Source organism: Sorex fumeus, unplaced genomic scaffold (assembly GCF_029834395.1).
Source record: "Sorex fumeus unplaced genomic scaffold, SorFum_2.1 ptg000262l, whole genome shotgun sequence".
Taxonomy (NCBI): domain Eukaryota; kingdom Metazoa; phylum Chordata; class Mammalia; order Eulipotyphla; family Soricidae; genus Sorex; species Sorex fumeus.
Genome location: NW_026606319.1, coordinates 247,205 through 317,714, shown reverse-complemented (window position 1 = coordinate 317,714; position 70,510 = coordinate 247,205). Strand labels below are relative to the sequence as shown.

Below are 70,510 nucleotides of genomic sequence, written 5' to 3'. Positions count from 1 at the left end.
ATGTACCATCCAGGCTACATGTATAATAAGAACTTCTATAATTATATGTATGATTTTGATGTATTTTCCTCTGGAGATTATCAACTGTCTGACAAGTGAAAGATCTGTATCAATTGAAATTTTTAGTAATAACCATTATTGAATTTGTTTCACAAACTATGTAAAGCAGTATTAAAACTTGAGCGAACAAGTGTCCTATATCTACTTTAATAAAATTATTTCTTTTTTGCCAGTGATAACTGATTATTTTTAGGTTTATTTAGAAAAGATTTTTGGCTAGCAATGAAGAACTATAGAGTCAAATGAGTCAAACAGTTTCTACAATGGAATTCTGATACACCAATTTCTTTTTGTTTCTTTATGTTTGTGCCACCCCTGGTGATGTCTTAGGGCTTATTTATGGCTCTGCACTCAGGAATCATTCCTGGCAGTGCTTGGGCAAACTATATGGAATGTCAGGGATTGAAGCCAGATTGGCCACCTGCAAAGCAAATGCCCTACCAGCTGCACTATTGCTCTGGACCTGTAAACCATTTTCTTAAAAGTGTTTATCTTGGGCTAAAGAGATAGTGCAGTGAGTAGGGTACTTGCATGTGGCCAATCTGGGTTTAATCGCAGGAATCCCATCCAGTCATCTGTGCCCTGGCAGGAGCAATCTCTAAGTGCAGAGGCAGGAGTAAACCCTAAGAAGCACTGGGTTGGGAGTATGGTGCCGCCAGCAGGTCAGTCTGTACCTGTGAGTCGAGTGCATCAGCAGCCTGATGGCGCCTTCAGACGTCCAGGTACCCCCAAATTGCTGCCGTGCGATTGGCCAGACCCCAAAAGGTTGGGGCAGAGTTGACCAAGAAAGTAAACAGGAAAAAGTTAGGTATGTGGGAGATACACCCACACCACCTCCAGTTCAGCTATATAATTAGAGGCATGGCCTCTCTGGTCCCTGATCGAGCTGTTTAACGGCCATGATCTCAGAGACTCAGAAACAAATCTCGAAACTCAGCAACTTTTGGCAGAAATGCATCCAGCTCGCACAATAGGTTACTGTTGCCGGGCCACCCCAGGGGGGAAAGGGTGCTGTCCCTCCGCCTGCTCCCCCTTGGGGGCTCAGTGGCCACCATCCGCCAGAGGTCATTGGACAGTCAGGTTTGGGCCCACAGTGATGAGACATGTGGGGCCTCATGGGATGGGGGTGGAGCCAGCCTTTTCCTCCCCGTCTCAATGTGACCCCAAGTCGCCGCCCATGAACGGCCTCTCTGGCTCCTGATTAAGGTGCTTAATGACTATGATCCCAGAGACTCAGACACAAATCTCGGAATCCAGTGGCTTTTGGCAGAAATGCATCTGAACCCTGCAGTAGGTTACTGTCGCTGGGCCATTCCAGGGAGGAAAGGGTGCTGTCCCTCCACCTGCTCCCCCTTGGTGGCTCGGTGGCCGCCATCCTCCAGAAGCCATTGGACAGCCATTGGCTGTGGGATTTGTAGACAGGACTGACAGACATAACAGAAGGACCCAGAGACCCCCGGGAGTTCCTCTCAGGACTCAGGACTCCTTAGCTGGCATTCCAGAAACAAACGGAATCAATTCCTAGGACACAGCAGGGGATAGTTGACCCACTTGTTCGCATCAAGATGTAACAAACGTCAAGTTCTGGTGACTGCTGTCTAGTGGATTAGAGGTTCTTCAATTTAAATTTCATATTGAAACCCCTCAAACTTTTAAAGTCACAGACAAGAAACTACAAGAAAGTAAATCTTGGGGGCCAGAGTGATAGTACAGTGGGAAGGGCATTTGCCTTGCACACGGCCTACGTGAGTTCAATCTCCAGGATCCCATAGGGTCACTGTCATTGTCACTGTCCTCCCGTTGTTCATCGATTAGCTCGAGTGGGCCAAAAAAAAAAAAAAAAGATAACCTGTTCTTCCCTCCTTCCCCTCCCTTTCCCTTTCTTCCCTGTTTCCTCCCTCCCTCCTTCGTATCCTTAGCCTCCCTCCTCCCTTGCTTACGTCCTTCTTCCTCGCCAAGCCATGCTCTCGGCTCTGGGGTCCTCCCGCCCAGCAGTAGTGGGTCTTTTCAGCTTGTGGACCGATCTCAGGCTCGCCCAGTGGTGCTGCAGTTCCAACTCGGGCCTGGTGTGTACTCCAGCCCTTTGTGCCGTCTCCCCGCCCCTGGAAAGTCAGTCTTTCTCATAGGCTTTCTTATTTTCTGGTCGCTCCAAATTTAGGTCTAGAAAACGCCTCTGTTTGAGCCGTTTTCAGTAACCACTAGACAGTCATCACCAGAACTGATGGCGCCAAGGCCTTGGCTTTCAGAGCTTCAGGCAATCACGCTCACCTCACGCCTCTGTTCTTTGGGGTTGTGTTGGGTCATGGGCTTCTCATACGTGTTTTCTGTTTTGTTTTCCCCTTCCTGTTTCTGTTCGTCCCCTTGGTCCATTCACTCCATCCTTGTGACTCTGGTAGGCCGATAGCCTGGCCAAGGAGCTGCAGGGGAAGGAGCTAGCGCTTCGTAGTCTTCAGGAGAACTTGAACGAAGCCGGCCGAGTGAAGGAGGCTTTGGAGAAAGAGCTTCGGAGTTTGGTGAGTACCAGGGGAGTCGGACGCTGATCTTCACCTTGCTGAGGGAAAAGCGAAGCCTCCTCAGGCGAGCTCGGCCCTATCGCCTCTGAGGCTCACGAGCGTGTCAGCTAGAAAGCCCCAGGGGCTGCGTGAGCCCCCATTGGGGCAGCAAAGGTAGGTGCGCTGCTCTGTCCCCTCTGTGCCCTCCGCCTCTGCCTGATCAGTGAGTGGCCAGCGATGCTCCCGGAGTGCTGGGCTCCTTCCTCCCCTCAGCAGCGCCTCAGGCTCCTCTCCCGTGCCCCCTGCTCCCTCGGCTCTGTCTCCCCTGCCAGCCGGGAGCACTGGGGGCTCACAGCAAGGGGAGGGGGTGAGAGACATGTGCTGGTAAGGCCGGTTTTCTGGAACCTTCCAGACACCTTCCTGCACTGGATCAAAGTGTGTTTTCTGGTTTTCTTTTTAGGATTTGTGTGTGTGTGTGTGTGTGTGTGTGTGTGTTTGTTTGTTTGTGTCTTGGGCTTTTTAGTATTCAGCTGTGCTGAGACCTTCACCTGGTGGCCCTCAGGGGACCACGTGGAATGCTGGGGATTGAACCTGGGTTGGGCACATACAAAGCAAAACACCTAAAGTATCTGGTTGTTTTTGTTTTTGTTTTCTTTTTTGGCTTTTTGGGTCACACCTGGTGATGCTCAGAGGTTACTCCTAGCTCTGCACTCAGGAATTACTCCTGGCGGAGCTTGGGGGACTACATGGGATTCCGGGGATTGAACCTGGGTCAGCCACGTGCAAGGCAAACGCCCTCCCCACTGTCCCATCACTCCGGCGCTGGACCTTGATGAACTGGGCCTTTCCATTGAGACAGTACTGATGGGGTCCCGTCAGGACCTGAAACTGAGCCCTGAAGGAGCCATTCAGAACCCTGCGGGAGGTTTCCAAGGGAATCGTCCTTGCCGGGGCAGCATGGGCCCAGCACACGCAGCATCACATTCTATCTGTGTGTGGTCGAGAACATGTGTACACACGTGTGTCCACAGCCATGCACACACCCCAGTATACACACATGGGCTTCTGTCATGTGCAGACTCATACGTGTCCTTGGACATGCAAGCAAATACATACATACTTGCACAACTCACTCGTGTTTGCCAGGCAGATACACACTGGGCATTGATAGCTGAGTTTGGGGTGGATTATTTTTGTTTTCTGGGTTTTTTTGTTCTTGTTGTAGTTCTTGTTGTTTTTTGTCTTTTTGGGTCACAGCTGGGGACATTCAGGGGTCACTCCTGGCTCTGCACTCAGGAATTGCTACTGATGGTGCATCCCCTATGGGATGCTGGGGATCAAAGGCGGGTCAGCCTTGTGCAAGACAAACACCCTCCCCGCTGGGCTATTGCTCTGGCCCTGGGGTGTGTGTGTGTGTGTGTGTATATATATATATATTTTTTTTGGTGGTGGTGGTGGGGGACTAGTGCCATGCCTGTCAGTCCTTGGAGGCGACTCCTGGCTTTGTGCTCAGGATATTCCTGTTAGTGCCGGGATTCAGACCGGGGCCAAGTGGCGTTACTCAGTGCTCTCTCTCTCCCAGCCCCCAGATGATCACCATGTTTATTGGGGCTCCCCCCAAACTCGGTGGTACTCCTGGCTCAGGGTCTAACCGTCTGGCTGTTCTCGGACACCTGGACCCTGTGCCAGCCCTTCAGCCCCCAATATCTATGTTCTAAGTGCAAGTTCATTTTCATGAACATTGTGTGTGTGTGCTGTTGAGCAGAGCAGAGTCGCCATGTGTGTGCGGGTATGTTTGTTTGTGTGCGTTGTGTGTGTGTGTGTGTGTGTGCGCGCATGTGTGCGCGTGTGTGCTGGGGGCAGGCAGGGGGCCTGTGGCTGATGATGGCCCCCGGATCCCCGCAGGGGGAGAAGGTGGACGTGAGCCGCAGCCAGCCCCAGGCTCTGCAGGCCGAGCACGCCAAGTCCACCACGGAGAGCCAGGCGCAGCACGAGGAGGCGCTGCAGGCCCTGCAGAAGCTGCTGCTGCAGGCGAAGCTGCAGGCGGTGCAGGCGGAGAACGGGAGCCTGCTGCGGGAGGTGGCCGAGCTGAAGACGCAAGTCGACGAGGCCAAGGTGTGTGGGCGCAGGGCGGCCGTCTCGGGGTCGGGCTCTGTTGGGGGCCTCGGCCTGCAGCCTCAGACACTTCCTCCACCCGTTGGCGCCTGTGAGAGCCGGAAGGGTGTTGCTCCCGGGGCGCCCGGCAGAGCACATAGAAGCCCAGGGACCCCAGCTTGGGTTGTCCGTTTTGTTTTTAGCTTGCTCAGTAAGTTCAGGCCTTCGTGTTTTCACTTGATTGCTCAAAGGCATTTTTTAGTGTATCAGAGAAATGTTAAGGTTCGAAGCTCAGTGGGGAGAAATAGAGCGGCTGGAACTAGTGCAGTGAGAGGGCGCTTGCTGTGCACGTGACCCACCGGGGGATCCCCAGCATCCCCCAGGGTCCCCCAAGCACCCAGGAGGAAGCCGTGACCTCTGCCGGGTGTGAACCCCAAAACAAGAAGGAAAATAATGTATACACACATATATGTGTGTACATACATAACATGTACATATGTGTACATCTTTATATCCATATAATAAGTGTATTTTAATTCATATGTACATATTTTGATACATTTTTAGTTTTCCACGCTTGGTCCCATGTATAGTTTATACATATATGTGCTTGTATGTATATGTGTGTGTATACATATCTATAAGCCAATGGAAAGAAAACGGAAGCGAGCTTACATCAGAAGAAACCAGGGCTGCTGAGTGGCGGCCATGGCCCGCGTGTGTGTTGGTGCCCGGCCTCTTTCCACCACGCACCAGAGCCAGGGCTACGTCTCCTCTCTGGACCACCTGCACGGCCCAGTTCTGTGGCCAGCAGCCTCGTGTGCATGCTCAGGTCAGTCCCATTCCGGTAACCTGACCGTCAGCGGTCAGCTGCCCAGCGCACGCCAGTAGCCTGCTGCGGCTCATGGCTGTGGAGCTGGACAGAGAAGATAGCCCTTGCTGCAGAAAGTTCTGGAAAGTACATGGCAGTTAAACTATGGTGTGCATTGAGACTCAGAAACGAAGACGCACAACCCGTTGCTGACGGGCAGGGAGAGCAGGTGAGGGAGACCCTGGCCCGTGTGCGGCCACTCCTCCTGGAGCCCCTGGGCCCCTCCCAAATTACTGCAAACACTGCCTCCCATTGCTCATCGATTTGCTCGAGCGGGCCCACTAATGTCTCCATTTTGAGACTTGTTGTTACTGTGTTTGGCAAGCATAACCTGTTGGCTTCAGTCTCCAAAGCTTGGTGGATTAGTCTGGATTTTCTATAAAGTGTATAACTTTTGGGACTAAGTCCATTTCCTGCCTCTGTTTGTCCCTGTGAAAATCGTTTGGCAAGTAGTGGTTGCTTTTCCCTTCCCCTCCTGCACAAAGTTCAAAAACAAAATACTTTTTGTAGTTCTTTGAATTGTACTGAAAACTAGTTTTTGAATGCATCCCTTCTATGACAGAGTGATGGATTTTATAATAGAAGAATTGAAGTGGGGGGAAAAATCTTATGCCCCAATGTCAAGATCCAACTGTCCAAACTTCCGGGGAGCTGTCAGGAATAATTTCAGATGGCATTTCAAAAATAAAATTGGCTGCTAGTAGAATGGGTAGGGTGCAGCCTTGTACTCGGCCAACCCAGGGTTGATCCCCAGCATCCCGTATGGTCCTCCGGCCCTGCCAGCAGTGATCCCTGAGCACAGAACACTGAGCGAGACCCGAACATCACCAGGTGTGGGGCCCCCATCCACAAAATAGGCAGGTAGTTATGTTGACCCTAAGAAGCTAACTGTGTCAGAGCCTCTCCATCCTGCATGTGTGTGTGCGTGTGTGTGTGAGTGCGTGCGCGCGCGTATACACGCGTGTGCAGGTAAGACTACTCTGCCATTTTCATTTCTGGTGTTTAGGCCACATTAAGTGCTTGGCTTGCTTGTGCCTGCTTGATCTCATTCTTGTTTCCATTCTTCCCCGCTTTTGTTTCTGTAGTCATTAACTTACCCAATAACATCAGAGGAAATTGAGCTGATGTCGAAGGATCGCAGGGCCCTGAGGTCAGAGAATCAATTGCTGGCGAAGGAGAAGCTCTCTCTGAAGTCAGAGAGAGGGTCATTGCTACTGAAGCAAACAGAAGCGGAGGCCAAAAACTCTTCGCTGCGGGAAGAGCAGGGGAAGCTCTGGCTGTTGAGCCAAGCGATTCAATTAGAAAAAGAGAAGGTCATCGAGGCCAGGCGGGCCGCAGAGAAGCTCTGGCAGGAGGAGCGGCTCCGCCAAGAAGCCCTCGAGGCGGAGAAAGAGAAAGTGCTGGAATTGGGCAGGGCGGTGCAGGAGGAGCTCCGGAGGGTGCGCACAGAGAACGACGCACTACAGGTCGCCAAGGTGGGGCTGCAAGCCCTGGTGGAGGAGCTGCAGATGAGCAAGAGCGGCCTGGTGGCCGAGTGTAAGAAGGGCCTGGAGGAGAGGGGCCAGCTGGAGGAGCATGTCAAGAAGCTGGTTCTGGAGAAATTCAACGTTAATACTTTTGGATTTTCTTATCACAAAAAAATTAAATGAAGGACCTCAACCATCAGAAGTTTATCATCCAGTTTGAATCTATTTTTGTTCACTTGAATGTTTTCTAGTTCTGTCAAAAGTGATAAATAATGTACCATCCAGGCTACATGTATAATAAGAACTTCTATAATTATATGTATGATTTTGATGTATTTTCCTCTGGAGATTATCAACTGTCTGACAAGTGAAAGATCTGTATCAATTGAAATTTTTAGTAATAACCATTATTGAATTTGTTTCACAAACTATGTAAAGCAGTATTAAAACTTGAGCGAACAAGTGTCCTATATCTACTTTAATAAAATTATTTCTTTTTTGCCAGTGATAACTGATTATTTTTAGGTTTATTTAGAAAAGATTTTTGGCTAGCAATGAAGAACTATAGAGTCAAATGAGTCAAACAGTTTCTACAATGGAATTCTGATACACCAATTTCTTTTTGTTTCTTTATGTTTGTGCCACCCCTGGTGATGTCTTAGGGCTTATTTATGGCTCTGCACTCAGGAATCATTCCTGGCAGTGCTTGGGCAAACTATATGGAATGTCAGGGATTGAAGCCAGATTGGCCACCTGCAAAGCAAATGCCCTACCAGCTGCACTATTGCTCTGGACCTGTAAACCATTTTCTTAAAAGTGTTTATCTTGGGCTAAAGAGATAGTGCAGTGAGTAGGGTACTTGCATGTGGCCAATCTGGGTTTAATCGCAGGAATCCCATCCAGTCATCTGTGCCCTGGCAGGAGCAATCTCTAAGTGCAGAGGCAGGAGTAAACCCTAAGAAGCACTGGGTTGGGAGTATGGTGCCGCCAGCAGGTCAGTCTGTACCTGTGAGTCGAGTGCATCAGCAGCCTGATGGCGCCTTCAGACGTCCAGGTACCCCCAAATTGCTGCCGTGCGATTGGCCAGACCCCAAAAGGTTGGGGCAGAGTTGACCAAGAAAGTAAACAGGAAAAAGTTAGGTATGTGGGAGATACACCCACACCACCTCCAGTTCAGCTATATAATTAGAGGCATGGCCTCTCTGGTCCCTGATCGAGCTGTTTAACGGCCATGATCTCAGAGACTCAGAAACAAATCTCGAAACTCAGCAACTTTTGGCAGAAATGCATCCAGCTCGCACAATAGGTTACTGTTGCCGGGCCACCCCAGGGGGGAAAGGGTGCTGTCCCTCCGCCTGCTCCCCCTTGGGGGCTCAGTGGCCACCATCCGCCAGAGGTCATTGGACAGTCAGGTTTGGGCCCACAGTGATGAGACATGTGGGGCCTCATGGGATGGGGGTGGAGCCAGCCTTTTCCTCCCCGTCTCAATGTGACCCCAAGTCGCCGCCCATGAACGGCCTCTCTGGCTCCTGATTAAGGTGCTTAATGACTATGATCCCAGAGACTCAGACACAAATCTCGGAATCCAGTGGCTTTTGGCAGAAATGCATCTGAACCCTGCAGTAGGTTACTGTCGCTGGGCCATTCCAGGGAGGAAAGGGTGCTGTCCCTCCACCTGCTCCCCCTTGGTGGCTCGGTGGCCGCCATCCTCCAGAAGCCATTGGACAGCCATTGGCTGTGGGATTTGTAGACAGGACTGACAGACATAACAGAAGGACCCAGAGACCCCCGGGAGTTCCTCTCAGGACTCAGGACTCCTTAGCTGGCATTCCAGAAACAAACGGAATCAATTCCTAGGACACAGCAGGGGATAGTTGACCCACTTGTTCGCATCAAGATGTAACAAACGTCAAGTTCTGGTGACTGCTGTCTAGTGGATTAGAGGTTCTTCAATTTAAATTTCATATTGAAACCCCTCAAACTTTTAAAGTCACAGACAAGAAACTACAAGAAAGTAAATCTTGGGGGCCAGAGTGATAGTACAGTGGGAAGGGCATTTGCCTTGCACACGGCCTACGTGAGTTCAATCTCCAGGATCCCATAGGGTCACTGTCATTGTCACTGTCCTCCCGTTGTTCATCGATTAGCTCGAGTGGGCCAAAAAAAAAAAAAAAAGATAACCTTTTCTTCCCTCCCTCCCCCCCTTTCCCTTTCTTCCCTGTTTCCTCCCTCCCTCCTTCGTATCCTTAGCCTCCCTCCTCCCTTGCTTACTTCCTTCTTCCTCAACAAGCCATGGTCTGGGCTCTGGGGTCCTCCCGCCCAGCAGTAGTGGGTCTTTCCAGCTTGTGGACCGATCTCAGGCTCGCCCAGCGAGTCCCCACGGGGTGAGTGGCGCCCAGCGGGGCCCGGAACCACTGTGGCAGGTTTGTGTGGCGTTTCGCGCTGTGCTCTGCCACTGAGGCCAACCCCTCCCTGCCCCCCCCCCCCCCCCGCGTGGCTCAACGAGGTTTCTCCCTCCAGGCTGTGCAGACAGCGGGAGATGCCAGGCAGTTCATGGAGCAAATGACCCAAGAGAAGACAGAGACCCTGGCCTCCCTGGAGGACGCCAGGAACACCAATGCGAAGTTGCAGAGTGAGGTGGGTGATGGTGGTGACCAGGGCTGTGTAGGCCCGGCCTCAGCCTTGAGAGAAACCATATCCTGGGCCAGAGCGATAGCACAGCAGGGAGGGCGTTTGACTCACACACGGCAGACCCAGGTTCAATCCCCGGCATCCCATATGATCCCCTGAGCACCGCCAGGTGTAATTCCTTGAGTGCAGAGCTAGGAGGAATCCCTGTGCATTGCTGGGTGTGACCCAAAAAGAAAAGAAAGAAAAACCATATCCTTAGTCACTCAGCGAATACACTCAGGGCTTGGGAGGAGCATTCTTCATTCCGAGTCCTCTTTGTCTCTGTCAGGAGCCTCTAGTGTCCGTTCTTTTTCGGTCTTTTAAGCCACCACCAACAGTGCTCAGGGTCTGCTTCCTACAGACGGGGCTTCCTGCACGGGTGCGCTGCAGGACGCCCCTGAGCCGCGTGTCTCCGGCCCTTTGCTATTCAAACTTGCGTCTTCACGTCTGATTTGTGTCGCCATCCATGCCACTGGAAAACAGAAGCATTTGACCAGGTTTCTTTTCTCTTGGTCTCGAAGTCGGATCCCTTAAAGAAAACAACTTGAAGAATGTGGAAGAGCTGAAGAAATCGAAAGAGCGTCTGACTGTAGAGAATCAAGAGATGGAAGAATTCAAGAAAGAAATGTAAGTTTATGTCCTATGAGAGAAATTGCTTAATTAAATCACTTCAGTTTGGACCGGAGCCATAGTCCAGCCGGTAGGGCGTTTGCCTTGCAAGTGGCTGACCCAGGTTCAATCCCTGGCATCCCATGTGGTCCCCCGAGCACCCCCAGGATGGATTCCTGATTGCAGAGCCAGGAGTAACCCCTGAGCATCGCTGGGTGTGACCCAAAAAAGCGAAAAAAAAACACTTTATTTTAGGCAGCAAAAGTGAAAGCAATTGCTGGGTTTTTTTGTTTGTTTTTTTTGGGGGGGACACACCCAGTAGTGCTCAGGGACCATTCCTGGCCGGCTCGGGGACCATAGGGGGTGCCAGGGGTCCAACGCGCGTTTGCAGCCTGCAAGGCAAGACCCTGCCTGCCCTACTGCCACTCCAGCTCCAATGCTGCTTTTTAAAAATATATATGGGAGGTTCGTAAAGTGGAATGGACAGTTCCCATCCCCCCACACCTGTGGGGGCGCTGACAGCCTTCCCTGTGGGCGTTCAAGAGCAGAGCTCCATGCGAAGTAGAGACACGAATGTGGCTGAGGGGATGACTGGTGGCCTTGGGGACCCAAAGATCCTTCTGGAACTGCAAGTGGATCGGGAGTCACTGTGTGGCTCCCACGGGAGACTGAGCAGTCTCCCCAAAGCAGGCACCGCCTGCAACCAGGTTTGCTGGTGACCATTTGCTAAGTGAAAGCTGCTCATTTGTCAGGAGATGGAGATAGGGAGAGAGAAAGGGAGGGAGGGAGATTTTTCATCCATAATTAAAATTAAATCTCCCAGCTCCTAAATGACTAATTAGCTCAGGCCTGAAATACCTCCCCCCCATCACTAAATAAATAGCTCTGAAACATGCCTCATTTAATCATTGAGAGCATTTTGATGTGGATTTGACCCCCTAAATCTTTATGGGGTCACCCTAGTGTGCAAAGTATGGGGGATGGGAATTAACAAATCAAGAGAACTGAAAGGGGCCGAACGAACGCCACCACCCATTAGACTCTGCAGGTTAAAAATAGTTGTGTTCAGGCATGACAGATGGATCCAGCCCTCGGTGACTGGATCGGCACACAGTCAGCGTGACAGCTCGCATGGGGTTCAGCCAACACAGTCTCACCGTCACCGCAACCTTTTATGGCATAAACCAGAAACGCAACCCTCATATGAAGTATTTGTAACATCCTTGTAAGAACAGTAGTTTGGGAGGAGTGGGGCCAAGACACACGACAGTGAGTAAGGCACTTGCCTTGCGTGCGGCCACCCTGGGCCTGACCCCTAGCACAGCTGTGTGTATGCCACTCCCACCCCCAATAGTTTGGGATGTGTATTTTGAAATAACCAATAATGGGAGGCTGTTTGAATTTATTTACACTGTTCACATTGGATCTGCGTGCATTGGCCTTGCAGGGTCTCTCTTTTAAATCATTGTTTTATTTTACTTTTTTTTGGGGGGGGGGTGGCTACACTTGGCTGTGCTCAGGGCTTACTCCTGGCTCTGCGCTCAGGTTTCACTCCTGGTGGGGTTGCGGGGGGTCCTCTCTGGTGCCAGGGATGGAACCCAGGTCTGCTGTGTGCAAGGCCAACACCCTCCCCGCTGTGCTCTGGCCCAGGCTCCTGGAGGTACTTTTCCCGACTCCACCCTGGCACCCACCTGCTGGGGAGTGAGCTGACCGCCTTTCCTTCAGGCGTTTCACCTGAGTCAGGTGCAGTCTGGCCAGTGGACAGACAGTGGCAAATAGGACAGTTTATTTTTGCCGAAAGAAAAAAAATTCTCCTGGCGTGCAGAATATCCCCATTTTCAGCATGGAGCGTTCCTGAGCTCCACAGACCCAGACAGGCCCAGCGCCAGCCCCCGCCACGGCCCCTCTCGAGCAGTAGGGATGCTCTCCAGGCGGGGTGCACGAGTGAAGGGTGTCACTCGCTTAAAAAGGCGTCACGCTGTGGGCCATGTGGGACTCAGCGGCCCAACCCCACCGCTGATATGATGGATGCCATCAGGCATGTGACCGCATCGGTTTCTGCTGGCCGGGCTGCCTATTTCCATGGTAACGCTGGCTGCGCTGTCCTTGCAGAGAAATCTACTCGGTTGCTTAAGGATTGTTTTACCTAGGCCGCAAAGCTAGGAGGCCAGGGCTACCGTCTCCCTTCTTCTTTTTAAGTTAAGAAATACTCAAATTTGGGGGTGGAGCGATAGTACAGTACAGGGGAAAGTGTGTGCCATGCATGCGGCCAACCCGGGTTCCATCCTTGCACCCCACATGGTCCCCCAAGCATCACGGCGAGTGACCCCTGAGTGCAGAGCCAGGAGGAGGAAGCCTGGTGCATCACCTGGAGTGGCCCTCAAGAAAAAGAACAAACTAACCCTCAGATTCACGCCTCTTTAAAGTGCCCCTCCCCCTCCCCAGAACCCTGAGCTGCAGAAACAACCTTCACCCCTTCACCCCATTGGCTTTGCCGTGGGGCCCCAGGGCATGTGTTTGACACAAATGGGCTTAATTTATTGGAAAAGAGCCTCTTGTAAGCAGCAATGGGGGAAGTGCGAGACATTCCTGAGTTTGTTCCCGGCACCTTGGGGTCAGGGAACATGGACCGTGGGGGTGGAAGTACCGATAACCCCGCCCACCGCCCCACGTGGTTTGATGTCTGGCATTGCAATCTACAAATTCATCTGCTCTTGAAACAGCCCCTGCGCTAAAACACTGCCAGGCAAAGCCTTTGGACAATTGTACTGGAAGAGCAGAGGAGAGGAGAGTCAGCACAAAGGATGCCTAGGACGGGAATAAAAGTCTAAACGTGGGGCAGAACCCATGGCACTGCGGGGAGGGCCCAGCCTTGCCTGAGGCTGACCTGGGCTCAATCACCGGCGTCCCAGGTGGTCCCTAAGCACTGGCAGGAGTAAGCCCTGAGCACAACTAGGTAGGACCCATAAACAGAAGCAAAAAAAATTTATAAGTCAACCATTATTTAGCAATACACACTTTTGAACCCAGTGGCAGCAGTAGAATCTGCAGTTTTATTACTTCAGGTAGAAGACCGTACGACCCACTAAAAGCGACGACCAAAAATTCTGCAGTGACCAGATCTGGAAGGGGAAGAAAATAACCACTTTTCTGTCACAAATTTTTCTTTCTTTTTTTTTAATGACATGCTAGGGGTTGGAATGATAGTACAACGTACAACGGCTAGGGCGTTTGCACATTCAATCCCCAGCATCCCATATGGTCCCCCATGCACCAGCAGGAGTAATTCCTAAGTGCAGAGCCAGGCGTAACCCCTGAGCTTCACCGGGTGTGAGTCAAAAAGCCAAAAATAAAATAAAATAAAAAAATGAGTAACGTGCTAGTGTTATTTTAATTAAAAACTACATATTCCCTTGCATGTAAAAGCATTGTTGTTGTTGTTTTTCACTTTCATCACTCTATGGGGCTGGAGTGATATCACAGCGGGAAGGCTCTTGCCTTGCTTTTTGTCTGACTCGGGTGTGATTCCCGCACTCCGTATGGTCCCCCGAGCACCGCCAGGAGCGCTCTCTGAGCACAGAGCCAGGAGTAAGCCCCGAACACCGCCAAATGTGCCACCAAACAAAAAGAACTATCTTGTTACAGATTCGTTTTCTGCATTTACTGTTACGACTCAGGAGAACAAAAACTTCAACCAGAGTACCAGGAGAAAAAGACATCGTTCCACAGGATGGAAAACATCTTGAACTGAGGTGGAGCAGAGAAGCCCAGAATTTGAACTTGCTGCAGAAATGCAAACGAAAGTCAGAATGAAAAGGACAAATAGGGGAGCTGCAGGATAGCACAGCGGGCAGGGAACTTGCCTTGTTGGAGGCCAACCCAGGGTCCATCCCCGGCATCCCAGGTGGATCCTCCCCCAGCCAGGAGTGATCCTTGAGCACAACGCCAGGAGTAAGCCCCTCACATCACCAGGTGTGGCCCCAAAACAAAAGAAAGAGGCAGATGGGCCTAAGCATATCTGAGCTTTGCTCTGACGTCTGGGACCGCAGGGAGCACAGGGTTTGCAGGAGGCAGAGTTCCCTCCCTCCACCCAGCCCCCAGCAAGGAGCCAGGATTATCCCCAAGGCCAGCCCACTGCCAGGCTGCTGAAGATGGAGGACACAAGGAAGGGAAATGCGTTTCCCATGAATTCTACTGTGCTGTAATTCCCTGTGACACAGCGCACCCGCCACCCCACCCCACTGTGAGTTCTGGTTGCGGGGGGACCCCCTCCTCTGTACTCTTGAGTGGCGGTTGTCGGGGTCTGTTGCACGTCCATGGTTGCCGCCCGTCTCAGCTCCTTCCATCTGCTCATCCTCCCAGCCCCCCAGAGCTGGTCCCAAATGGTCGGTTCATCCCTGGTGCTATTTGCAGGAGACAGCTCCCAAGTTGGGGGCACACAGACACCAGAGTCCCATCCTCCCCTGCGCTCCCCACAGCGCACATCCCCCCAGAATCATGACTGGTGCCCTGGCTTGAGGAGGCAACCGTCCGTCAGAAGGCGAAGCAGTTTTTTGTTCCATTTAGGTTTTGTTTTTTAAGACACTCGTCTTGGCATGCAACTTAGTGCTGGAGCGGTAGCACAGCGGGGTAGGGTGTTTGACTTGCACGCGGCCGACCCAGGTTCGATTCCCAGCATCCCTTATGGTCTCCTGAGCAACACCAGGAGTAATTCCTGAGTGCAGAGCCAGGAGTAACCCCTGTGCATCGCTGAGCGTGACCCCCAGTTAAAATAAATACATAAATAAATTTTAAAAAATAAATGACCCATTTAACCACTTGTCCATTTCCCTCTGCTGTCTCATCACCTCTGTTCCCCTTGCCCCCATATGTTCCAGGAATGTTTATGCAGCCATCCATGGAAAGTCACTCCTTCAGGGGCCGCAGAAGTCGTAGAACTGGTACTATCTTGTCTTGTACACAGCTGAGCTGGGTTCAATCCCTGGCACCCCATGTGGTACCCTGAGCCCAGAGCCAGGGTAAACCCTGAACATGGCCAGGTGTACACACATCCATCCCAAAGAAAAAAAAGTTCAGTGAATCAAAGGAACAAATGATGACTTTATTTTTTTTTTGTGGGAGTAAAAAATTTTAAAACTATTAAAAAATTTTAAAACAAATATTGAACTGATTTGAACCAGCGAGTCTGACACGAACATCCACAGCTGTCCTGGACCCCAGACATTAATGAGATCCCCCACTTCACACGCACCTCTGTCTCTCTCCAAATATGCATCCCAGGAGCCACACTTCTGTCCCCTCTCATGTCCTTTCCAGGCTGTGGCATTGCCCAGTCTTGACTGGCTGTCCGTCCCCGCCCTGTGCTCCCCCACACACGTCCTTTTGTGGTGTAAATGCTCACACACACACACACAGCCACACACGCACCCGTTGGGTTGTATCTGTTGTGTCTTTGCTCCTTCCCTGTCTTGCCGCCCTCTCTCCCCAGGCCAGGTCCTCCATCTCCTCTGCCAGCCAGCCCGGAGGAGAGTCTGGCCGAGGGTGTGAGGCCACATGCTCCGTGTGCCCCGAGCTCTCATCCTCTACCGGAAACCATGTTCACCTTTCTGTTCTGGCCCTTTGCGAATTGCCGTTTTGTTTAAGAGCAACTCACTTTGGTCCTCTCCAGAGTCTGGATGAAAATCATTCTCTGTTGGGTTAGTCGTAACAATCTTTGCCCCGTTCTGGCTCAGAAAGGTTTCAAAAACACATTCTCCAAACTTGCTGAAAGTTGCTGAAATGAGTGAGAACCAATGGATACTCCCAGCATAAAGCCGCTCTGCATGACATTCATATAATTGCTTTGCATGTGTGTGTGTTTTAATTGTTGTCATAGCTTGGTGATAATTTATTCAAGATATCGCACTTCAACCTGGGATTAGCTGTTTAAAAGAATTCTTTTGGGGGGTTGGGGGTGCAACCAGTCCTTCTTTTCTTTTTTCTTTGTGTTCTCCATCTCCCAAACTTCTTAACTTGTTTCTTTAAATTCACATGGACACAATGATATGCAGGTTCTGGCATGTACACATAGGCAAACTTTTTCTCCCTCACAGTCAGTAAAATTTCACTAAAATTTTGCACACGTAAAAGCCTGGGCCCCTCCCCCCACAATAGTCCTAGGAGCCGTTGAGCGTCCATTCTAGGGCAGTTGTGCACTGGCCTCTCTCTGGGTTGATTTCTGGCATTTTGAACACTTTGGTCTTTTAGAGAATCCGAGTTCATAAGAGACTCCGATGAAGAGAAAGCTTCCCTACAGAAATTCATCAGTATTATCAGTGCTTTGCTCAGGGAGAGGGACGCAGAGCTGGAGAAGCTGAGAAATGGGGGTCGAGTCCCGGCCCCGCCCACGTGGACCCGAGCCACGCCCATATCCGCCCAGGCCACGCCTACATGGGGCCGAGCCACGCCCATCTCTCTGAACCACGCCCACATTGGCCTGAGCCATGCCCACTCCGGCTTGAGCCACTCCCATGTCGGCCCAGGCCACGCCCACATGGGGGTCACAGCCACGGCCTCGTGGGCCTAAGCCACACCCCTGTGTTGCAGGTCTCCTTGCTCAGGGGAGAAAATGCCTCCGCCAAGTCCTTGCGTTCAGTTTTTCAGTCCCTGGAATCTGACAAGGTGAAGCTGGAGCTCAAGGTCAAAATCTTGGAGCTTCAACTCAAAGAGAACAAAAGGCAGCTCCAGAGCTGGGCAGGTAAAATGCTACCGCTGAGGGGTGCCTGCTCTCCGCCCTCCCCCACACCTCCGGGGGCACCAGCCCCCCTGCCCCGCCGCCCCTCCCCCAGCTGGCTGCACAGGAGGGTGAACTTGGGCACCTGCCTGGAGCATGGGCTCGCGGTAGCGTCCCTGGGTCCGCAACACTGGCGCCAAAATAAGAGCCCAAAACAAGGCGAAAAGCACTTTGGGGATGGGGGTTAGTTTGGTTTTGGGGTCACACCTTGCGGTGCTCAGAATTTACTGCTGGCTCTGCTCAGGGATCACCCTGCTCAGGGGACATTCAGGGGACCAGAGATCTAACCCCCTACCTCCTGAACTGTTGCTGCCCCAAAAAGGCACATTTTCAAAGACCTACACTCACTCTTTTTGTTTTCAACTGAAAGGTAATTCTGACTCTCAAGCAGATGAGGACGAAAGGGCCCAGGAGAATCAGGTAATATTTCTTTGCTGTGTTGCTTCCATGTTATGTTTTATTTTGGTTGTTAGTTTGGGGACCACACCCCGTGGTGCTCAGGGCTTACCCCAGGCTCTACACTCCGGAATCACTCCTGGTAAGGCTTGGGGAACCATGTGGGGTGCCGGGGATCCAACCCAGGTCAGTGGGGTACAAAGCAAATACCTATACTATTTTTCTGGCCCTTGTTGGGTTTTGTTGTTGTTTTTTTTGTTGTTTCAAAAGGTTGTTCACATTATTTGATTACATTCAATATTTCAACACCAATCCCACCACTATTACACCGTCTCACCACGCTTATTTCAAATTTCCCCACCACCATTCAAGCCTGCCTGCCAGAGGCAGGTGCTAGATCATTTATTTTCTATTGCCTATTATGAATATCATGAGAGGCCTTCTGAAATTCTAAAATTGTAAATGGTTAGGGTCCAGAGACATCTCTGTAGGGAGCTAATCTATTTTGAGATTCCTTTGGGCGGCTCAGGATCAAGGCTGTTGATGGCCTGAGATGGTGCCTGGAGGCAGATCAGGGGCGTGACAGCCAGGACCCCAAGTGGGCTGGGAGAGGGTGGCCCTTGTGTTTTCATGACGCTTCACTTTTGACTAAGACATTCAGCATTTAAAACATTAGCCAGTCCAGGCCTCCTTGGGAACCAGCGCCCCGGGATGGGCCCGAAGAATAGCCCGACCGGGCTGCCGAGTTAAGGGCCGGGGCGCAGCCCCCCTCCCCGCGCCTCGGGGCGGGGGGGCGGGGGCTCCCGCTCCATCTGCTCATTCCCACGTGCCCTCCCAGGCCAGCCGAGTGACCGCCGCGTGCCTGGGGCGAGCGGGCACGGGCGGGCGAGCCCCCCAGCTTCAGCCCCGAGGAGGGGTGGGGGGTGGCCGGCGGCGCCCGTGAGTCACGCCTCATGCTGAGGTGGAGGGTGTCCGGGGACTTCTCCGGGCCGGGCAGGGGCACAGGAGGGCCCCAGAGGCTGCTTGCCCCCGCCCCGACTTTTCCTGATTTCAGGACACTTCGCCCTCGCCCTCCAGTTCCCAGGTGGAGCTCCGAGTTCCAAAACTTGGCGCCCCAGGAGGGAGTCACCCCCACTGCTCTGCAGGAGGGAACTTTGACCCAGTGGCTGCTGGGGTGGGGAGTGGGGGCTTTGGACCCTCCTGGAGAAATTGCAGAAAGCCCAGATCCCCCCCAACACCGCCCTCCCCACCCCCCCACCCCCTTCGCTCCCCACCCGCAGTCCCTGCTCCGGGAAGACCAGAAAGGATTTTTCTGGGGTCTTGTCGGGAAACCACGCGGTCCCTTTGGTGCCCAATCGCGGGGCATCGCAGGGCCTCGCGGGGGCTCAGCGCGGCCCTTTGTGCAAGTGCAGGCGGGGCAGCGCGAGGACGCGCAGGGCTGACCTGTGCCGCGCGCGGGGACAGAGCTCAGCCCGGAGGGAGTCTGGGAGTTCGGCCGGCTGCGTGCTGAGAGTAGCGAGCTCCGGCTAGTGCCCGGCCCGCTAAAACATTGTTTCCCTTTGGCCATCTCGCTCCCCGCCCACCCCGCCCCAGGGCTCCAAGGGCGCAGAGGGTGCGCCCGCCTCTCTCGGGCTCTTTCAGACTGTTTTCCTTTCTCCTGCAGTTTGGTGTTTTTTTGTTGTTTTGTTTTGTTGTTTTGTTTTTCTTCGGCTTTTGTCTCCTCTCCCCTTGCCCACCCCACTCTTCTCATCTCTCTCTCTTTGTATTGCGGACGGGGCACACCTGGAGCACAGGTACTGCTCCTGGCTCCGCTCACTACGGACCCCTGGCGGTGATGGGGGGAACTACTGCGGTGCCGGGGTGGAACCTGCCTCCCCCGCCCCATGCAAACCCCAGGGGGCCGACCCTCCCAGCCCTCACTTATTTCCTTGAAGTTCCTTTCATTGGATCACCTTGAGATGCACCATTGCAAAGCTGTTCAAGATCTGGTTTCAGTCACGCCATGTTCCCGCCCCTATCCCTCCACCAGCGTATATTTCCCACCCAGTTCCCTCCCGCCACCCCTCCACCCTGCCTTAGAGGCAGGCACCTTTCTTCTTTCTCTCTCCTTTGGGGCGTGATAGTTTGCAATACAGGCACAGAGAGGTCATCGTGTTCTGTTCCTTACGGGACTTTCAGCACTCAGATCTTACCCAGTGATCGTTTCTTCCTGTCACTGTCCTTATGATCCCTTCTCTCTCCCAACTGCCTTCTCCCCAGCGCTTGGGGCAGGCCTCCAACCACGGACCAACCAATAAATTGTTGTTTCTTATGGAGACATTGAGTCCTTGTAAGATGTTGTGATAGGTTCAGCCTCCTGTGTTTGTTTTGTTAACCGAGATTGGTTCCTTCTCCAATCTGGTGTGCTACTACTGGTTTATCAGTGTTTTAGAGTTTGAGATGTCAGAAAGTTAAGTCTTTTTGTCGGGAAGGTACTATTGGAGTTGATGTTTTGTCTGGGTGGCAGCTTTGGAGTGTGGATGTCCAAAAGCTGCTGGGGCTTCTGGAAGTACAAGGACATGGGGGAGGGGGGAGGTAGCCCATCCCAACTCTGAAAAAGCCTGGAGATTTCAGTCACAAATCCTGTATACCTGAGTTTGCATCCATTTAATTTCTCCACGGGGTCCATCCCAAGAAGATGGAGTCTTGCCCATGGGGGCCCTGGCAGCAATTTCGGACTGTGGGAGCGCGTGGCTGTGGGGGGCTGTTTGGGCAGGCACTGCTCAGCCCTCATTTCTTTTCTCTTAATGACCTACACGAGTACTTCTGAAGTTGTGGCTTTTATAGCGAACAAGCTTTGTCTCTGTTCAGGGTGAAGTATGAACTAATGCAGTCCCTCTGATATTTTATCCTGTTTTTCCATGTCCTCGGTTTAGGCTCTGATTTGGCAAAAATGTCATCACTCTTGGTAATAAGCCTCCTGTCTGTGTCCCCGCTGCGGCTGCCGTGGCACCAGGAGAAAAATCAGCTGCCTGAGGCCCGGATTCCGTGGGCTTGTGTGTTTGCTGTGTCTGAGAACATCTTGTGCCTGGAACCGGAGTCGCGTCCCAGGCCAGCTGCGGTGCCCGTGGTGAGCTCTGCCAGAGGCCTCGTTTCAGCAGTGTGACACTTCTGGGTGTGAGCGAAGGCCCATGCCGGAGTCAGCGTGTGCTTTGCGGTTCTCTGTCTCCTGAGTGGTTTCGGAGGGAAAAGGGACCTTTTCCAGTGTGTCCTGTTACTGCTTTGTGATGGTGTAACTCCTCCTCTCCCCGTCGCCTCCCACCGTGTCTCCGTGTGAGTCCAGCTGGCACCACCAGCATCGGCCTCGCAGCCAGAACACGTAACTGCCTGATTGCGTGCTCCCAGGCGCAGCTTGGACTCGGAGGTCCAGAGGTTCATCCTGTCCGCGCGAAGCGTTTGTCTGTGGATGACAATGCAGACATGGGGGTCCGAGAGCTAGGAGAGCAGCTGGTAGGGCACTCGCCTTGCCTGAGGCTGATGGGGCTTTGATCCCTGGCCTGGCATAGGGTCCTGAGGGCCTCCAGGAGTGACCCCTGAGTGCAGTCAGGAACAAGTTTTGAGCACAGCCTGGTGAGGCCTAGAAAAAAAAAGAAGAAAGAAGGAAACTGTTCCACCGACATGGGGTTCAAGTTTACTCTTTGGGGTTCTGGGGCCACTGGAGCCGTTCCCCACATGAGTCTACCACTTGAGCCCATCTCTCGACTGCACTTTTGCTTTTCATAGTTAAAAGAGTTGAATTGTGAATCTACTTTGCCCTCACCACCCAAAGTAAGAATTTTGACCGGAAGAATGACTTTGTGCTCCTGAGTCTGTTTTATACTAAAGGGCTTGAGTTCTGTTTCTCGGCACGGTTATTGGTATGAACTTCACCATCTTTTGATGTCTCTGGGGTGTAGGGCCGGGATGGAACCCAGCGCCCCCCCCCCCCCCCCAACACACATACAAAACACACGGAGGCACCTGATATGTTGGGCTCCATCGCCAACCCACACTTTGCCACTTCTGAACCCTCCTGAGGTGTGTGAAAGTCTCAGAACAGAGTGAAGACGAGGGTCAGAGCAAGTCAACGTCGGGCTGAAGGCGAAGGCAGTGTGTCCGAGTGTCTGAGGATCCAGTTTCGGGTCAGAGGTTGCTCATCTCAGGCCTGTCCTTTCTCACCGTTAGAGCGGGTGTAAAGGGGTGATGGAAGAGCCCGTTTGGCAGGTCGGCTGGGTGGCATCGAGACATCGGGCCTGGTCTTGACAGAGACTCTCCAGACTTGGTCCCCGGGCCTCTGAGCACGGCCACCCCCCAATCCCTCGCAAAATAAAACGCAAATCAGACAGATTGTTTTTTTATTTGAACATTAAATATTGACCAGTATCTCAGCATCTTCTTTTCCTCTTTAAAATGCATTTATGGGGGCTGGAGTGATAGCACAGCGGGTAGGGCTTTTGCCTTGCACACAGCCGACCCGAGTTCGATTCCCAACATCGCATATGGTTCCCTGAGCACCACCAGGAGTAATTCCTGAGTGCAGAGCCAGGAGTAATCCCTGTGCATCGCCAGGTCTGACCCAAAAAGCAATAAATAAATAAATAAATAAAATGCATTTATGTTTAAGTTTATGCATTTAGGAATAAAATGGGGCCTTTTTTTGTTTGTTTGCTCATAGGAGTTTTCGTTGCAATGAGTATTAAATAGATTCACCTCATTCTTTTTCTTTTTAAAGTTTTATTAGTGAAACACCATGAGGTACGATTGTGGACTTACAAGTTTTTGTGCTTGGATTTTAGTTATACAATGATCAAGTACCCATCCCTCCACCAGTGCCCATTCTCCGTCACTAATGATCCCAGTAACCCTCCCACCCCCCAACCCCCCTCACCTCATCCCCCCATCCCATCTCTGTGGTAGGACATTCTCTTTTGTTCTCTCTCTCCTTTTGGATGTTGTGGTTTGCAAAAGAGGAATTAAGTTCACCACCGTGTTCAGTCTATAGTCTACTTTCAGCATGTATCTCACAACCCAAGTGGATCCTCCAAACACCCAATTCACTTCATTCCTGAATCCTCGCCCTTTTGGTCTGGGATACTGGACTTAAGGATGAGGTGTGTCCTTCCAGCGTCTGCTTCTGAAACCTTGGGCATTTCGTGCACATTCCATGCATCTGTGTATTTCTGGAGGGAAGATTCTTGGTTTCACAGTTTCAGAAGAAAAGCTATTTGGACATTCCCAATAAAATTATTTCTGCTCAAAAAAAAAAAACCATTAGCCAGTGTGTTAAGTCTATGTATATTATATAATCTCACTCTGAACTGTCCTTCTCCAGTACCCCCCAGACAAGTAAACAGTTATTTCATCATTTTTTTATTTTTCCATATAAGCAGATGTATAAGTTTATAAGCATATGTAAGCCAAGCCTAAATGTTTTCTTTTTGACTTAAATATTTTCATTTTACACGAAATGGTCTGAGCTTAGCTCTCTTAATAGCTGCTTACTATTCTATTCTATGGATTGCTGTAGTTTCATCAAATTTGAAATTAATCTAGGATAAACCCCTAGAAACAGAATTGCTCCACCTAAAACTTCCTTTATATTTGGCTACTTGACTTCATTTCTCCTGTGCTGAATGGAGGGGCCATCTCAGCTTCTGTCCCAGACACCCAGCGGCTCCTGGGACTTAGCTCTGCCCAGAGGGGGCAGCGAGCCCGGAGCTGCCCGGGGTGTCTCACTGTCCTCGGCATGAGGAGCCCAGCGAGCCTTGTTTTCTCTCTCCTTTAATCACCCGCTGGCCTTGTTTTCTCTCTCCTTTGCCACCGCTTCTGCTTTTGCTTCCTGCTGCGCCAACACTTTCCTCCTAATCAGCAAATGCTTTGTTGTCTTCCTCACTTGTGAGTGTGTGTGCATGTGTGAACATGTATGTGTGCTCACGCAAGCACTGGGGAGCGTGTCTGTGTGTGTGTCCGGGTGTGTCCACGTGTAAGCGTGTCTGGCTTTCCCCTCTAGATTTGAATCCCTGCTCTGGCCTTTTCCTCTTCCTGAACGGTAGCTCCCAACAGGACCGTGTCTCGGAGGGAAGTGGGAATCGTTTCTTGGCTCCAGTGTGGGAGGGCCTGGGCCCTCTCAGAGACTCGTCGTCAGAACTTGTCCTGAGGGAGAAAAAGAATCAGTCTGTTTTTCTGGTTTTCTTTTTACTTTTTTGGGGGCCACACCTGGCGATACTCCGGGCTTCCTCCTGGCTCTGCACTCAGGAATCACTCCTGGCTGCTCTCCGCTGGCCCCTGTGGGATGCCAGGGATCAAACCTGGGTTGGCTGCGTGCGAGGCAAGCACCTTTCCCGCTGTGCTATCACTCAGACCCAAACCTGACATTTTTTAAATGAAACATGAATGTTTGTGCCATGTTTGCTTTTGTGTCATGCTTGCTTTTGTAAAGTGGGATTTTTCCCCCCCGTGGATTTTAAAGAAGTGAGTCTGTCTTTGTAGGACAGGGAAGGCCCTCTTGACTCCCTGCTCTGAGAGGAACCGAGGGGGCCCAGCATGTCCTCCTGGGGTCTTCCCTGGGGCACCCGGGAGCTTGTGCTCAGGAAGGGAAAGGGGAGCTCTGGCTGCCTCCAACCCTGGGGCGGGGACTGGAAGCGGGGCCCAGCCTCCTCTGTGGCGGGCTCCGATGGCTCCCGCAGATGGCTCACCGTCTCACGCTCTCCTTTAACACAGATTGATTTCCTGAATTCCGTGATTGTGGACCTCCAAAGAAAGAATCGGGACCTCAAGATGAAAGTGGAGATGATATCCGAGGTGGCTCTCGACGGGAACTGGGACGACCTCAACAATTATGACAACAGTTTCGGCCCGGCCACACCATTCTCTGCACTGTGCAGAAATCTCCAGCTGTTGATGCATGAGATAACAAGCTACTTGTGAAACACCTAAAATAACCAATTTACTGTCTTTACAGTTTTCTTTTTTTCACCGTGCTTTTAGATGAATGTATGATGAGAAATTCAACATTAATACTTTTGGATTTTCTTATCACAAAAAAATTAAATGAAGGACCTCAACCATCAGAAGTTTATCATCCAGTTTGAATCTATTTATCTTCATTTGAATGTTTTCTAGTTCTGTAAAAAGTGATAAATAATGTACCATCCAGGCGACATGTATAATAAGAACTTCTATAATTGTATATATGCTTTTGATGTATTTTCCTCTGGAGATTATCAGGTGTCTCACCAGTCAAAGATCTGTAAACTATTGAAATTTTTAGTAGTAAACATGATTGAAATTGTTTCACAAACTATGTAAAGCAGTATTAAAATTTGAGCAGACAGGTGTTCTATATCTACATTAATAACATTATTTCCTTTTTGCCAGTGATAACTGATTATGCTCAGGTTCATTTATAAAAGATTTTTGGCTAGCAATCAAGAAATATGGAGTCAAATGAGTCAAACAGTTTCTACAATGGAATTCTGATACACCAATTTCTTTTTGTTTCTTTATGTTTGTGCCACCCCTGGTGATGTCTTAGGGCTTATTCATGGCTCTGCACTCAGGAATCACTCCTGACAGTGCTCGGGCAGACTATATGGAATGTCAGGGATTGAAGCCAGATTGGCCAAAGCAAATGCCCTATCAGCTGCACTATTGCTCTGGACCTGTAAACCATTTTCTTAAAAGCTTTTATCTTGGGATAAAGAGATAGTGCAGTGAGTAGGGATAGTGCAGTGAGTAGGAGCCAGGCCCCAAAAACTTGGGGCAGAGTTGACCAAGAAAGTAAACAGGCAAAAGTTAGGTATGTGGGAGATACACCCACGAACCACCTCCAGTTCAGCTATATAATTGGAGACATGGCCTCTCTGGTTCCTGATTGAACTCCTTAACGGCCATGATCCCAGAGAATCAGAAACAAATCTTGAAACCCAACGGCTTTTGGCAGAAATGTGTCCAGTCCCTGCAGTAAGTTAGAGGCGCTGGGCCACCCCAGGTGGGAATAGATTTTGTGCCTTGGCCTGTTCTCCCTGGAAGCCCGCTGGCCGCCATCCTCCAGAGGCCACTGGACAGTCAGGTTTGGACCCACAGTTACGAGACACGTAAGGCCTCACGGGATGGGGGTGGAGCTGGCCCTTTCCTCCCCAACAAGACCCCAAGTCATCACCCACAAACGGCCTCTCTGGCTTCTGATCAAGCTCTTTAACGGCCATGATCCCAGAGACTCAGACACAAATCTCGGAATCCAGTGGCTTTTGGCAGAAATGCATCCAGACCCTGCAGTAGGTTACTGTCGCTGGGCCATTTCAGGGAGGAAAGGATGCTGTCCCTCCACCTGCTCCCCCTTGGTGGCTCGGTGGCCACCATCCTCCAGAAGTCATTGGACAGTAAGGTTTGAGCCCTCAGTGATGAGACATGTGGGGCCTCACGGGATGGGGGTGGGACCAGCCCTTCCCTCCCCATCCCAGCAAGACCCCTAGTCACCGCCCACTAACGGCCCTCTGGCTCCCGATCAATCTGCTTACCGGCCATGATCCCACAGACTCAGGAACAAATCTTGGAACCCAGCAGGTTTTGGCAAGAAATCCCTCCAGATTTAATTGTTAAAATTTTGGAATTTCAAAATTGCGCAGCCACTACTACAACCACGCGGCATCATATGTTATTTACAACCAGGAATAGAAAACAAATTGTCTACTGTTGCCTTTTCAGGAGATCTGAGTTTTGGGGTAAAATCCCAAATAATAATAGTGGATCCAGTGTCAAAATATTGAATGTAATCAAAGTAGAGAGAGAGTAATGTGGAAATCATCTCCTCCACAGGTAAGTGGAGGGTGTGGGATGGGGGTATACTAGGGGTTTTGGTGGTGGAGAATGGGTACTGGTGAAGGTACGCATGTTTCATTGTATGACCAAGACTTAAACCCAAAAGCTTTGTAACTGCTATCATGGTGATTCAATAAATAAAATTATAAAAAATGAAAAAAAATAAACCACTGGTGAGGTTTAAAGGTAAAAAAACCCTACACAGGGTGCTGGAGAGATAGCACAGCGGGTAGGACATTTGCCTTGCATGCAGTGGACCCGGGTTCAATTCCCAGCATCCCACATGGTCCCCTGAGCACCGCCAGGAGTAACTCTTGGGTGCAGAGACAGGAGTAACCCCTGTGCATCGCCAGGTGTGACCCAAAAAGCAAAAAAAAAAAAAAACCCAAAACAAAATCTTTATTGTATTATTGCAAAGCTTCCTAACCAACGTAGCCTAAAATGAATACCTTCAGTGATTCTCCATAGCTATTTCACAAGAAGAAATGAAAGGGACACCATGCATTGCAAGCAGCATCAATCCATAAAATCTGGGAAAGAAACTGGAAGTTGCTATATTTTTAACCCAAAATGAACAGATCCAACGATGTTTATAAGCACCAACTCCTGTACGTTTGACGCACGTGTCCTCAGGTTGATTTTTCTGGAGAAAGAGCTTGAACAAGACCGTCACCTTTAGCCTACATAATCCCCAATAGCAGTCCTTGACTTTAGAATCTATGGTAGGGAATTCACACGGTCTATACAGGAATCGTGGTTACTTGGCAGGATATCCAAATATTACATCGTACTGTGAATATTCTGTAATACTAGGTTGTAAGTCAGTAAACTCTCGATTGGAGAGAGAGCCCTGGCAAGCAGCAAACCCAGAGTCTTTTCCCTGGCACTTCCTATGGTCCCCAGCATCCCCTCCAGGAGTGATGCCTGAGCAGAGCTCGGAGGAGCCTCAGCACTGCTGGATATGGTTCCCGAGTCCCTTCACAAATACAAGTAAGCACCCATTTTGTGGAATATAGTATATACGGTCACGGTCCTCCCGCTGTTCATCGATTTGCTTGAGCGGGCCCAGTAACGTCTCCATCGTGAGACTTGTTACTGTGTTTGGCATATTGAATACGTCATGGGTAGCTTGCCAGGCTTTGCCATGCGGGCGAGATACTCTCGGTAGCTTGCCGGGCTCTCCGAGAGGGGCGGAGCGTGCAAGGCAAACACCCTACCCGCTGTGCTATTGCTCCAGCCCATAATATACATCAGGATCAGGATCAGGATCATCCTGTTGTCCGTCGATTTCCTTGAGCAGGCACCAGTAACGTCTCCTTCTTCCTAGTCCTGAGATTTTAAAAGAGCCATTTCAATGCTCTTTTAGGATTAGGAGAATGAACCCCGTCATGGTTACTGGTATTTGGCATATTGAGAGCGACACGGGAAGTTTGCCAGACTCTGCCATGTGGGCAGGATACTTTCGGTTAGCCTGCCGGGTTCTCCAAAGTAAGAACGCGATAATAAGATGTCATTATTCCGGGAGCTGGGTTTTATAGTCTCTGGATTTTGGCCGTTGATGGGACCAACCTGGCCCTTGCGGCAGCTGGTGGGTGTGACGTTTACCTACAGGAAGATGAGGAAGGGGTCTGGGTGGAGAAGGCCCAGTCCCGATCTGAGTAGGCTTGGAGACCTCAGCCCTGGGACCCGCATGCCTGGGTTCCTCTGCCAGTTCTTTCATGCATGAGGCCCGTCCGGACGTGTGGAGAGTGGGCCCAGCATGGCCGTGGCTGGCTCCAGAGGTCCTCAGCTGCTATGACTCTGCTCGGGGTGGGGCGGGGCGGGGGGAGAGAAACTCAACCCTCCCCCCTCCAAGGGGCCCCAGTGAGGAGAGCCAGGCGCGGGGGCAGGAGACTCTGCTCAGACAAGAGCTGGATCATCAAGATTAGGCCAGAGCCAGCCCGCCAGCGAGGAGGGCGCCCTCCTGTGGCATCTTGGGAGAACAGCAGCTCAGACACAGGCTAGAGAATCAAGATCAGGCCAGGGACACCCTACCAGAGAGAAGCGCGCCCTCCCGTGGCAGCTTTGGAGAACTGCAACTCAGACAGGAGCTGGAACATTAAGATCAGGCCAGGGCCACCCCCGCCAGCGAGAAGAGCGCCCTCCCGTGGCAGCGTTGGAGAACTGCAACTCAGACACCAGCTGGAACATTAAGTTCTGGCCAGGGCCACCCCCGCCAGCGAGAATGGCGCCCTCCCGTGGCAGTTCGACAGAACTGCAGCTCAGACAAGAGCTGGATAATCAAGGTCTGGCCAGATCACCCCCGCCAGCGAGAAGCGCGCCCTCCCGTGGCAGATTTGGAGAACTGCAACTCAGACACCAGCTGGAAAATTAAGAGCAGGCAAGGGCCACCCCCGCCAGCGAGAAGGCCGCCCTCCCGTGGCAGTTCGGGAGAACTGCAGCTCAGACAAGAGCTGGATAATCAAGGTCTGGCCAGATCACCCCCCCCAGCGAGAAGCGCGCCCTCCCGTGACAGCTTTGGAGAACTGCAACTCAGACAAGAGTTGTATAATTAAAAGCAGGCCAGGGCCACCCCTCCAGCGAGAAGGGCGCCCTCCCGTGGCAGTTCGGCAGAACTGCAGCTTAGACAAGAGCTGGATCAAATCAAGATCTGGCCAGATCACCCCCGCCGGCGAGAAGCGCGCCCTCCTGTGGCAGCTTGGGAGAACTGCAGCTTAGTCAAAGGCCGGGGAGTCAAGGTCTGGCCAGCCACCCCTGCCTTTGCCCCCAGGTGACCCTGTCTGCCTTGTTTCATCCAGCCCCCCGTGATCTCTTTCTCACCCCCTCACATTTCTCTAACTTTCTTTCAATAAAAACATTTTACTGAAGAATTTTATTGAAAATCTTTTTTCGATAAAAAGACATCAGAATCCTTGCATTACATTGCTGATGTTGCCAGTATCATGGCCATGTTTACCATACAGCCATCAAATTTCACCAAATTTGTCCCAATGTTACCAAGCCCACCAAATTCGTGCCATAGCAAACCAAAACGGAAACACCTCCCCCAAAACAGCAGTGGCAAACATTACCAAATTCACCATACCAACACCAGATTCACCGTGTTTGTGGCACAGTGTACCAAATTCACCAGATCTGTGAAAGCCAACCAAAATCGGAAATATAAAACACCAGTGCCAAACCTCACCAAATTTTACCACAGTGTGCCAAATTCACCAGATTTGTGCCACGTTCAACCAAAACACAAATAGCAAAATAGTGGTGCCAAACATCACCGCATTTTCCATAACATCACCAAACTTGCCAGATTTGTGCCACAGCCAATCAAAACAGAAATAGCAAAAAATAGCGATGCCAAACTTCACTGAATGTACCAGTTCACCAAATTAACCAGAATTGTGCCACAGCCAACCAAAACAAATACAAAAAACAGCAGAGACAAACGTCGCCAAATTTGCCATAGCATCACCAAAGCCACCGGATTTGTGCCACAGCCAACCAAAACCAAACTATCCCAAAAGCACTAGTGCCAAAGTCACCAAATTTGCCATAGCATTGCCAAATTCACCAAATTTGTGCCACAGTCAAACAAAACGGAAATACCCCCATAATAGCCACGCCAAAAGTCACTAAACATGCCATATCATCACCAAATTCACCATATCGTCACCAAGAGTCATCGAACTTGTGCATGACTTCATTTTATGCCCGACATCATGATTACCACCACCACCAAAGTGACCATGACCAGCCTCAGACCATGATCACCAGATCACCAGCATGATCTGATCGGCAGAGCGTCCCGCCAGCTCTGTCCGCATCACCATGTCACCATCATCACCGCAACTGCATCCCCAACAATGCTGCCATTTTCACCACCAAAGCATCATCACCACAGCACCATGCGACAGCTATTCCTGCCACCATCACCACCGCCACAATCGTTGGCATTGCCATTGCTGCCTCAATAACCGTCACCATTGTCATTCCACCAGCTCAGCCTATCCCAGTGCCCCCCATGAGTGTGACTGATGTGCTGGGGGGGGTACCTCCCTCCATGACGAGTTCCGCTGTGCCGAGATGGATGCCTGTGTGTCTGGGACGTCCCTGCCCCCTGCCAGGCGTGGGCATTCTGAGCTGAGGGGTGCGGGCGAAGGTCTGTTTTCTTGCTCTCGGGGGCCCCTAAATCTGGCAGCTGCAGGGAGCCAGTTTCTCTGATGATCACTGATGACAGTCCGGTGCTTGCTGGGCTCCAGAACTCTGGGAAGAGAGAGACACACACACAGCGAGAGATCACTCACAGGTGTTTTGCTGACAGCTGCGTCCCCTGAGCAGAAATGATAATAATATACATATATACATATATATGAGATTGATATCCAAGGCTAGGAAAATGGGGCCAGGAGGACTGGTCAATGGTTGGAAGCTCCCACAAGCATCGGGGACAGAGGGTAGTTAGGATAGAGTAGGGACCAGTCTGGCAATAATGCTTGGAAATGGTTGGAAATCACTTTGGACGGGAACTGGGTGTTGAAAGTAGGTAAAGAGATATACATAACCTTTCCATATCTGTATTGTAAACCAAAAGGCGTGTGTGTCAGGGAGAGGGGGAGAGAGAAAAGAGGGAGAGAGGGGTAGAGAGAGAGCACTGCAGAAAGGAGGAGGGAGAGAGAGGTGCCTTGCCTGCCTGGGGGAGTAGGGAGACCGGGAAGATTCGTGGTGAGCGATGTACACTGGTGAAGGGACAGGTGTTGGAACATGATATGACTGAAATCCAATCATGATCAACTCTGTGTATTTCACTAGGATTGAAAAAATTCACAAAGAAAATAACATTTTAAAAGAGACAAAACAAATCTAAGTCAATCTTGAAATTTTGAGCGAGCAGCAGTGCAGTGGGCTGGTGAGCGGTGCTAGCAGAGCCTCACCTGGCAGCTGTGGTGGAGTCAGCTCCCATGCTCCAGAAGCTTCCGAAGCTTGGCGCCTCTCCCTGGCCCCAACCGAGCCTTACTCATCAGCGTTCCTTTGGGGGCTGCAGGGGCTGAAGCATATGAAGCATATCCCTCATGCAAGGCGAATGCCTTAATCCCTGTGCTATTGTAAGGCCAGAGATGGAAATGTAAGGGCCGCCCGGGCTAATAGTCATGAAAGAGTTAAGTGGTAGGAAAGAGCTCACCAGAGAACTGTAAAAGCTGTGAAACTAGAGCTGCAAAAGCTGGCTCAAAAGAGTCATAAGGTAGCTCCCACCTACACCCTGCTAGGACCTTGTGGCTGGCCCGGATATGGGGACGTGTGCTCAGATGTTCCGAAGAAGTTCATCTTGTCAAGTGTCGTGCTGTTCTTGGTAAAGCTGCAGATTGCTGTACTGTCAGATTCCTTTGTTTACTCTTGGTTATAAAAACCCACTGTACTTTGGCTCGGGCCTCTCTGCCTCTGTCCTGTTTTCGGGACATGCAGTGAGCCCCAGCATGCTTGGACAATAAACCCTGTGCGTGTTGCATGAGAAAGTCTCTTGGAGTCTCCTTCACGGGCGGCGAGCGTCTCGACCCTAACATTTGGAGGTCCCACCGAGATCTGCTCTGCTGCCCCGGCCGTCTCCAACGGGCTCTTCTCGGGGTAAGTAAGGCGCCCCGAAACTGGGAATCGCCATCGCGTAAGGCCAGGTCCTGACTGGCATGGTGACTGTCTGCGAGCCGTGAGCCTTCTCGGACTGTGGCTGACAGTCGTGTCCGGGAGCCACAGGTCACGCCCCCAGGGGCGCCCTGGTGGTGTGGTAAAGGACCTTGGGAACGCCTGGATGTCTCCTAGGAGGTGGGTTCTGCTACTTTGTTGCCAGCAAAGTCAGGGAGGCTGCTAATGGTTTAGTTTCAACATGAGTTTCTAGAGTTATAAAATGGGTTCATCTCAGATGTCAGCTTGCTGTAATAGTTTCTGAGAATGGAGAATTTCATGGGAAAGGTGGGAAATTTTACTAACTATATTGTGAGTCAGCCTGTCCAGTGCTTGAAAGTACATGCTACTATTTTGATAACTTTATTCCATGCAAAGCCTTGTCACCAGCCCTGATCTCCAGAGAGCATTGTACACAAGTGTGAAATCTTTAATGTTGAATGATAATTTTAGGAGTGTTTTAATCTTTTTCCTGGGAATCAAAATTTTAAGACGTCTTCTGCTTAACTTCCAATGTCAAGTGATCTTTTGCCCAGTGAATATACCTTGTAAGAGCTTTAATTGTGAGCATTTTTAAGACTTTTTGAATAGCTCTAGAACTGATCTAATGCTTTTGAAATAGCACTGCAGAGTACAGTTTTGTTGTGTTAAGTGAGATTATCGGTAGCTGTGTCCAAACTTGGGAGATCGTGTTGAACTAAGGTCAGTAAAATAAGAGTTAAAACTTGTGGGATGATAGGAATATAGATGTGTGTCTAAAGTCAGAAAGATAATGGATGGAGATATTGTAGGTGGGAAAAAGGAAAGGGATCCTGTGAAAGTGAAGAGGTTTTTTTACAGGACAGAATGAATGTTAAGGAATGTGCAGAAGGTTAGAGGTTGTGTTTGAAGAAAAGGAACTGATCAAACTGTATTGTTATAAGAAACTTTAAATTACACCCGCAGAATTGTTCTAGTGCCTTTTTGGTAAGCTCTATGGAAAAGATATTGGACAGATTGGCTAGACTCCTGGTACAGTGCTCTTAGAAAATGGAAGTCAAGGTTTAAACATGATGTCAAATTGTATCCTTTATCGCTACAGATTTGAGCTTCTTTTGACTAGGACCCACAGCAAATGGGTGGATTGCACCTCACCGTGAGTAAGGTGAAATGCTTGCTCTTCTCTTCTTTTATACCTTCAGTATGTTCTTTAATGCTCCATGGCACTATGTTGGTTTGTATGAATCTAGGTAAGTCTTTCCTCTCTGTAATAGGAGTGATCCTTGAGCGCACCGCCAGGAGTAAGCCCCTGACATCACCAGGTGTGGCCCGAAAAGAAAAGAAAAGAAAAGAAAAGAAAAGAAAAAGGCAGATGGGCCTAAGCATATCTGAGCTTTGCTCTGAAGTCTGGGGCCGCACGGAGCACAGGTTTTGCAGGAGGCAGAGTTCCCTCCCTCCACCCAGCCCCCAGCAAGGAGCCAGGAGCATCCCCAAGGCCAGCCCACTGCCAGGCTGCTGAAGATGGAGGACACAAGGAAGGGAACTGCGTTTCCCATGAATTCTACTGTGCTGTAATTCCCTGTGACACAGCGCACCCGCCACCCCACCCCACTGTGAGTTCTGGTTGCGGGGAGACCCCCTCCTCTGTACTGTTGAGTGGCGATTGTCGGGGTCTGCTGCGCGTCCATGGTTGCCGTCTGTCTCGGCTCCTTCCATCCACTCATCCTCCCAGCCCCCCAGAGCTGGTCCCAAATGGTCGGTTCATCCCTGGTGCTATTTGCAGGAGACAGCTCCCAAGTTGGGGGCACACAGACACCAGAGTCCCATCCTCCCCTGCGCTCCCCACAGCGCACAGCCTCCCAGAATCATGACTGGTGCCCTGGCTTGAGGAGGCAACCATCCTTCAGAAGGCGAAGCAGTTTTTTGTTCCATTTAGGTTTTGTTTTTTAAGACACTCGTCTTGGCATGCAACTTAGTGCTGGAGCGGTAGCACAGCGGGGTAGGGTGTTTGCCTTGCACACGGCCGACCTGGGTTCGATTCCAAGCATCCCATATGGTCTCCTGAGCAGCACCAGGAGTAATTCCTTAGAGCAGAGCCAGGAGTAACCCCTGTGCGTCGCTGGGCGTGACCCCCAGCAAAAAATAAATCCATAAATTTTAAAAAATAAATGACCAATTTAACCACTTGTCCATTTCCCTCTGCTGTCTCATCGCCTCTGCTCCCTGCCCCCCACTCACACCCCGATGTCCCAGGAATGTTTATGCAGCCATCCATGGAAAGTCACTCTTTCAGGACCAGGGGACGTCCTAGAACTGGTATGATCTTGTCTTGTACAAAGCTGAACTGGGTTCAATCCCTGGCACCCCATGTGGTACCGTGAGCCCAGAGCCAGGGTAAACCCTGAGCATGGCCAGGTGTGCACCCATCCACCCTGAAGAAAAAAAACTTCCAGTGAATCTACGGAACAAATGATGACTTTATTTTCTTTGTGTGTGGGAGTAAAAAAAATTAAAACGTGGTCTCAAATATTGAACTGTTTCTTCTCCTTATTCATGGCAAGTTGTGTCTGATTTAGAAATCTGAAGACGACTCTATTGTAGCTAATCCCAGGATCTTAATCGCCAGGTAGAGATTGTGAAGGATTCAGATGTAGGTCTGAGTGTGATGGTAGATAAAGAGCTAAAAGGAATTTGCTCTGCTTTCAGGTTGAATGCCCAGGAAGGGTCGAGGTCCAGTTTCGCTGGGTTCATGCAGAAACCGCTGCCTGCCCCCAAGGGCCTTGGTGGCGTGCAGTCCTGATGGCGGAGGCTCTCTCCATCCTGGGCTCCCACAGGGAGGCGCAGAACTGCTGCCTCTGAGTGAGGAAGTCGGCTGCACTCACCCAGCCCCTGGGTTTGCTGCGGGTTTTCCCCAGACTGTTGTTACCTCCAGCTTAGCTGCACGCGATGTGTGCCAAAGGTGTGTCTCTGCACTTTGTGAAAGTCAGCGTTTCTCTTGGGAGCTTGTCTCCAAGTTAGGTTTTCAGACAGGTTCAAAACAGGTCCAGCTGCGGAAGGCAGGGCCAGTCCTGCCCTGCTCCGACCACTGCTAAAGCCAGAGCAGACGGGGTGGGGGGTGGTCCTGTTCTGCGTCCCCCACTTCCCTGACGGCCAAGGACGGATACCAGAACCAGAATGTCAGGCGCGGCCTTTGGTCAGGAACTCTGCGGGCCGGGAGGCAGTCTCCGCGGTCCTGAGCTCACTGTGGGTGCTGATGTCTGGCTGTCTCCGCGCTCGCTCGCTGCAGTGCTCACCTCACCCTCTCCTTTCCCTCCCACTCCTGCTTCCTTCTCTCTCTCTGTGTGTCTTTGATGGTAAGACTAAAGAAAGTCTATGCACGTTATAATAAATAAATTTCATATATATTTTTTAGTAAACCAAGTCGTTGTATATATATTTTTTGGCTGCCTTCGTCCCTCTGTGTCTTGCATTTGTTTCGCAAAATACTCTGGACAACACACACAACACACATACACACACACACACACACACACACACACACACACACGAGCACGCACCCTTTAAGATCAAGCCACAGCAAAGAACTTCAGCGCCAATTTAGTTCTCCTGGCTGTATTTGCATTTCTCTTCCTGTTTCTAATATTTGGTTCTCGTTATTTGCATTTTGAAAGGTTGCCCAGTAACACTTTAAGGTGTTTGCATCATGACTGATTTATTTCTTATGTAAGTCGTGCGGAAAGAATCTAAATAGTGTGATCCCTTGGGAAAGGTTTCTGGCCCCGGAGACCTCCCTTCCGGCTCTCCTCCCTCTGCTGTTGCTCAGGACACCAACTCTAAAGCGTGTGGCTTTAAAGGGGCCCATGTATTTGTGACCCGGGCATCGGTAAAGAGGCCCGATGTCCTCTAGCCACTTGTGGCTGCACGGTAGAAGTCAGAGCTGAGAGGAGACCAAGGGAATTAGCCGTGAGGACTGGTCAGCAGGAGCAGCTGCCGGGGTCTGTTTGGCCGTGTCCATGTAGGGGTCGCCACACATGCCCTGTCATGGACAGCCGGCCGGGGGATTGTGCAATGTTCCAGGCTTGTGTCAGGAACACGCCAAGGAAGCTGCCCTCTCCTCCTGCCTCAGAGCTCCTGGCTCAGGCAAGTTGGATAGTCCTGACCAAAGAATGGGGCTCTGGGACTGAAGCGACATTCCAGTGTGGAGAGCAGTTGCCTTGCACACGGCCAACTGGGTTCGATCCTCGGCATCACATATGGTCCCCCTGAGCACTGCCAGGAGTAATTCCTGAGTGCAGAACCAGGAGGAACCCCTGAGATCTCCCGGCATAACCCCACCCCCCAAAAAAATTGGAATCTGCTCATCTTCCTTAAACCCCTTCACTTTGAATAAACATTCAAAATCAGATTTTCTAAGTGTGTGTTAGATTTAGAGCAAGGAACTCTTAAAATAATCTTATGGTGGCATCAGTTACCAAATAAGTTTGTTTTGCTTTGCGTTGGGGACGCAGTGCTCTGCAGTCATTCCCGCCTCCAGAGACCATGCAGTGCTGGGGACCAACCCAGCTCTCCTGTCTGTGAAGTGTAGACCCCAGCCCAGCCCCCAAACACATGCCGTAGGAAAGTCAAGATTCCTGACCCACGGGGTTGCATCAGAGATTTCCTTTCCTCTAAAACCCTCTTTTTCCACCTAAACAAGATCCTATTTCCTAGCGAGGTGTTACTCATGTAATAGCTTAACTGCACAGAAGTCCACCCTTTCTGGTGTACGTCCAGCCCTTGGCGTTGAATTCAAGAGATCTCTGTTAGTCTCAGATTCTTTTCTTACTACTTAATGATCTGGAGTGTAAGTGTGAGCCACACACTGAGATAAATACACACTTCTCTTTTCATCTCTGTGAGAATTTCAGTTTGTTGTAAACCCATGAGAATTCTGTTATGTGTGTGCAGATATCTTGGATCTCACTAGCCAGACATACATTCTGCCATTTCTAACGTGGGCCTCAGTCTCCGATTCCTCCTGTCAGTTTTTGGAGGGATCCGACCCTCGGAACATGCTCCTCGTTCACCCACTCACCCGGGGACCAGGGAGACTCAGCTTGTTGCTGTAAGTTACGCCTCCTTCACTGTGTCACCTGCCCGCATCACTGGTGCTATGGCCCAGTGCATGTGATCTAAACATGCATGACCCAGTGCCGCAAGGTGGATGGAGGGAGTTCCCATTGGCCCTCCCGACTTCTCCCAGGGTTGCACATTCCCTCTGTCCCCAAGGCACACAGATTTGAACCAGTGAGTAGGACACGAACATCCACAGCTGTCCTGGACCCCAGACTTTAATGAGATCCCCCACTTCACACGCACCTCTGTCTCTCTCCAAATATGCATCCCAGGAGCCACACTTCTGTCCCCTCTCATGTCCTTTCCAGGCTGTGGCATTGCCCAGTCTTGACTGGCCGTCCGTCCCCGCCCTGTGCTCCCCCACACACGTCCTTTTGTGGTGTAAATGCTCTCTCTCTCACACACACACTCACACACAGCCACACACACACCCGTTGGGTTGTATCTATTGTGTCTTTGCTCCTTCTCTGTCTTGCCGCCCTCTCTCCCCAGGCCAGGTCCTCCATCTCCTCCTCTGCAAACCAGCCTTGAGGCGAGTCTGGCCGAGGCTTTAAGAGCAACTCACTTTGGTCCTCTCCAGAGTCTGGATGAAAAGAATTCTCTGTTGGATTAGTCTGAACAATCTTTGCCCCTGTTCTGGCTCAGAAAGGTTTCAAAAACACGTTCTCCGAACTTGCTGAAAGTTACTGAAATGAGTGAGAACCAATGGATACTCCCAGCATAAAGCTGCTCTGCATGACATTCATATAATTGCTTTGCATGTGTGTGTGATTTAATTGTTGTCATAGCTTGGTAATAATTTATTCAAGAAATAGCACTTCAACCTGGGATAACGTGTTCAAAAGAATTCTTTTTGGGGGGAGTGGGGTGTGGGTGCAACAAGTCCTTTTTTTTCTCTGTCTGTTCTCCATCTCCCAAAGTTATTAACTTGTTTCCTTAAATTCAAATGGACACAACGATACGCAGGTTCTGGCATGTACACATAGGCAAACTTTTTCTCCCTCACAGTAAGTAAAATTTCACTAAACTTCTGCAAGCATCAAAGCCTCGGCCCCTCCCCCTGCAACTGTCCTGGGAGTCATTGAGCCTCGGTTCTCGGGCAGTTGTGCACTGGCCTCTCTCTGGCTTGACTTCTGGCATTTTGAACTCTTTGGTCTTTTAGAGAATCCGTGTTCATAAGAGACCCCGATGAAGAGAAAGCTTCCCTGCAGAAATCCATCAGTATTACCAGGGCTTTGGTCACAGAGGAGGACACAGAGCTGGAGAAGCTGAGAAATGAGGTCGAGTCCCGGCCCCGCCCACGTGGACCCGAGCCACGCCCATCTCTGCCCGGGCCACACCTACCTGGGCCGAGCCACGCCCATCTCTCTGAACCACGCCCACATTGGCCTGAGCCACGCCCACCCCTAGGGCCCGAGGTGGGATAGTCATAGTCGGGGCTGGGCGGAACCAAGAGGCGGAACCCCAGACCCGGAAGAGGCACGGGGTCCACGGCCGCTTCCGGCTTCCGGCGGAGGCGTGACGTCACGACGTTCACGTGACCCGGGCGTCACGTGGCGGCGGGGCTGGGCGGCTCCGAGGCCGCATCTGTCCTCCGCGCGGGAGACCCTGGACTCCCTGCGCGATTCCCGGGCGATTCCCGGGCAGCGAGGGGAGGGCCGGGGCGGGCGGCGGCGTCTGGAGCCGGGGGCGCCCCCAGTGCAGCCCGAGCGAGGGGGCGTTGCGCTCCCGCCCTGCGGCCCGGCCCTGGGAGGGAAACGGGGCGACTCGAGTCCGTCTGGCAGGCCGAGCGCAGCCCCGCATCCAGGCCCTCCCCGCTGTCCCGCGACAGGACAGGGGCCTGCCCGGCCCTGTGTGGTGACAGGACTCGGGGTTCACCTTCCACGCGAGTCACTGCAGGTCTGGGAGCGGCCTCTCTGCTCCTTCTGTTCCCAGTCAGCCGTGCGGAAGCGTTGAGGAAGCTGCTTGGTCACCCCGCCTGAGGGTCGGGGCTGTCTCGGTCACACCCAGGGTCGCTCCTGGCCCTGTGCGGGCGGGGTGGGGCCACCCCAACAGACAGACCCGAGACAGCTCGGAACCAAGGGCCCCACATCCCCCCTTTGACGCTGCATTCACGCCTTCTCTCCCGCACTGAACCACGGTGGCCCCCGAGCCGGCATCCCGGCGGGGGTAGCCACGGCTCTGCTCACCTGAGCTGCTCGCAGGGGCCCTCACTCCGGGTAGTCTGCTCGAGGGACCCCAGAACATGGGCACCCTGGCGTGTGTCATGTGAGCAGTCAGATTGGGTTCGGCCGCTGAGGGCGTCACCCAGCCCGATGGAGTTTGCCAAGGGCCCCGGAGCCCTCACCAAGCCTCTCTGAGGCTTCCTTGTGTGAATATGAGGGGCCTTCCAGCCCTCACAGGACGGAGTCTGCTGCTCGGGTCCGACCCCCCCCCCCCACACACACACGGAGCCCCCCCGCAGTCAGCTTCATGGAGTAGAGGATGCCAGGGGTCGGGATCTGTGTGCAGGGACGGGCTCGTCCGTCTGTCTGTTCACTGTCCCTCTACGTGACAGTCGGCAGCTGAGAGGAAATGCCTGGCGTGACCAGACCTGCGGGGGCTCCCTCAGGGGCTTTGCAGACTCTGGCCCTCAGCTTCCTGTGTTGACTCACGGTTCTGCTGAGCCATATGGTCCCCAAAGCACCACCAGAATAATTCCTGAGTGCAGAGCCGGGGTATCCCCTGAGCCTCGCCGGGTGGGAGTTGTTTGAGGTGTCTCTGTAGTAATAAACCATTTTTTAAAATGAATGTTTTGTTTGGGTGCTCGGGGCTGGGCAGGGCCGGGCAGGAACCGGCTTTGCTGTCCGCAGGCAGACACAGTTCCAGCTCTGAACAGTCTCCTGGGCCTCTGAGCAGTTTGAAAGATGCCCCCTAATGCTTTCCTTCCCCTGAATCTTCCTCTCTGCTCTGCTCCAATGAGGAATTTCTGGTCCTTTTCTGAGGACTCTTTGGACATCCCGACCAGGATGTTTTGGACTGAAGTGTCCCAGACTTGGAACCCCAGACTTGACAGAGACATCCTACGGGACCTTTGGCGATACTGTGCTCACTCTGGGCCAGGCTCTCTGGGAGGTCTCCCTCTGCACCCCGCCCCCAGTCTGCACCCCTCGTCCTCATGCCTTTGGGGTGCACGCCTGTTGGCCGCTTCCTTAGAAAGGGTCAAAGATTCCACGATGAGGGGCTGGAGCAATAGCACAGCGGGTGGGGCGTTTGCCTTGCATGTGGCCAACCCGGGTTCGATTCCCAGCATCCCATAGGGTCCCCCTAGCACCACTAGGAGTAGTCCCTGAGTGCATGAGCCAAGAGTAACCCCTGTGCATTGCCGGGTGTGACCCAAAAAGGAAAAAAATAAAGAGAGTCCCGCGATGGGCACCAGCAGTGCCGCCACATCAGGTGGAGTGCAGGTGAATCACGTTGCGTGGTTTCCCTCCTCTGCTCTCTGCACTTGCTGGATGAAGGGATTGAGGCGCAGGAGTGATCTTGAGGCCCCGCTGGGGACCGTGTGTGCTCTGTCAGCCCTGCTGAACCGCCCGGCTGGGGGCGCGTACGTGCTCTTCCCTCTTTCTGGGCCAAAGATGTTTCTTTTTGTCTGTGTGTTAAATGGACCTTGTGGCTCTTCTCCGAGACCGTGTCCTCCTGTCCCCTGTGACACTCGCTGCTGTATGTGGGAGAGGCTGCCTGCCCTTCTGCAAGCCCAGAGTATTCTGCCGTGTGGTCACGTGGGCATGCAGAGGCCAGCCATTCCTCGCCCGCCCAGCGATGCTCGCCCCCAGTACAGGCGCTGTCTTGGGGCCTCGGTGCTGACTCGCAGAGCCTGTGCCCACGCGCCCGGCCCTCTCCCACAGGAGTGCTACCTGGACAGCGACCAGACGAGCCTGTACCACGCGGCCAAGGACCTGATGACGCTTCAGGCCCTGTACGGGACCATCCCCCAGATCTTCGGGAAGGCCGAGTGCGCCAGGGTGAGCCGGGGCGGGGAGGGGGGCCTCTCTCCTGCGGGTGGGGATTGGGGCTCCACCTCGTAGTGCTCTTGGCTCTGTGCTCGGGCCACCAAACTGAGGCTGTCTGCGTGCAAGGCGTGACCCCTGGTCCCTTTGCTGTCTCCCAGCCCTCTTTCCTTTTCTCTTTTCTGTTCTTTATCTTTTCTTTTCCATCCCTACTCTCCCTCCCTCTCTCGCACTCTCCCTCCTCCCACCCTCTCCATACCCAGCAGTGCTCGGGGCTCACTCCTGGCAGGGTTTGAGGGATCGTACGTGGTGCCAGGAATTGAACCTGGGTCAGCCACCTGCAAGGCAAGCATCCTACCCACCATACTGTCTCAGGCCCGTCTTGTTTTATTTTATTGTTCGATTTTTTCCGTCTTATTTTTAAATTTTGGATTGCCGGGCTCTTTTTAGCTTCATTTAAAAATCCGCCCATTGCTAAAAAGGCTCTGCCTGGTTCTGTACTTTGTTTCCAGCAAGTGGCCAATATGATGATCAGGATGAAGAGAGACTTTATAGGAAGCCAGAATTCAGTATTTCCTGTTTTTGATAACCTCTTGTTGCTTGATCGAAATGTGGATTTATTAACGCCCCTTGCGACTCAGCTGACATACGAGGGACTCATCGATGAAATTTATGGCATCCAGAACAGTAAGTGAAGTGACATCAGTTACTAATAGGTTAGCTGAGTAAAATCAATCTCAAAAGTGTCTGTTTTCGAAGGTGCGGCCTTTGTGTGTAAGTCAGAATATTTGAAAATGTCAGGCACTGACTTTCAGCCCAAGGTTAAAGCGAGCTCGAGCCAGGACACCATCGGGGAAACCGAGGCGAAGGCCTTGTGCAGAGGGCCATGCGGTGTGCAGCCCCGCTGCTTGGGGCCGCCCAGGGAGGCGTGAAGAATAGAGTGTTTCTGAGGGGTGCCTGGGTCCAAGGTCATGGGGGTTTGGCCCCGGATGTTAGATTCTGTAGCATTTCAGATCTGAGTGGGGGCTAGGAAAGCTCACGGGGCTAGTGCCAGGCGCACAGCCAGCGCTCAGTTCCATCCACACTCCTGCCTCGTCCAGTGAGCACTGAGCCGGGAGTAGCTCCTGCTGGGATACAGTCTGAGAAGTTTCCCACAGTCTGATTTGTGTCTTTTCTTCAGAACAGGGAGCCCTAGGCCTCAAGAGGGGTAATTCCGGCGCCTTCAGGAGTGGCCCTGGTTGTGGGCTGGGGAAACAGCCCTGGGGATGGAGCCCCAGTCTGGAAGGACGGGGATGCAGCTAACTGCATGGGGTCTCTCTGGGGACACAGAGCCCTGCAGCCGCTGAGTGCTGGTCGAGTCCGGACAGTGCTGTCTGTCCAGTGTGCCAAGCTTGTTATTGCAGAGTGGATTGCGATGGCTTGTGTGTGTGTGTGTGTGTGTGTTTCTGCAGTGGTGAATGTGTGGCTCAGTGATGGCGGCCACGGAAGCAGAGCAGGACCACATGTGGAGGCATTTCCACACAACAACCCGTTTTCCTGCTCTTTAATGATTATGAAGGTGTTTCCGGTTTGTTTTTTACCAGTTGTTCCGAAGGATAACCTCTTAAGTTGTTTCCTTTTGTGGGGACAGTCGTAAGCAGTGCCCAAGGGGCCGTGGGGCTGATCTCGGTGATTTTCTGCTCTGTGGGGCCAGTCTGTGGCCCTGGAGCCACCAGGGCTGTGCCTGACAGCAGCTGGGGGTGATGCCACACACACAGCCCCTCCCCAGACTCCTGCTCCGAGCTGTCCTGGCACGGGAGCACCCTGTGTGAGGGGTCCCCACCTCCTGGTGCTTCTGCAAGTCTCGGGGGATCTGGCAGAGGTGCTGGGGTTGGGGGTGCGGAGGTGTGAGAGATGGGACTCGTGGGGTGCCTCCGGGAGGAAGGAGTTTCGGGAACTCACAGTCTCTTCACATCACACACTTCCTGCTGATCAAACATTTAATTAAGGGAGAGGGCTGGAGTGATAGCAGAGCGGGTAGGGCATTTGCCTTGCACGCGGCTCAGCCCGGGTTCGATTCCCAGCATCCCATATGGTCCCCTGAGCACCGCCAGGAGTAATTCCTGAGTGCAGAGCCAGGAGTAATTCCAATGCATCGCTGGGTGTAACCCCCCCAAAAGAAACCGTTAAGAGAAATCTGAAAAACAAGGGGAAATTGGGCTTCCCCATAACCCCCCAGCTCTGCGCCCGTGGCTGGACCGAGGGCGATGGCAGGCCCGTGCAGGAGCTGCGTGCAGGCTGCCTGGGCCAGCGGCTGCCCCTCAGCTTTGAGCTGGAATGCGAGGTCTTGCCGACCTCGTGTATCTCAGCATGTGCTCAGGCCCCGGGTCCCGCGGCCACCGTGGCGTGCTGTCTCCAGACGCTGGCGCCCGGGCTGTTCGGAGGGGCTTAGGATTTGGAAAGCACCGAGAAGTATTTTCCTTCCGTCGGTCTCTTTCTCTCCCCACATTCTCCGATGCAGGAGTTCTTGTTGCTTTATGATTCTCAGCTCCACCCCACAGTGCTCAGGGCCCACACGGGGCAGTGCTCAGAGGAACAGACAGCTGGACTTGAGCGTGTGCTGCCCCCGATGACCCGTCTCTCTGGACCCACAGCAGTGGAGCTGATTGTGTGTAGACACGTCGGGATTTGTGTTGAAACCGGAGATGTTTTTTTGAAAGGAACCAATTTGGAGCTAGAGGCAGAGCAGCAGTTAGGGTGAGTTTGGTCCCCAGGACCACATATGGTTCCCCCAGACACTGCCAAGAATAAGCCCAGAGCACAGAGCCAGGAATAAGCCTTGAGCACTGACAGGTGTGGCCCAAAAATCAGAGAAAGGAAAAAGAAAGGAAAGAAGCCGTCGGAGCTGTCTCCCGCCCTCATGCACACTTCCATGCTGAGGTGATTCCTGGGATCTTCTTTTTCTTTTTCTTTTTCTTTTTTGAAGAGTATCTTGCCCGCACGGCAAAGCCTGGCAAGCTACCCGTGACGTGTTCGATATGCCAAACACAGTAACAAGTCTCAAAATGGAGACGTTACTGGGCCTGCTTGAGCAAAATCTATGAACAATGGAAGGACAGTGACAGGGGTCACACTCGGCAATGCACAGGGGTTACTCCTGGTGCTGCTCTCAGGAGTTACTCCTGGCGGTGCTCAGGGGGCCATATGGGATGCTGGGAATCGAACCAGGGTCTGCCCGGTGCAAGGCAAACACCCTCCCTGCTGTGCTATCACTCCAGCCCCATCCTGGGCTCCTCTTGGCTTGTTGAGATGTCGGTGTAGACTGCATGCACATGCACGCGCCAGCAGGACAAACAGTGGGCCGCACTGGGGCATGTTTCCTCGGGTGGCCCCATCCTGAGTTCGGTTTGGGCTGGCAGTGGCAGGAGGCGGCCCACGGGCCAGGCCAGGGAAGCCGTGCGTGAAAAGTGTGAGCGTCCTCCGCTCGTGCACAGCTAGTGACTCAAAGCCCAGTGCTCTCCCCTGACAGGAAGTCTCTGGAGTCTCACTTGGGGTGTCCCCTCCCGTGCAGGTCATGTAAAGTTGCCGCCCGAGAAATTCGCCCCGAAGAGGCAGGGTGACGGGCAGGACCTGCCCACAGAGGCCAAGAAGCTGCCGCTGAACTCAGCCGAGGAGCTCCACGCCGAGATCCGAGACTGCAACTTCAACGCCGTGGGCGCCGTGCTCAGCAAGAAGGCCAAGGTCATCACGGCCGCCTTTGAGGTGACTGGGGCCTGGGGCCAGGCGGCAGGCGGGCTGCGGGCGCCTGGGGAAAGGTGGTGCCAGGCCCTCTCCTGGTGTCAGGTCCTTTGCCAGTCACCGTCCGCACTCCCTGTCCCTCCCTCCTTCCTCCCAGCCGCTGGCGGTGGTGGCATCTCCGCTAGCTCCTGCATCTAGGGAATCCGGGATCAGCCCGAGCAGGCTGGGAGGGTGGGTGATACTGAGAGCACAGTCCCCGGCCCCCAGCTTCCTTAGCACCTCGCGCCCTCCTGCTGCTCTTTATTCTGGGTTCAGGTCACTTTTGAAACCTGAATCAGTAAAATGATAGAAGCTGAATTTTTTAACTCTGGGGAAGTTTTTAAAAATCACTTTTTCCCTTGAAGGATGGATTTCCTGATTTCATCTTTTTTAGGAGTTATCTCTACTGTATCAGTATTTGTATTTCTTTGGGTTTTTTTTTTTTTTGAGGGGAGGCACACCCAGAGGTGCACAGGGCTAAATCCTGGCTCTGCGCTCAGGGATCACTTCTGGTGGGCTGAGGCAACCCCATGGGATGCTGGGGATCGAACCCAGGCTGGCCGCATGCAAGGCAAGCACCTCGCCACTGTTCTGTCACTCTGACCCCATGGTTGTTGTATTTCTGAAGTTGCTTTTGTTCACTTGGGTTTTGTTCCTCAAATTTTTATTTCCTCACCGTGACTTATAAAGCTATGGATAAGAAGTGTCGGGCATTCACTGTGCCAGCTCCGAGCTCGCCGTGGTGTCCACTTCCCTCCCTTCCCGCTGCCAGTGCTCAGGGCTGGCTCCTGGCAGGCCTCGGGGTTCTGTGGGGAGGCCGGGCACTGAGCAAGCGCCTCCCCCACTGTATAGCTTGGACCCAGGAAACGTTTTACACTTGATTTGCTATTGTTGAGGTCTCAGGCTATACGAGCGTTAGCTTTTGTGGCTTCAAGGCAGTTTGCTGAGCTCCACATCCCTGGCAGGGACCATGCAGTGTCAGGTGTGGCCTGCGTGGGCCCTGGGCTCCCTCCCTGTCCACATGGTCTCCCAGTGCTGCAGGATGTGGCTGTCGCAGTCCCTGGACCCACCAATCTGCCTTTTCTATTTTCCTGTGGCTGTGGGATCTGGTTATAGCCTAATTCGTTTTGTGTCCGTTTCTCACACTAAAAATTAATTTGGGGGAGCCGGAGGGATAGCACAACGGGCCAGGCGCTTACCTTGCATGCAGCTGACCTGGGTTCACTCCCCAGCATTCCATGTGGTCCCGGTGCAGGCCAGGAGTGATCCTTGAGCTCCAGGCCAGGAGGAAGCCCGGGGCACTGCCTTGCACGTGATTCAAACATGCCCTGGGCAACCCAAAGACCCAAACTCTTAAAAATGCACTCTTGGCAGCCAGGGCTGGGGCTGAGGCACATTGTGTGTGTGTGTGTGTGTGTGTGTGTGTGTGTGTGTGCGTGTGTGTGTATGTATGCGAGGCCCTGAGTGCGCGAGGCCCTGAGTGCTGTCCCCAGTACTGTCGTGACCTTCTCCCCTCCCTCAGGAAAGGCACAACGCCAAGACGGTGGGCGAGATCAAGCAGTTCGTCTCCCAGCTACCCCACATGCAGGCGGCGTGGGGCTCCCTGGCCAACCACACCTCCATCGCCGAGCGCATCCAGGATGTGACGAGTGAGTGCCCTGTCCCGGGCTCAGGCTCAGGGTGTGTCACTGGCTCCCTGCTACTTCTGGGGGCCCCGGCTACTGTTTCACTTGTGCATTGTTCCCTGTGCCAGCCGCTGTGTCCTCGCAGAAATGTTCCGAGTGTGACTGTTGGGTTCTGCGGGGTCAGGTGGTGCAGCAGGGCTCTCCCAGGCTCTGGGTGGCGCCAGCACTGCTTCGCCAGACCTGGCACTACTTGCTGAGTTGGTTTCAGTCGGATGTTGCAAGGAGCTGGAGTAGGAGCGGTACTGCAGTGCCTGGCACACAGCCGGCCCGGGTTGGATCCCGGAGTCCCATATGGTGTCCGAAGCCTGCCAGGAGTGATCCCTGAGCACCACCGGGGGTGGCCCCCAAACGAACCAAAGTAAAATGCCCTTGGAAATTGCTTTAATTAGTGTGAAGGGGAGCTGCTAGGGCCCAGGCCCCGGGGCTCTGTGTCTAGGCGCACCTCGGGGCACAGGCCGTCAGCCTCACTGTTTTGGAAGGTGCCTTTCCCGGTGATGACTTAAACTTGGTGCTTGCTTGCTACTTTGCATGCCTCCGGGAGAAATGAGCATTTATCCCACTTCTGAGATGCTCGTGTGTGAATTATGTTTCAGCGTCTGAAGACTTCTTTGATCAGTTAACCGTGGAGCAGGAGTTGATGTCTGGAATAGACACCGATAAGGTACGTGAACACTAAAACCGTTTTAGCCGATAGTTAACCGGATTGGCAAACAGAACTCGAGGTAGCAAAGGAATCGCTTTGATTCCCGTGTCTGGCCTAAATATCTGTCAGGGCAGTGCAAAATGTGCGGAAAGAGATTCTGCCAAGGGATAGGTTTCTGTTGACCGGGGGTGGTGTGTGTGTGTGTGTGTGTGTGTTCCATTGTGTGTGTGTTCGTGCATATGTGTGTGTGTTCCATTGTGTGTGTGTGTGCATGTGTTCCATTGCTGTTTGCTGTCCTCAGAGAAACAAGACCCAGCCCTGAAGCCCAAGACTATTGAAGCCCATCACAGATAATTTAAGAGCGTGGGTTGTATGATCCCTTTTTCTGTCTGCCTGTCAATAAATCCTGCATTGTCACTTGCAGCAAGCAAGCGCCCAAATTCCCCACAGTCCCTGCTACTTTACTGATGCGGCTCAGGTGTCGCTGACAAGTGGGACATTTGCACCCACCCGCAGCCCCTGGAGCTTAGGTTGTCCAGGGAGTGTAGGCAGGAGCGTGAGTCAATCTCCAGCCTCTCCTTGATCGGGCCTCTGAGGGGCCCAGGAACGCCCAGGCCTGCAGGCCCAGACCCGGCGCTCACGCACAAACCTGCCATGACTCTACGTCAACAGTTATATCGAGGACTGCATCTCCCAGAAGCATCCACTCATCAAGGTGCTCAGGCTCATTTGCCTGCAGTCGGTGTGCAACAGTGGGCTCAAGCAGAAGGTTCTGGATTATTACAAAAAAGAGAAATTCTCCAGGTCAGTGTTTCTAAGTGACTCATTTGCCAAGGGAGAAATTTTTTTAAAAGGCCCTTGGTCTTGCACGTGGCCCACCTAGGCTCGATCCCCGGCACCCATATGGGTCCCCTGAGCCCCACCAGCACTGATCCCTGAGCACAGGAAGTGCGGGGGCAAAAGCAAACAAAACAAAGGAGACATCTGGAAAATAGCACGTCAGGAGGTGTGTTTGGCCTCCTTTTCCTACTCAGTTATTTCAGTACACTGTCATCTATCTTCCTTACCTTGGGCCCATGCATTCTGGCTTTAAAGTGAAAATGTGGGGTCCAAAGAGCTCGAAAGGGGCTGCAGCAATAGCACAGCGGGTAGGGCGTTTGCCTTGCACGCAGCCGATCCTGGTTCGATTCCCAGCATCCCATATGGTTTCCCGAGCACCGCCAGGAGTGATTCCTGAGCGCAAAGCCAGGAGTAACCCCTGAGCTTCGCCGGGTGTGACCCGAAAAGAAAAAAAAACAAAAACCAAGAGCTAGAAAGGGGTAAGGCACTTGTCTTGCATGCTGCCGGGTATGACTCAAGAACAAAAGTATCAGAATGAGAGTGAAAATGTTCGCTCCCTCTTCGGAAGTGGGAGATCTAGCAGGCTCCCCAACTTCTCTTGCAGACATATGGCTACGAGCACATCCTGACGTTACAGAACCTGGAGAAGGCCGGGCTGCTGCGGCCCCAGCAGGGGGCAGGAACAGCTACCCCACCTTCCGGAAGACCCTGCGCCTCTGGATGGACGATGTGAATGAGCAGGTGAGCCAAGTCTTCGAGCACACGCAGTCACATGCACGCCATCTAATAGGCGAGCCGAGCCTTCACGCACATGCACGCGCGCCAACATACACACACAGACACGTACATAGACACACACACATTTCCCCAGTGGTGTGGCATTCTGCTGGTGGGAAGGCGCTGCCCTTGCAGAAGCCAGGACTGAGTGGGGCTTGTTGGGGGACACTTTTTGAAGATGGGGGCTGGGGGTGGGAAGAGGGGGCCCTTGTCCACTTAGGCTTCAGGGCGGGGGAGGCTGGTCAGGACTCAAGGAAGCCTCTGGTCAGCGAAAAGGCCAGCCTCAAGTAAGAGGATTGGGGACCAACACAACTGACTCACCGTGGGCAGTTGGGGCTGCTGGACTCAGAGTCACTGAGAGAGAGGGGGGTTTCAGACTGGGGGTCACTGTGATGCTGGGTGCTGTCACTCTCACCCTTGGGAGATTTGGGCGTGGCTGTGCCCTGGGGCCTCGCCCCCGGAAGAATGCCTGAGAGTAGCTTGGCTGGGCTTAGAGCTCTCCACATTCCGTCCCCCCAGTGGGCCAAGTTTCCATAGGAGAAGTTTCTCACCAAATCGATGAACAGTTTTTCTTCTGTGGGGGTCGGATGGAATCTTTCCCGGGCAGACAGTTCAATGTTCAGACCCAGAGGTGCTGGGGTTTGGCCACGCCCCTGCCCTCTGCACGGGCTGCCGGGCACTGGCACCTTCCAGCACACAGGGGCACCAAGCAGCTTTCTGAGATTGGTTTGAGACAGAAGGACTCAGGGCCAGGAGAGGTGAGGGCAGAGCCATGTGTCAGCTCTGCACCACCAGGTCTGATGCATAAAGCTGTAGGGGCGGGGGTGGGGGGAAAGGAGAGAGAGAGAAGGAGAGAAGAGAGAGATTGGGAATTGGGTAGAGGGTGGAGATGGCAGGGCTCAGCGGGGTAGGCTGGAGCACACTGTGTTCTTCCCCAAAGTCAAATCCAGGACGGCAGCGTGGAGGACATTTGCCTTTAATGCGGCCAACCCAGGTTGTGATCCCTGAGTGCAGCACCAGGAGGGAGCCCTGATCACCGCAGGGTATGGCCTCCGCCAGAGAAAAAAAAAAGATCCCATGGCCCATTAGGCAGAGAGGAGTTGGTTGACTCCAGGTGTCCCTCTCGAATCCTCCGCAGAACCCCACGGACATCTCGGCTATGCCCCCCTCAGCATGCGGCTGGCCCAGCTGCTCTCCCGGCCTGGTTGGCGCAGAATCGAGGAAGTTCTGCACATTGTCCCAGGCCCCCACTTCGAGGAGCGCAGCCGCTGCCCACGGGCCTGCAGAAGAAACAGGTTTGTGAGTGATTTTGTTTTCGTGACCCGCCTTTCCCCTTGATTGAGTCTTGGCAAGACCTGAAGACTCTAATCTTACATTCTCATTTTCTAGAAATACAATTGCCTACATTTTTCATTCAAACTCTTGAGGTTCTGCAGTGTGACCTCAGGGCTGGGTGCAGGGTGTGCGGGAAATTCTGTTTCTCCCACACGCCCGTCCCAGCCTGTTTCCTACTGGTTATTTTCAGCACATATTTATTTGTTTGCTTTGCTTTGGTTTTTGCTTGGGGTCTCACCTGGTGATGCTCAGGAATTACTCTAGGGGGTTCTCAGGGGTCCATATTTGACTCTTTGATGCCAGGGAAGCACCTTTGCACTGAACTATATATCTGGCCCCCCGGAGTTTTTCTTTTTTAAATGTTGTCTTTTTCTGAAAGATGGATTTTTGTTTGCAAATATGATTTTATATGTTTTGTTTACTATCTTTATGACAGTGAGCACTTCTGAAATATTTCTCTTTCAAAGTGTCAGCTTGGCTCTTAGGGGCGCCCGGGCCAGAACTCTGGCTCTTTCTTCTGTGCGGTGAGGTTTCTCCATGCTTAGTCCCTTAAGACAATCTGTAGACCCAAAAGCATTGATTTATGTGAGATTTCAACCAGATGCTTTTCCTATGACGTGTTCTTAGCTGTAAATAGGGAAAATTGGGCATGGCTGGAGTTCTGGCAGGCCGAGTGAGAACACCCCCCCCCCCGCCCCCAAGTGGGTAACCACCACCTAGAGTGTGCGACCCTCAGCCTCAGCGAGAAAGGGAGGGAAAGGGAAAATAAATACCGAAATGAAGGGGAAGATGCAAGGGGGAAACACATCAGCTTGATAATGTCCTCTAAAAACGGCATACCAGGGCCAGAGAGATAGTAAGGTGGGTAGGGCACTTGCCTTGCCCCTGGCAGACCCGGGTTCGTTCCCTGGCACTCCATATGGTCCTCCAAGCCCCGCCTGGTGTTACCCCCAGTGCCAAGCCAGGGAGTCAACTTGAACCCGTGCACGACCCCAGCGCCCCCGGTGCCTGCCTGCGCCCTCTGCACCCTCTGCCATTGGAAGCTTGTGCAGGTGTGTTTGAGACGCAATCTCATTTCCCTGCGTTCTTGGCCATGTGAGTTGATTTGTGGTACTGGTACTGCTGGTCTCAGGACTTGACCTTTTGAGAACGCAGGTGCATCACCAGATTTCCGGGCACCCTTTCCCCTCAGCATGTTGGTCTCAGCAGCACCTTAAGAGAAAGAACCTGGGGCTCGCTTGTGTTCTGGGATGCTGTCACCCAGCTACCCATGGGTTTGCTCACGTCCCTGGGCTTCGGCCTGTGGAATCCAGAACTTTCCTGGGATCCCCCGATGGTCTCTCCCCACCCCAGTCTTGGAGCAGGGAAGGGCTTGCATGCCCTTGTGTGGTGACAGGACAGGGGCCTGCCCGGCCCTTTGTGGTGACAGGACTCGGGGTTCACCTTCCATGCGAGTCATTGCATGTCTGGGAGAGGCTTCTCTGCTCCTTCTGTTCCCAGTCAGCAGTGCGGAAGCGTTGAGGAAGCGGCTTGGTCACCCCAGCTGAGGCTAGGGGCTGTCTCGGTCACACCCAGGGTCGCTCCTGGCCCTGTGCGGGCGGGGTGGGTCCATCCCAACAGACAGACCTGAGACAGGTCGGAACCAAGGGCCCCACATCCCCCCGTGGATGCTGCATTCACATCTTCTCTCCCGCCCTGAGCCACGATGGCCCCCGAGCCCGCATCCCGGTGGGGGAAGCCACGGCTCTGCTCACCTGAGCTGCTCGCAGTGGCCCTCACTCCAGGTATTCTGCTCAAGGGACCCCAGAACATGGGCACTCTGGCGTGTGTCATGTGAGCAGTCAGATTGGGCTCAAGGCGCTGGGGGGCTCGCCCCGCCTGGTGGAGTTTGCCAAGGGCCCAGGCGCCCTCACCAAGGTCCGTCTCTGAGGCTTCCTCGTGTTAATATGAGGGACCTTCCAGCCCTCACAGAACGGAGTCTGCTGCTCGTGTCCGATCCCCCGCCCACACACACACACACACACACACACACACACACACACACACGGAGCCCTAGGGGCTTATAAAGAGGAATTACAAGGGCTGGAGCAATATACATTGGGAGGGCATTTGCCTTGCACGAGGCTGACCCAGGTTCAATCCCCGGCATCCCATGTGGTCCCCAAAGCACCACCAGAATAATTCCTGAGTGCAGAGCCTATCCCTTGAGCCTCGCCGGGTGGGAGTTGTTAGAGGTGTCTCTGTAGTAATACGCCGTTTTTAAACATGAATGTTTTGTTTGGGTGCTCGGGGCTGGGCAGGGCCGGGCAGGAGCCGACTTAGCTGTCCGCAGGCAGACACAGTTTCCGCTCTGAACAGTCACCTGGGCCCCTGAGCAGTTCGAAAGAGGCCCCCTAATGCTTTCCTTCCCCTGCATCATCCTCTGTGGTCTGCTCCAATGCAGAGTTTCCGGTTCTTTTCTGAGGACTCTTTGGACATCCTGACCATGGTGGCTTAGACTCAAGTGTGAGGCTGCACCCCAGACCTGGCGGAGCCATCCTACGGGGTCTTTGGGGATGTTATGCTCACTCTGGGCCAGGCTCTCTGGGAGGTCTCCCTCTGCACCCCGCCCCCAGTCTGCACACCTCCACGGTGTTATCTTTTTATTGTTAATTTTTTCACCCGGAGAGGCACGGGGGTTATTCCTGGCTGTGCACTCAGGATTTACTCCTGCCGGTGCTCAGGGGACCATATGGGATGCCGGGATTTGAACCCAGGTTGGCTGCATGCAAGGCAAATGCCCTCCCCGCTGCACTATCGTTCCAGCCCCGACACTAGAATCTTCGACCTGGGGATCCTTGTTCCTTCAGCTCTTTTGCATGGAAGGGCGGGTGTGAGTCAGACCTGAGCGGCTGTGAGCGTTGGGGGGATTCCATGGCATGTGGGGTGTCCGTGAGTTTTCCGAGGCATGTGGGGTGTCCCCTGGCAGGTTCTGCAGGGCAGCTGGGACTGGGACCCAGGTTAGGCCAGAGACCGGCCTCACCTCCAGTCACCTTCTCTCAGTCCTGTTTGCCGGCTTGCTCTTCTCTTCGAGCTCTTGCTAACTCTGATTTTTCCCCCTGACACATAAAAATTTCCTCTATCTGGATATTTTGAAGTTAAATGCCAGCGTGAGGCGGGTGACGGGGCTCGCTGATGACAGTGAATAGATGCCGTTTGCATATGTCCTGTGCCTTCAGGCTGTATATAGTCTTGAACTGTGTCTGCAGCTTGTGAAATTTTGTTTGGAACGGAAGACTGATTTTTATGTAACTTCCTGATAGAATGTCGTGCGGTGCTGCCCGAGGGGTAAGGGGTCCTCGGAGTCCTAAGGGGGGAAAATGACCCAAATTGAGGTGGTTCCTGTGTGCCAGTGTCCCATCACGCCACTCCTTCCCAGGGCTGGTGTTTCCCTGTCCAGAAGACGCTGGACATACGTGAGCCAGAGCTCTAGCACGGAGGAAGCATTTGTGCTGTGGGATGAAATAGAACTGCCTTCGGAACCCCCAGCTTTGAGTCAAGCTGACATTTTCAAGAAATACAAACTAGACTTTTTTTTCCCCATTTTTAATACCAGTGCGGGCCCAGTAATGTCTCCATTGGAGACTTTATTGTTACTGTGTCTGGCATATCGAATACGTCACGGGGAGCTTGCCAGGCTCTGCTGTGCCCTGAGAGATATTTAGCTTACCCTTTCAAGGTTCATTTAGAGAAGATCTTGGCGTTAAATCAGAGTTGGGTGCTAACCGAGTTCAGAGTGTTTGCTTATTTGCGGCCTTCTTTGTCTCTTAAGAGGAGCCGTAGTTAGAGGCCTCCAGAGAAAACAAAACACAAGCACCCGCTTCCTCCAGGCTTGGTTCCTCTGTTCTCAACCCCTGGCCACTTGTCTATGCATCGTCCCCAGAGCAGGCAGGGGACAGAGGCAGAGAGGGTCTGAGCAGCCCCTGCATGGTGCTCCCTGAGCAGTGCTCCCCATCTTTGTGGCTTCTGTTGAGGTTCTGAAGTGAGTCATCAGGTTCTAGTGACAAATGTCTCATGTACGGCGTGACACAAACATGGAGTTTGTGCCATCAGTCGCCGAGGTGGGAGGAGGGAGCGTCGGGTTTTGGGGGTCAGTGGCAGGAGGATGTGACCCATAGCGTGTCAGCTTTATATAGGGTGGGGGAAAATGGATCGTTTGGGGAGGAGTGTGCTTGGGGTACAGACTTGCCGCGTTTTTCTGGATTTCTCTCTCTCTCTTTTTTTATTTAGGAGTACTGCTATATATTCAGCCACTGATTAGCTGATTGAATTCTGCATGAACTCCACCTTACTTCTTTTTTCATTTTTTATGATTTTATTTATTGAATCGCCATGAGAGCAGTTACAAAGCTTTCAGGTCTAAGTCTTGGTCATACAATGAAACACCCGTACCTTCACCAGTGCCCATTCTCCACCAACAACAACCCCAGTATATCCCCATCCCACACCCTCCCCCTACGTGTGGGGCAGATGATTTCCAAATTATTTTCTCTCGACTTTGATCACATTCGATATTTTGACACCAGACCCACCTTTATTGTTTGATATTTTACCCCAACACTCAGATCTGCTGAAAAGGCAACAGTAGACAGTTTGTTTTCTATTGCTGGTTATGAATAACCTATGATGTTGTGTGGCTGCAGTAGTGGCCGCGCGACATTGAACTTCCAAATTTGAACACTTCAATGTGGAGGGATTTCTGCCCAAACCTGCTGGGTTCCGAGATTTGCTCCTGAGTCTCTGGCATCATGGTAATTAAGCAGCTTGATCAGGAGTCAGAGAGGCCGTTCATGGACGATGACTTGGGGTCTCGTTGGGACGGGGAGGACAGGACTGGCTCCACCCCCATCCTGTGAGGCCCAACAAGTTTTGTCACTGAGGGCCCAAGCCTGACTGTCCAGTGACCTCTGGAGGATGGCGGCCACCTGGCCGCCAGGGGGAACAGGCCAAGGCATGAAACCATGGGCCCAGCACTGCAGGGACCAGACGCCTTTCTGCGAAAAGCCCCTGGGTTTCGAGATTTGTTTCTGAGTCTGTGGGATCATGGCCATTGAGCAGTTCAATCAGGAACCAGAGAGGCCATCCTCCAAGGATACAGCTGAGCCGGAGGTGGCTTGTGGGTGTGTTTCCCACATACCTAACTTTTGGCTGTTTACTTCCTTGGTAAACTTTGCCCAAGTTTTTGGGGTCTGGCCAAAGGCACAGCAGCAATTTTGGGGTATCTGGAGTCTGAAGGTGCCATCAGGCTGCTGATGCACTCGCCTCACAAGTAGTGTTTTTCGTTTGTGTGTTTATTTGTTTTTAATGTAGGAGTAGTGCTCTTTATTCAGCCACTGATTAGCTGATTGAATTGGGCTTGAACTCCACCTTACTTTTTTTGGTTTTCATAATTTTATTTATTTTTTTTTCTTCTTCTATTTATTTATTGAATCACCGTGGGAAAAGTTACAAAGCTTTCAGATTTAAGTCTCGGTCATGCAATGATCAAACACCTTTCCCTTCACCCTTCACCAGTGCTCACATTTTTCACCACCAAGAACCCCACTATACCCCAGCTCCCACCCACCCAATGCCTGTGAGGCAGATGATTTCTACTTAACTCTTCTCTACTTTGATTACATTCATTGTTTCGACAAAAATGCACCTTGATTGTTTAGAATTTACCCCCCAACAATCAGAATGGCTGAAAAGGCATTGTGAAATACGTTGTTTTCTATATAAAGTTTGGAGTTCCGGGGCTGGAGAGATAGCACAGCGGGTAGGGCGTTTGCCTTTGACGTGACCAACTCGCTTCCAGTCCCAGCATCCATATGGTCCCCTGAGCAATGCAGGAGTAACTCCTGAGTGCAGAGCCAGGAGTAACTCCTGAGTGCAGAGCCAGGAATAACCCTTGTGCATCACCAGTTGTGACCCAAAAAGCCAAAAAAAAAAAGTTTGGTGTTCCTCCCCTCCAAACACAGGTGTGAGGTGCTGCGTTTCGCTGAGCAAGCAGAAGGAAAGCAGAGAGCTCGGGCCCAGTGGTTGATGCAAATTGCTGGGCCAGGCCGTCGAGCAAGGGAAATTTGGGGATCTCTGGGACCCGTCCTCGGGCCCAGTGCTCTCTGGGGCCCCTAGCTTGGTCATGTCCTACGAGTTGGGGGCGAGCCTGGCCTTTGTGCTTGCATTGCATTTGGACAGGCAGGTGGGGTGTTCAGGGCCCAGCTGCTGACACCTGATCCAGCCCTGGCCAGGTGGGAGGACGGAGATTGGCAGCTAGCCCCGGATGCCCAAGGTAACCAGTCAAGGAGATAACTAGAGTCAATCCCAGTCGAGTTGGGTGATAGGCTGAGATAACGCACCGAGCCACTGAGGCAGATCCTGTCTGGAGACGCTCGGGCACCTTGATCCCAGGCCGGCCTGGCCTGGCGGGGGGCGGGGGAGAGTGGGCGCCAACCTCGGCGTTTCCGTGGCTCGGAGCTTCCGGGCCCTTCAGCTTGCTCTGCTGTTGTTTTGTTTTTGGGTCACACCTGGACATGTTCCGGGGTCACTCCTGGCTCTGCACTCAGGACTTACTCCTGGAGGTGCTGTGCGGTCCCTATGGGATGCCGGGATTGAACCCGGGTCAGTTGTGTGCAAGGCAAACGCCTTCCCTGCTGTACTAGAGTTCTGGCCCCATGGCCCAAAACTTAAAGAAAAATCCTTGCTGGGGTTGCCCTGTCCCTGGCACCCTGTCAGCCTTGTGGGTCTGCACACGGCTTGTGTGACTGCCTCGAGTGGCCAGTAACAAGGGGCGCCCGCCTGGCCTCCTGCTCCCCAGGGCTGCTCTCTGCCCAGTATTCCTGGCCCTGCAGCCTTCAACTCCTACCCTGTGTTCCCTCCTCCTTTCTGTGGTGTTCCCCTCCTCTCTCAGTGGCCCACCCCCTGGGGTCACCCCCCTTCCTGCGTGGTGCTGGGACAGCAGAGCTGCCGGGTTTGTGCCGGCTTTGTGCCAGGTGCACGTGTTACCACGGGGGCTTGGACTCAGGACCTCATGCTTGTGAGGCAGTGCTCAAAACCCCCTCTCGGACATCCCTCCCCTTCAAGCTGAAGGAACGGTCTTGACCCACGTTCAGGCTCACACCTCTGCTTCCTGCCGAATCACTGCCGGCCTCTAGCAGGCCAGGACCCGTGTGCCATGCCTGTGTGAAGCAGGGACGTTCTGGGGCGTGAGCCTGCTAGCGTCTTTGTCATGGACACACGTGATCCCATGACAGGATTTAGGGTCACGGTCGAAACACAGGAGCATGGGGGTGAGGGGGGTCAGGGCTTGTTCAGGCCGGAGACTCTACTGGGCTCACACATGGCACTGAGTGCTCAAGTCTCCGGGAGACAGTGAGGCTCAAACACATTTTCTTTTTTTTTTTAATATAATTTATTTATTTATTTACTGAATCACTGTGGGAAAAGTTACAGAGCTTTCAGGTTTAGGTCTCAGTCATGTAAATATCAAACACATTTCCCTTTACCAATACTTATTTTTAACCGCGAACCCCAATAGAACCCCACCTCCCACCCCTCCCAATTCCTGTGAGGCAGATGAGTTCTAGTTAACACTCTGTCTACTTTGACTAGATTCATTGTTTCAATAAAAGATGCACCATTATTGTTTAGAGTTTACGACCCCCCCCCCCAAATCAGACATGCTCAAAAAGCATTGTGAAATGATTTGATTTTCTTTCTACAGCTGGGTTTGGATTTCTGCTCTTTTACTTATTAACCCTGGAAATATTTCTATTAAAAGTTAGATAATTAAGAGATTGGTTTCTGTGCTCTGGAGTCGTGGCCGTGCCAGAGAGCCGCTCGTGGGGGGCAACTGGCGACCTCGGTAGGGCATGAAGGACGGGCCGGAACGCCCCCTTCCCGTGAGGTTTTTGCTGCTCCCGACCCCCGGCTCAAACCTGCTGTCCACCAGGCTCCTGTGCGGCCGCCACCTTTCTTTCCAGAGAGGAGAGGGCGAAGGGGGCAACATCCTTTCCCCTCCGGGCAGGCATGATGGCGCGGTTTAACACATAGTCCATTCGCTTTTCTGCTCCAAGCGGCTGGTTCTCTGTGCTAAGTCCTTGTGCTTCTGGGGCCGTGGCCGTGCCGGAGAGCCGCTCGTGGGGGGCAACTGGCGACCTCGGTAAGGCGTGAAGCTCAAACACATTTTCTTTCACGCTGTTTTTTCTTTTTTTTTTTTGGCTTTTTGGGTCGCACTCAGTGATGCTCAGGAATTACTCCTGGCAGTGCTCAGGACTGGTGATCGAACCTTGGTCAGCCGTGAGCAAGGCAAACCCCTCCCCACTGTGCTCTCACTTCAGCCCCTCCTTTTGCATCTTTTTGTGTTTTTTCAGAATTGATTGACTTCCTCGTAGCCTTTGCTGTCCCTGACGTTCTCTGTAGAGTCCCTTGTTGCACACTGTGTTTCGTGGGCACCTTGGCATCAAGACTTGGCGCTTGCCTGGTGCATGGCTCACCCCATAGGTCCCCTGAGCACCGCCAGGAGTGATTCCCGAGTGCAGACCCAGGAGTAACCCTGAGCACTGCCGGGTGTCCCAAAAAACAAAAGGAAAGAAAGAAAATAGGTATCCTTGCCCGGAAGGGTAGCCCAGGGCCAAGGAGCCTGCCTTGCCTGCGGCTGACCCCACACCACCCTGTACGTAACCCCTCCTCCCCCACCCAGGTCCTGCGAGGATGAGCCCCGATGACTGAATCAGAGTCGGCCCTGAGCACCGCCAGGCGTCCTGTCCAGGTGTCCTGTCCTGAGCCCCCAGGTTAGGTCACTCCACCCTCCCCACCTCCCCACCACTCCCCCGTTCCTGCTCACTCATCCTCGAGGGGACCCGCACTCATTCAGCTTGTGCTCCCATCCGAGCAGGCCAGGCCATACTCCTCTGTACAGCTCTCAGGCCTTAGTGGGCTGGGCCACGCCCTGGCCACGGTGCAGCAGGTGTTGCTCACAGCACTGGGGTCACAGAGAGCAGGGCTGTCTGGGTTGGGCTCAGGGCCTCTGCCCTGTCGCTCTGCCCCTCCGCCCCCCCCACCCCGCCCACAGATTTTATGGCCCGGCTCCTGAGGAGGGCCCTGGGCACGGTCACTGGGTCCAGGTCCCACTCAGAGGACGCCGAATGACCTCAGTTGGAGATCTGTAACTGACAAACATTTGTCAAACGTTTTCTGAAACCACTTTCTCAGGGCCCAGGAGTCCAGAACTGGGCCCCACAGGGACCAGAGGCACATTGGCCAGCTAGTGCTGGCGTCTGCAGGGCAGCCCTCCGGAGCCTCAGCCGGACCCTGGCGTCATGAAGGGTGGCGTCTGCCCCTTTAAGAAGGGCCCATGATGCCCTCCTCCTTGCTGAATTCTTGTTCTACCTCGGAACATTCTAGACTCCAACTGCCATTTTCAGTCTCTGCAGGAGACTGGAACGAGCCTGTTTGGCAGAGCTCAGTTCTTTAAGCTGCGAGTGCAGTGTGACACAGGTGAATCTGAGTCTCTGGGCTTTTTTCCCGCGTGCAGGCGGCTTTTTTCTCTAACAGTTCTTTAGTGTATGATAGTTTTTAATCTGTAGTTCGTTTAAGTTTTTTTAGTAGTTATATATATATTTTGGGGGACTGGGTGGGGGTGGGGTGGGGTGGGGTGGCCATACCTGGCTGTGCCCAGGGGTCACCCTGGCCGGCTAACGTCCCTGTGCTGACGGAGATCGAGCCCAGGACAACTGGATAGAAGGGAAGTGCCCTCCCCACTGTCCTGCCTCTATGCCCCCTGCGGACTTTTCTATTCAATGTGGAATGACTCTGAAGTCAGTGGGCCCTCATGAGGGGCTGATGAGAAGCAGAGGAGAAGATGTCACTCCCCCGGGACTGGCTGGAGCGCTGGCACTGATGAGCGCGATGAGCCCTGCCAGCCCCACAATGCCCACTAGGCCTTCCCGGGGTCTCGGGCCGGAGTGAGGGGTTGCCCTTTTCAGGGAAAGGGAGTCAATCCTCAACCTCCTCAGGCCCCCGGGCCTTTGTCCTTCTTGCAGAAAAGCATTTCAGGAGATGAGCATGAAACAGAAACATTTTATTTGGAGGGTTTTAGGAAGGGGAAATGAGGGAGGGAGTAACACGCTCGAGAGAGAGTGCGGCTTCTCCAGAGGCGCAGAAAGCCACTGAACACGTTAGGTTGCCTGGTTGCATTCGGTCCGAAAGACCACACCTCAGAGGGGAGAAGCCTGTGACATGACCGACCTCGTAGGCAAGAGCAGTCCCTGGGCTCGGGCACACATGAGCGCCCTCCCTTGGTTCAAGGTGGCTAATCTCGGGTTTTCCCCAGGCTGCCCTGGTGGGAGTTTCTAGCTACCTAGAGTCCGTTGCTAGAGTGGTTGCCAAGGGGGTAGAGTTGAGTGGTCCAAGGTCCTCTTAGAAATTCCTTTCCTGGCCTTTGTTCCTATTCTCTCGTGGGGTCCAGCCTGCTCTGGGCCTCCTAATGTGGGTTAATTTTGACCAGACCTTGGGTCCCGTGCCCTCAGGTGGTCTTTTGGTGGCCATGAAGCTATTGTTGACTTCCTCGGAGTTCCATTGCCATGGCGACGCTTCCCCCATCCACATGTGTGCCTCAGTTCTGTGGGTGAAGAAATGGAGTTAATACTGGCTTGTGCTTATCAAACTTGGGCAGCATCACAAGGAACGAAGGAAACGCCAAAACCTCCTTCGCTCCCCTTTGGCACAATTCTTTTTTCCTTTTTGGGTCACACATGGTGATGCACAGGGTTTACTCCTGGGTCTGCACTCGGAAATCAGTCCTGGCAGTGCTCAGGGGACCATATGAGATGCTGGGAATCGAACCTGGGTCGGCCGCGTGCAAGGCAAACGCCCTACCACTGTGCTATCGCTCTCCAGCCCCCCTTTGGCGCAGTCTTGCTGGGCCCTTTTCCCTGGCAGTTCTCAGCCCATAGTAAAAAGTGTGCCTGTTGCTTGCCTTAGCTTCTGTGTGTAACCCCGGGCCTCTCACACACACACATATGCACACGCGCACACACAAGACCAGCGATCACTGCTGAGTCACCTCCCGGCTAGTCAGTGTCTGGACAGGGAGGTGGTCAGTGACATTCGCAGTGCTCAGGGACGATTTCTGGCTCCTGAATGTGTTTGGGGGTGGGTGTGATGCCAGGGAGGGCGTGAGGGTCAGCTGCCCGCAGGGCAAGTACCTGTCCCCTCTACACTCTGGCCCCGAATCTGCAGTTGTTTGTTTGTCTGTTTGGGATTGAGTTTTTGGCAGGAGTGACACTTGGTGGGCTCAGGGGGCTGTGCGGGAAGCTGGGAGTCGCACTCGGGGTGGCGAGTGTCAGACTGGCAGCTCTCTGAGCTCCGGAAGCTGCTGTGGTCGCTCCCCTGAGACAGACTCTCTCCTCTGCTCTTCAGAGATTTATCCCTGAGAACGAGTGTGCCTCAGAAGGCCCCACAGTGGGCTCGACGGTCAGGGCCCGGTAGTGGCCGCGGCAGCGTCTGACCACCTGACCATGAGTCTGCTGAGGCCCAGCGGGCTGAAGGCCCCCACCAAGATCCTCAAGCATGGGAGCTGGGCCCTGAAGGCGCCCTCGGCCAGTAAGTGCGCTCAGCCCGGGCCAGGGGAGACTCATTCCCACCCGGAAACCCCCTCCCGAATCCTCGCCCGGGAAGGGCTCCCTGAGCTGTAGGCACGTTCATGGCTCTGGGGACAGCTCTCACACACGAGTGTCACGTTCTGTGACTTTAGTGTCACGGCAACAGGTGTCAGCTGAGGTGACCAAAACGCTCCCTCCTAACTGCTAGCCCCCTCGCCGGGCTTGGGGACAGGCTGAGGGAGGTGGACTCACCTGGACTAAAGGGCCTCATTGCTGGCCGTAGCCACAGGACAGTGGGGAGGGCAACCGGCACCCCATGTGACTCTCCAGCCTCAAACTCACCATGAGTGACCCTGAGCGCAGAGCCAGAAATAGGCCCTGAGGACTGCCTGGGGTGCTCCCCCCCTGAAAGAAAAAGAAGATGGGCCAGTGGACACAGCAGAAATAAGACACTGGGTTGGAACTTTCGCCTGGCTTGCTCCGTAGCATCACGGGGTGTGTCCAAACATTTCCCCTCAGCTGCCCAGATTTGACTGCGGCCTGGGATGCTGCAGTAGGTAGGCACGTCCCCTTCACAGCGGGCCCAGCCAGGCTTCACCACAAGCAGCCCCGGCATTGACTGGGAGTAGCCCCAAGCACTGCTGGGTGTGGCCCCCCCCAACCACACTTTAACTGGACCTGGACAGACTCTTCCTGACCCTTCTGACCCTTCTGACCCTTTCTGCTGTTCCAGCGGCTGCTCCCATTGAGGAGTCCGTGCCGGGGGAGAAAACCCCCAGCGCCCCCTCCTCGGAGACGCAGGAGGAGTTTGTGGACGACTTCCAGGTGGGGGAACGAGTCTGGGTGAAGGGGAACAAGCCTGGATTCATCCAGTTCCTCGGGGAGACCCAGTTTGCCCCTGGTCAGTGGGCCGGGATCGTCTTGGACGAGCCCATCGGCAAGAACGACGGCTCGGTGGCGGGTTTGCGCTACTTCCAGTGCGAGCCGCTGAAGGGCATCTTCATCCGGCCGTCCAAGCTGAGCAGGAGCTGGCAGGCTGACGATGAGACCAACGGCCTGCAGCCAGCGCCTGCTGCCCGGGCCACACTGCCCCTGTCGGCCTCCCCGGCCCCTGCCGCCACCCCGAAGGCACCCCAGCCCTCCGCGAAGGAGGCACCGGCCACCCTTCACATCAGCAACCTGACGAGGACAGCCAGCGAGTCCATCTCCAACCTCTCGGAGGCTGGCTCCCTCAAGAACGGGGAGCTGGAGCTGAAGCTCGGGGACCGGGTGCTGGTGAGTGCCGAGGGCAGCGGTCGCGGGTGGGTGTCCATTCGCCTGTCTGGTCCAGCAGCTTTTGCAGACTCGCGGTTTGGGTGGAAGCACGAGCAGCCGGGACGCCTGGTCCTGCAGTTTCCAGCGTGATGGATGCGTGCGGGGATGCTGCCAGTTTTACCAGTTTAGCCAAAACAGGGTGGAGGGGTCATGCCGTGGGGAGGCCGCATGCTTTGCACACCTCTGACCCGGGGTTTAAGTCTTGGTCCCATGTACAGTCTCCCAAGCACATCCCGGAGTGATCCCTGAGCACCAAGCCAGAAGTAAGCCCTGAGCACTCTGACTGTGACTCAAATAACAATCCAATGAACAAATTTGGAAATCGGTTCCATTCTCTGGTTTGTGATGTTTGTGTTTGGGGAATCACAGGGCTCACTCCGAACCGCTCCGGGCCATTCCATGCCTGGCTGTGCGCAAGCCCTGAGCCATCTCTTCAGACGTGTGTGGTTTGGTGTTTGGGCCACACCTGACCGTGCTCAGGGCTTCCTCCTGGTGCTGAACTCAGGGATCTGGTAGGGCTCAGGGGACCATCTGGGGTGTCGGGGATAGACCCTGGGTAGGCCACTGGTAGGGACCCGTCTCCGGAACATTCTCAAGATTATGTTTTGCTGTCTTGGTTGCTCGATCTTCAGACTCAGCACCTGCTCTTGTGTTTCTCTGAGCAGCTCCTGGAAGGCCTTCGGTGGGGGCGGGGGGTACCCCCGTGAGATGAGTTTCTGGTGGGGGTCACCAGGTCCCTGCACATGGCATCCTCAGTCCACCCCAAGCCCTTTTCCTCTGCACAGGTCCCCAAAGCAGAGGCGCTTGACTGTAGACAACTGTTCTCCCCCAGCAGAAGCACTCAATAATGCTTTCAGAACCCGTGGGAAGCGGCCGGGAAAAGTCCCCTTGGGGACGTCTGAGGTGGGCGGCTCTGACCAGACAGACTGGGGGCTGGCCCGGAGCCAGTGGCTTCCCGGGGACCACAGGGATGGCCATCGCCAGACCGGTGTCAGAGCTGTGGAGGCCGGAGAGGAGAGCTGTGAGGAGATCTGCCTGTAGGCGCAGGGTGGCCCTCGGAGGGTCCTGGAGGGTCACGGTCAGGGTTCAGGGATGGCCAAAGAGTAACACGGGGAGGGAATTGGAGCTGTAGGAGACACACGGTTTAAAGACTGTTTGGGGGGCTGGAGCAGTAGTACAGCGGAGAGGGCGTTTGCCTTGCACTCAGCAAACCTGGGTTCCCCGGTATCCCATAGGGTCCCCCAAGCATCGCAGGAATGATTCCTGAATGCAGAGCCAGGAGTCACCCCTGAGCATCGCCAGGTGTGACCCAAAGACCCAAAAAAGAAAAAAGACTTTTTTTTTAACTTGCATTCACAACCGTCCACACCCGGACACAGGGACACCAGTGTTGTTGGAACAAGGGAGCGGGGACACCGCCACTGGCTTTGCGGTGAATAATTCTGATCAGTTAATTATTTATTGGTGGTGGTGCTCAGGGCTGAGTCCTGGCCCTGTGCTCAGGGACCACATCTGGGCAGGTGTGTGCAAGGCCAACACCCTGCCCTCTGTGCTGTTCCATCGCTCCATACCTCAGCTAGAGCACGCCTTTCAAAAAAAAGTTTTTGAGGGTTTTTTTGGGGGACCACAACCAGCATAAGAGCTGTTTTCTGAAAGAAGAAGGGGGAAAAAAGAAAACCCAAACACTTTATTTGGTCTTTTTCCTAATTCAAGGAAGGTTTGCTTGGCGCTCCACGGCCTAACGCAGCCGTGGTCAGGAGGCCGTGGCGAGTGGGGGCTGGCCTCTGGGCACTGAGGCGAAGCTCCCGTGCAGGGCTGGCGCCCTCCCGGCTCTCCAAAGGGCCTCCTGCCCTTTGCCCCATTCTTCCCTGCGCACAGGAAGTCCAGGTTCTGCGCCAGCTGGCCCCGATGTTTACGTGACTGACCTCGGAGGAGCCCTTCGAAGGCTCTGACGTGGCTGTTCCAGCCTCCAGGCCTGTGGAAGACGGTCCCCTGCCCCCGGCACTCCCTGTCACTGGCAGTGGACAGGTTGCCTCCATGCTTGTGCTACTTTGGTTCTCTCTGGAGGCTCAGGGACCCTCATTGGGGTCACTGGAAATGCCCAGCTCTGACTTCAAGTCCCGTCTGTGCTCGCAAGTAGGCAGGGGTCGCAGAGCGGGACAGTCAGTCGCTCTGGTCAGTCTTATGGTGTCTCAGAGCGGGAGGTCACTCTGTCCGTCCTGTGGCGTCTCAGAGTCCAACCGTGAAGAGTTTCTCCAGGCTGATGTGCGGTGGTTCTCCTGAACTTGAGAGATCACTTCCCTTCTCTCCAGCTGAGCTCTGACAGAATGTTCTGGAAACAGGCTTGCAGCAGTTTTCGGCAGATTTTTCCAGGATATAATGTGAGGGTCTTGAGAGACTTGACTGGCTTCCAGCTGTGCTGTTCCAGGAGGCTGTTTCCGGGTCAGGGATGGCATGTTCTGTGCCGATGACCAGCTGTGAGACAGGAACTTTGCAGCCTCTTCTCACCCCAGGGCCGCCACCCCAGCCACCTCTCTCTTGCTGTTTTATTCCTTGTCACACTCACAGTGCCCAGGGCCCACGTCTGGCATTGGGGGTTGTGCCAGGGTCTTTGCAGATGGCACTTCAGGACTCACAGAGACAGTCCTGGGTGACGCTGCTACCCCTCGTGCTGCGAGTGACCCCCGAGCACGTGAACCCAGTCCTACCCCAGACCCGAAAAAAGAAAACCACGCTCTTGGGCATTATTAGTTGAGGTTCCCCTCTTTCTCTTTCTCTCTCTCTCTCTCTCTCTCTCTCTCTCTCTCTCCCCTTTCTGTTTTGACTTTTTGGTTTTGGGGCCACTCCTGGCAGTTCTTATGGGTCACTCAGGTTTTGCACTGAGGAATCACTCTTGGCGGGCTAGGGGGACCATCTATTTTCTCTGTTTTGCTCTGCATCCCGGGGGCGAAGCATCAAGCCAAGGCATAGTTAAGGAGAATTGGAAAATCGAACTCCGCTAAGATATGAGAACAGTCATTTTCCTTTAGTTGGTTTCTGGCTTAATTGTTCTCCAGCGGTGGGGTTGCCAGGGCTCCGCTCCCACACCCGCGGGGCAGGGACCCCCTCGCCACACCAGGTGGCTGGCCTGGGTCAGACATTCCCAGGGGTGTGGTCAGCCAGGCCACCAGTGACAGTGAGTAGGTGTGAACCCCGCTGCCTTGCATGGACACTTAGCAGCAGCGTCTGCTCACGCTGTAGGGGTTGCGGGGGGAAGTGGCACCTTGACCTTTGGGGTTTCTTAAGGAAATCCCTACTGTGAAGCCAGAATGTTCCTTCTCAGGGGTGAGGGCACTGTGCGCAGTCCAGGGTGCCTGACCCGCGTCCCTCTGGCAGGTGGGAGGCGTGAAGGCCGGTGTGGTGCGCTTCCTCGGGGAGACAGACTTCGCTAAGGGGGATTGGTGTGGCGTGGAGCTGGACAAGCCACTGGGCAAGAACGATGGCGCCGTGGCCGGAACGAGGTGGGTCCTCCTGCCCCCCCCCCCCCCCCCGCAGACAGCCTGGAGCAATGCACGGTGCCCGGGAGGCGCTGAGGCGACTGCAGGCCACTTCACTTGGTTCTTAGGCGGGGCCACTTCCGGTGGCACTCGGGGACCCTGCAGGGATGTGGGGACAGCCTGGGGCTCCCACATGCAGCTGTGCTGGCCCGCAGGAACCCCCCGGGCCTGCTGTCGCCCTTCAGATGCCGGGGAGGCTGCTTGGAATCGCCCTTGGTTTGCGCGGTGGGGGTGGGAGGCGTGCGAGGGAGTGTGTGTGTGAATGTATGAATGTGTGTGCTTCGGAGTTTGGGTATGTATGTATGAGGGTGTGTGTATGTGAGCGTGTGAGTGTGGGGCTGTGAATGTTGGTGAGGGCATGAGCATGTGAGTGTTGGTGGGGGTGTGAGCATGTTTGTGAGGGAATGAGAGCGTGTCATTGTTGGTTTGAAAGCGTGCAAGTGTTGGTTGGGTGTGCGTGTGTGTGACTGTGGGGCTGTGGGAGTGTGGGAGTGTTTGTTGGGGTTTGAGTGTAAGTGTGTTTTTGTTGGGGTGTGAGTGTGAGTGTGGGACGTTGGGAGTGTGGGAGTATTGGTTGGGGTGTGAGTGTGTGGGAGTGTGGGATTATCGGTTGGGGTGTGAGTGTGTGTGTTAGTTGGGGTGTGAGTGTGTGAGTGTGGGGATGTGGGAGTGTGGGAGTGTTGGTTGGGGTGTGAGTGTGTGGGAGTGTGGGAATATCGATTGGGGTGTGAGTGTGTGTGTTAGTTGGGGTGTGAGTGTGTGAGTGTGGGGCTGTGGGAGGGTATGAGTGCTTGTTGGGGAGTGAGTGTGTGTGAGTTTGGGGCTGTGGAAATGTGGGTGTGTTTGTTGTGCTCTGAGTGTGTGTATGTTGGGGTGGGAGTGTGAGAGTGTGGGAGTGTTGGTTGGGGTGTGAGTGTGTGTGTTTCTTGGGGTGAGTGTGGGAGTGTTTATTGGGTGAGAGTGTTTGGGAGTGTTGGTTGGGGTGTAAGTGTGTGTTAGTTGGGGTTTGAGTATGTGTGAGTGTGGGGCTGTGGGAGGGTATGAGTGTTTGTTGGGGAGTGAGTGTGTGTGAGTGTGGGGCTCTGGAAATGTGGGAGTGTTTGTTGGGGTGTGAGTGTGTGTATTTGTTGGGGTGGAAGTGTGAGAGTGTGGGAGTATTGGTTGCGATGTCAGTGTGTGTGTTTCTTGGGGTGAGTCTGGGAGTGTTTGTTGGGGTGTGAGTGTGTGTTGGTTGGGTTGTGAGTGTGTGGGAGTGTTGGTTGTGTGTGAATGGGTGTTTCTAGGGGAGTGAGTGTGTGCGAGTGTGGGGCTGTGAGCATGTGGGAGTGTTTGTTGGGGTGTGAGTGTGTGTGTGTGTTGGGGTTTGAGTTTGTGGGAGTGTGGGAGTGTTGGTTTGGGTGTGAATGTGAGTGTTTGTTTTGGTGGAAGTGTGAGAGTGTGGGAGTGTTGATTGCGATGTGAGTGTGTGTGTTTCTTCGGGTGAGTCTGGGAGTGTTTGTTGGGGAGTGAGTGTATGTGAGTGTGGGGCTGTGGAAGTGTGGGAGTGTTGGTTGGGGTGTGAGTGTGTTTGTTGGGGTGAGTGGGAGTGTGAGAGTGTGGGAGTGTTTGTTGGGGTGTGAGTGTGTGTGAGTGTGGGGCTGTGGAAATGTGGGAGTCTTGGTTGGGGTGTGAGTGTGAGTGTGTGTTGGTTGGCGTGAGTGTGTGGGAGTGTTGGTTGGGGTGTGTGAGTGTGTGTGTTTGTTGGGGAGTGAGTGTGTGTGAGTGTGGGGCTGTGGAAATGTGGGAGTGTTGGTTGGGGTGTGAGTGTGTTTGTTGGGGTGAGTGGGAGTATGAGAGTGTGGGAGTGTTGGTTGGGGTGTGAGAGTGTGGGAGTGTTTGTTGGGGTGGGAGTGTGGGGCTGTGGAAGCGTGTTAGTCTGTGGGGGTGTGAGACTGTGGGACTCAGTGGACTCCGCGGTCGGCGCCTGTCTCTCTTGCCAAAGGTGTCTTTTGTCCCTCCCCTCCTCGTTGTCCGCAGGTACTTCCAGTGTCAGCCCAAGTGTGGCTTGTTTGTTCGCATTCACAAAGTCACCAAGATCGGCTTCCCCTCCACGACACCGGCCAAGGCCAAGGCGGCCCCCGTGAGGCGTGTGATGGCCACCACCCCCGCCAGCCTGAAGCGCCGCCCGTCGGCCTCCTCGCTCAGCTCCGTGAGCTCCGTGGCCACATCCATGAGCAGCAGGCCCAGCCACACGGGACTAGTAAGCAGCCCCCTCCCCGCCCTGTGCGATGCTCAGGCCCCCACAGACTCCCAGGCCCCAGGGGCGAGAGGCGGAACAGGACCGGGTGGGCTGAGCAGCTCCGGGGGGCAGACAAGTGACTTCCCAGCCACCACCGGTGACAGGAGCAGGGATGGGCCTTTCCTCAGGTGCTCAGGGCTCAGGCCGCCTTAGGGATGAAGTGGGGGAGCTGAAGGGGGCGTCGGAGGGTCAGAGCGGGAACCAGAGACTCTGGGGAACGCTTGGCGCTTGGCGTTGCCTGTTTGCTCTCTCCGTCCCTCCCTGCTCCCTCCTGTCCCTCTGCACCCCTGTCCACATGCAGAGGGGCCTGGACTTCTGTCCATTGCGGGGCTGCAAGTCAAAGCTGGGGCCTCGTGGCTTCTCCCCTCACGTCTCTCTGAGTCATAAACACTAAAGTGGGTCAGAATATGCAAGGGTGTCCTGAGATATTGTCCACAGGGAAACAGGCCCACGATGGAGACGTGTCCCGGGGGGCTGGCTTTGCTGGGGGCTGCGCTTCCTGCCGCCCCCTCTGCTCCGTGCATTGACCCTCGATGCGGAAGAGGAGGGAGTGAGTGTGTGTGCAACGGAAGATACAAAACAGATGACACGGGATCGGGAGCCAGGAGGCCGCGCGCCGTGGGCACAGGCCTGGGGCCAGTCCTGTCTTGCTTGACCACCACCAGGTTCCCCTGGCCTGCCTCCATCCTCACGTCTGACTCCTCCTTCCCCTCACCTCGCCATTTAGGAGGGGAGCAGACTCAGAAGCCCCTCTCCTTCCCTCGCAAGCCAGCCCGTTTGTGGAATTCGGTTTTCTTTTTCTGCTTGACTGTGGGCCACACCCTGCAGTGCTTCAAGGGGCCGTTTGCAGTGCTGGGGTTGAGCCGGGGCCTCCCACCACCAAGCAAGAGCCCCACACCTGAGCCGTATCTCCAGCCTCCCCCCGCTGTCTTGTTTTGTTCTGTTCTGGGGTCACACCTGGCAGAGCCCAGGGCTTTCTCCCGCCTCTGTGCTCGGGATTATTCCTGGCGGGCCTCCGGGATTGAGCCTGGGCAGCGCTGGGGCTTCGCTCTCCAGCCCTTTGGCCCCTGCCTTGCATATCTTTACTCAGGGTGGAGCTCACTACTAAACTGCACATCACCGTTAGCACATATGACAGGAATATAGAATGAGTCTGTGTGACTTCATGGAAGTATACCTCGACAACATAATTCCATACGTGCACACACAAGCGATCGCACACACACAGCCACTCATACATGTACACGTAGTGCATACCGTATATACACAGGCTGATGGGTATATACACACAGGCACATACATGCATAAACACAACACGCACATGTACACAGGTGTGTGTAGACATGCCCACAGCAACGTACGTGCACGCATACATACATGCACACAGGTCCGTGCTTGCCCTGTGGGAGCCTCCCGGTTCGTGTGTTGGCTGAGTTGCTCTTCTGAGGTACCAGGCTCCCACAGAGGGTCTGGCCTTGCTGGCATGGAACCTGGGGCCTCACACACCACGCGCAGAGCAGAGGCTTTGGCATCAACATCCAGAGTTCAGTTCGTGGCCCCGACCTTGCCCAGCCCCTCAGCGCCTGCCTCCCCTCATGCCAGGGGTGCTGCTTTCTCCCTGCTCCGGCGCCTGAACCTCACAGTCTCGTTCATTCCCATGGTTGCCTGAAAGAAGCTGTTCGCTCCCATGCTGGTTTCCTCAGG

The 70,510-nt window shown here is 53.5% G+C and overlaps 2 pseudogenes; both read left to right on the top strand.

Annotated features, from left to right (window-relative positions):
• LOC130018336 (vacuolar protein sorting-associated protein 33A-like) overlaps positions 1 to 18,872 on the top strand; it is a 67,084-nt pseudogene extending 48,212 nt beyond the window's left edge.
• A 2,017-nt stretch (positions 18,873 to 20,889) lies between these two features.
• Positions 20,890 to 51,986, top strand: LOC130018334 (vacuolar protein sorting-associated protein 33A-like; annotated as a pseudogene).
• Positions 51,987 to 70,510: the final 18,524 nt, after the last annotated feature.